The following is a 72089-nucleotide window of genomic DNA, read 5'->3' as shown; positions in this document are numbered from 1 at the left end:
CCAACATCAGCCGTAGCCGCATCTCTTTACTGTTGGGGCTGCCTTCTTGAGGCCCAATTACCAGAATTTAGTCCTCTTTCCCTCAATTCCCTTTTGTTATTGTCTATTGCTCCTTTAATCTAGTTTACTGCTTCATTACCTTTTATCGGCTGCCTTGTTGCTTTGTCGTTTTTTTGTTGTCATGTATTTAACACTCATATAATAGATCACGTGATTTTTTTAATGTTTTAATATCATATGAAACATAGGCAAGCCTTAAACATTATAGGATTTAAAAGGATTAGTTAAGTAATTAATCCTCATTTCGCTTATTATAATTTACTCATATCATTACTATGTTCTCGGTCACTTTCCTTTTCTTAAAAGATCTTTAAGCCTAGGATTTAGTAAAAATAGCGACTCATTTTCAAAAGGAAATCAGAACTGAATCGCAAGCTTTACTATCACGAGGCAAATCAGAATTTTGCAAGAAATGAAGAACTATCGCCTTAAAGGATTTTCAACAAAATGATCTTTATTTAAATCTTCTAATCAAGGTATATCTTAGGCTCACTTTTACAAACACCTTTTAGAGTTACATGAACACCCATTCCCTAAACCAAATGTTTTTATTCCTTGACCTCTTTCTACAAGCCTTTTAAAATAAAAGTCATTTGCATACATACAGTCAAGCCTCTCTATAATAGCCTCATTTGTTCCGAATATTTTTGGATATTATAGCGAAGTATTTTTATAGAGAACATATATTATAACATAACATAAAAATTGGTTCCGAAAAAGTTTGAATTTTATAGTGAAGTGTTGTTATATAATGATATTGTTATAGAGAGGTCTGACTGTATTTCAAACTCTTTCAACATATCTTTAAACTCCTTTATAAATTCACACTCCCCTTAAGTCTCACATCCTTTTTTATACTCTCCCTTAGATATATAGTAAGTCATACTCTTTAATAATAATTAACCATAGTACAAATAGTTGATCCCTTAAAATTAGTCCAAGTCCTATAGAGCTACCTCAGTTAGATTTTAAGGGGTGCCTAACACCTTCCCTTTAGAAAAATAAGAACCCTTACCCATAATCTCACCGGTTAGCAGTCCAATAAAATATGACTTAGCAATTAAATATGTACCCTTGTATACCTTTAAATATTAGGTGGCCACTATCTTTTACCAACAACAGAGAAACCACAAGTTAAATCTTATTTTGACTAGTGCAAAATAGGGTGCAACAACATGGAGACTCCGCTGGGGATCTCACACTTAGGTCCTTAACGTAGTAGATTTAGACTAATTTGGCATCTAGATTTATTTGTACATTGCTTTAATTGTAGATAAAATTGCAATTATGTGCTTACCTAATTTATTTGCTCTTTAAGCTTATTATCATGTTTAGTGTTGCTACACCCTTTCCTGTTACTGTTTCATATACACTTTCATCACACTTCTTTCTATCGAGTCTTAGTCGTACACTATCACACAAAATCGCACATGAGGGTTGTCTTTTATACCCCTCTGAACCTTCTTTTTAAACTCTCTAGTTTCAGAGAATGGATTTGTCGGGTCAACCGGCATAACCTCTCGCAGCCTTCAGTCCAATTCAAAAGTAGGAAACACTCTGCTCTAGTAAAATAGGTCATACTGCATAAGCCTTAGGTGAGTCTATCTTTGGCACCGATGCACAATTAGGAAAGCCACCCTAATGTCAACGGGCCATGCACCCAAACGATATGACTTATGTGAAAAGACAAACAAACCTGACAAGACACTTAAAGATCTGAAGCAAACACTTACCCAAACATCTTTGTTTTACCAACCTCAGAAGATAGAAATCAACTGAAACATCCCTGAGATTAGCATGGTAATGCGAGCACCATATAAATTGAAACAGTGGTGGAAGAATATTCATCGGGAGCACGGAGATGAGGTTCGGACGCACCAGGGAGCATTAACTGCATTACTGAATATCCGAGCAGACAAGGTGCTCACTCGCCTGTTGATAGAATTTTAGGATCCGGCCAAGGTGGTGTTCAAATTTGCCGAATGTGAGTTAGTACCAACATTAGAAGAAGTCACAAGTTTCACGGAGCTGACGTTCAACGGAAGGAAGCCAATATTTCCTGTTACTAAGACCAGTTACCGGTTCTTGGATGCCTTAGGCCTGGCCAACAATAGGAGTCTCAGAACTATCGAGGACGGATGTATGAGCCTCGACCAGCTGTTCGGCAGATTTGGACACCATGAAAGCTATAAATGGTATTCAAGAAAGTTTTAATGTGACTAAGCGATGTGGGAGAGTCTCAGGCATATCACTTTCTCAATGGCACTATTGGGACTATTGGTCTTCCCGCAGCGAAGGGGTCGGATCAACATCAACCTATTACCTGTGGTTCTGGCTACCTTCCATGGCAATCTTCAAGCTACTTTGGTGTCGATGGTGTTAGCTGAGATGCTGAGGGCTTTGTCTGTATGTACATGAGGGTATGATTTCTTTAAAGGTTGTAACTTGCTGCTTCAGATCTGGGCTACTGAACATTTCTTCCAGTGAGAGGCCACCATCGACTACTTCATGGGCGTTAGCAACATGATCCGCAGCCACAATGAAAGAATGAGACATTGGGTCTCCCCACATGGACAAGAAGAGTGGAGGGAAATGCTGACTAGCCTGAGCGGGGAATTGATCAACCGGAAGCTATCCTGGTTAGGTGGAAGGGCAATCTTAAGGACTCCTCAGAAATACTCCATTGAGCTGATCAGACTTGAAGGTATTCAACCATAATCACCCCTGCGGGTCCTCATACAGTTCAAGATGATCCAAGATGTGCCTCTGTGTATAAGCACAGCACTATACAAGGATGAGTATAATGGGCAGATTCCAATCCCCAGGATAAGAAGGCTCCAAGAAGAGTGGAACGACATGGTCACAATGCCTATGGGTCAAAACTCGTGGTGTACTCCTAAGTATTACGTCTGGATCAACGAGGAAGAAGAGCTGGCCCGACCAAGCAGAGAGGGTATAACATGGTTAGAGGACGCGGTGGCTGCATTTCAAATTTACCATGAGATCCTGTTACATTACCCTGTGACCACTTCAAAGCAACGTCAAGTAGTCCCAGGATCCATTGACCACATGTTGCCACCTGCTGAAGATGATGATCGGGTAATGGAGTGTATCTAAATAGAGTCTTGCACAGATCTAGAAGAAGATCCCGAGAAGGAGTCAGAGTTCAACAATGACGTGGAGTAGTTTGAGGAAGACCCGGAGGAGGATCCGGAAGAGGAGCCATAAGAAGAGGAGGATATGGGAAACAACTCAGGGGATGGTTATTAGAGTTGGTTGATTTCCCTTTATTTCCATTTTGTACCTTTATCCCTAGTTCTCTCTTTTACTTTCCAAAAGGGCGAGTTGTCCAAGCCCATGCAATTCTATGAAACAGTGATGTAATCTTTGTTCCCACTTGTATCAGTCCAAATTATCAATGAAAACAAATTGCTTCGGATCTAAATGTGTCAAGTCTAAATGTCTGTCAAATATATGCGAATTTGGCCTACCTCCGGCATTGAGAGGTCCCTGCAAATTCTAGGAAATGCATTAGCCTTAACGCACGAATTATTTTCTCTATGTGATTTCCTACTTGTATAAATGAAGAAACTGACTCTTGTTCCTTTTTTATTTTCCTTTTTCTTATTTTTCTTTTGCTTTGTTATTACCCCGAAAAGAAAGTTGGTTGGTGTCGACCAAAACTGGCGGAACCACCATACAATCTAAGGTCAAAGGGAAAGATGTCAGCCGCAGAAAACCCAACTGAACATGCACTGGTCATAGCCGACAGCCCAGGGCGATCGGGGGACAACGACAACACTGGGAATGATGAACACATGGCCATGATGACCCAGGAAATGGAGTCTTTAAGGGAGGAGGTACAGTATATCAGGGAACTAGCGCACCTGGCCGTGACAACACTTCCTCAACCACCTCGATTCCCTTCTTTCGATTCAATCCCTGACCACTTTCCTTCAATATCACGTCAAAACAACAACACCCCAACTTCTACTTCTACCACTCAAGTCATACCTCCAGTGACCCCCGCTAATCCACCAAATCCCTCTATCCACACCCCCTATGTAACACAGTACATTCAGACATCACAAAACCCGTCTATTACCACCAATGAAACTCATACCCCTCCTTGTGATGGAGTCACTTTTACTACCAACCAGCACATACCCGTGGCATACCTGTGGCACATGTCGTCGCCCATGAGTGGTAAATTCCCCTTGTATATGCCATTTTTAAACCTACCTTTACAGCACCTGTCACGGTCAGGGTGCCTTATAAGATTGACCAATACATCGAGATGGAGAGGAAGGCCAGACATAAGGAAGAATAGTCAGTATCTGAGCAGTTGCAAATGTTGAGAAGGTAAATGAAAAGCCTCAAAGTTGCCCGAGGAAATGAAAGTTTTGACTACGTGGATCTGTGTATTCATCTGGATGTAAATATTCCCTAGTAACAACGCCAAAATTTGACAAGCTCAAAACACACACTTAAATTATGCTCACTGGGCAAAGATAGTATAATATAATATCGTATCCATAGGGATTGGAGTTAAATAATTTTTTTGTAGTTTCTAGCTTGATTGCTATCCAAGAGAATCAACAATTGAGATTTATAAGATGTCTAACTAAAATTAACTAAGAATCTAAAGCTATTGACTAATGACAATCACAACAAGGAACAAGCAAAGAAGTTATCAATGGGAGAAAATAGGGGTTGATAGGATAGGTGCAAGATAATTGTTTGAGATCTAACTCTAGATAATTCACTTCTAATGTTTAAGTGAGTCTCTCGAATTCACTCAATTATTAGTTCAAGCGTTTAGTAAAAACTCCTCTCTCGATGAAGTCTTAACCTCACAAGATGAACCAGTTTTAAGCACGTGAAGAAATGCAAGAATGCATAGTGGATTGGTCTTTTGGAAAGCCTCTTTTGATTATTCTCCTAACTAGGTTTAGTCAATAATTCAACTAACCTCTTTCGATTACTAAGAAGAATTAATGAACTCAACCAACAATATAATGCAAAGATATCACAAGTTATGCTTCTCTCGATTACATGAACAAGTGAATATAGATGCAACGGTTAAATCATCCAAAAACGCATCAATACATAAAACTAGAGTTATAATACACAAACAAATATCAATACACCAAATCCATCAAACCCTAAAGAGAACTACTCCATAGATATGGAGCAATTCATCACAAATATAATTAAAGTATAGGAAAACATAGATTCGATCCAAACTTGGGTCTTGAGTGAGGAAGGATGATGAAATCCTTGTGCTTTTGCTCCTCCAACCCCTACTTGGATTCCTTAGGTCTAAAGTAAGTCCAAAGTCCAGAAAATATCATTTTTCTATGTATTTATACCAAGTAGGGTCGGGCCGAGACGAAATCACCCTTTCCTAGCCGAAGTAGGAAAACTTGCAAACTTATTACTTTTCATGCGTCGCACTATGCTACGTAGGGTGCGTAGCATTAGTTCAATTTTCTCGGTTGTAAACTCTCTGAATGTAGCTTGTCTGACAAAATTTTGTACTGATGCTACGCACTATGCCTAGCATTAGTGTATTTTTCTGTCAAACCCAAAAATTACAAGTCTCTCAACTTCTCAACTTTCTGACGCACATTTACACTGATGCGTCGCACTGTGCAATGCATGGTGCGTCGCATTAGTGCATTTCCTCAGAGTGTTGCTTCTTTCTTGATGTTTGACGTCCAGAAGTGATCCTCGACCCCCGAACACGATCCCGGCTTAATCCTTTGGGCTTTTACTTAGACTTCAAAGCTCCAAATAGCTCGAATACATTCCGTAATATCTACATAACTCTGAATCACTCTTACAAGGCATAAGACATACAATAAGTGCAAATCACACCAATTAAAGCTCAAATGCAAGTAAAGTGCAGTGAATTAGAGTCCAATAAGCGACTAAAATACGAGATTATACTTAAACCATTGCTCGTCCTCAAGAAATCAAACTACACTTCATGTAAATACGGCCTTTTTAAATAACTCTCCTAACTCATCACACCAAGATTAATTAAAACAGATGAAGCACTCTAACGTAACATCCTCGCCTTAAGATTTGACTCAAAAGAACCACACAATTTCCACAACCCGCTCACTTACTCTAACATAGAGGACAACGACATTACCTTTACTTCGTGAATCGAGTTCCCTCACACAACAATAGAGAGAACTTCCACATACAATAAAATTTAAGAACAATTAGGAACTCAAGATAGAAAGAATTCGCTCACTCTTAGAAACAACATTCATGTGCCACAAAAGACGTACCATAAGCTTGCCCGTAGTGTACTACTATACTAATTGAGCTCATTCAGTCAAGGATCAAGTAGGACTTTATTTGATTGTAAAAGAAGGCTGCGGGACGGGTAGGATACATTTGGATATAAGAGTGACTACACCTCCCTAAGCACTTTAATATTTATACATTAACAATTCAAAACCCTACACTTATGTAAAACCATAACTCCACATTCACAATCAATATACATTAACTTCCTACTTCTTTAAGCACAATTATATCAAGAGTCACCACTATCAAGGAATATTTTTGACAATCATACACTCTAATTGTTTTCTTTCTTTTTCAATTCAGTGGCTCTTACTTTTTCAAAACAATGCACCTTTTTCCTTATTTCAATAGTTCCATTCAAAATCCAAACTAACCACCCCACACTTCAAGTTTTACAAAGTTCATAAAAAAATTCAAGTGCTCACGATAGGTAAATGGTTTAAATAGATAGTCAATTCAAACAAATGGGTAAGGCTTGTAATATGATTGACAAAGAAATAAGATTACAGGCTTAAAGGGATTATTTAAGATACATAAAAATTAGGTGGGTAAAAGCATATATCTGGCTCAACAAAGAGATGCCTATATCACTTCCAAAACTGAATAAAACTATTTCGCTTTGCAAACATACTAGGCAAGTTCTAAACATCAAATGCAATGCACAGAATAATACAAAACCTCTCACACACACATGGCATATAACTCACTCAAGATTGGATTATCAAGACACTCTAGTCAAAGCAGTTAAGCAAAATTAAGATCACACAATTTAAGATACTTATACAAGAGTCAAAAACTGAGCCTAAGCGTCACAACTAAAGCACTTACTATTCTCAAGTCATAATAAAGTCAAGAGATATTGCCTTCAATTTAAACCATAGCACAAAGTTTCCTACTCCTAACAAAAATAAAAACTAACTACACCCGGTTCAAACAAAGCCCTTGAAAAAGAACCGCGGCACAAAGAAAAAGCAAGGAAAAATTATTACACTACCTACAAAACGAAAATCTTTTTTCTTTTTCTTTCGACTTTACTCCCTCAAGAAACCTGTCGATTATCCATCATCAGGAAAAATCGAAACTTTTAAAAATTTTATGATTTTTTTCAATTTTTCTATCTCCAACTAACACATATACAAACAACATACAATTATCCCCCATCCCACACTTAAAGCATAAGGTAAAGGAAACTTTCCTGAATATCTAGTCGGGATCTGAGTCAAAGTCGGGCTCCATTCCTTGCCTTCGGACTAATGCGCACATCCATGCCGACAGCTTCTTCTCGGCCTTTTTGGGGTACACCTCACACGTATCTTTCTTGCTCACTGCAGCCTTTTCCTTTGAGCCCTTCACTTTCCACTCAACACTAGCAGCTGGTTTTTCTTTTTATGCCCCCTTCGCTACATTTATCTCAAAGGTCACAGTCTCTTTACCCACTATAAGCATGAGTTTCCTCTCGTGTATATCTAGTATAACTCTACCCATCGCTAAGAATGGTCTTCCTAGGATGAGGGAGACCTCCTTGTTCTCCTCCATATCCGTGTTTTCATCATGTGATAAGTAATTGAGCTACCAATCATGCTAGAAATCATGTTTAGGCTATATGCTGGTACTGTTGGGACCCATATTGGTCGATTCTTGCTGTCGACTTATTGATTACATTGAAATTTCGTACTTAGTCATGTTATTTCATTGCATATCATATCTCAAACTCCGTTTCTATTTATTGCTATATAATATCATCATTTTTGGGCTAGTTTCACGACATTGTGAGCCTGAGAAAGAGAGAGACTAGAGAGATTGATGACTGAGTGAGGCCGAGGGCCTGATTGAGAGTGACTGTTATGGGATTGGGATGCACGTCATAGCATGTTTTATTGATTTATGCCTATATCTGGCTTATTATAGCGCTTGGGCTGAAGAAGCCCCTCCGGAGTCTGTACACACCCCCAGTGAGCGCAGTTAACTATATTGAGAGATGGATCTTCCCTAGACATAGATCTTGTTCGAATCATTTATATTTGGGGATGGATCGTCCCCTGGGCTGGATTGGCCTTATACAGTACTGAGTGACTAACTATCAGTAAGATGTATATATATATATATATATATATATATATATATATATATATATATATATATATATATGGGATATGGATCTTCCCTGGGCTGGATTAGCCATATACAATACTAAGTGATTGAGTATTCTCAGAGTGTGAGAACATGAGGATTTCAGCGCGGTGCATCACATACAACATGTGCATTGGCATGTAGATGTAGAGAGGTCATACTCCTCATATCATTCAGAATTTATCAATTTTACTTGAATTGAGTTTAACATTTGAACTTGAAAGCATGGATGCATTTTTATACTGTTATTTCTATATTGAACTATACCTGCTGAGTTCGTCACTACCTTTCAGTCCAAAGGTTAGATTTGTTACTTATTGAGTTGTTTGTACTCACGCTACACCCTGCACCTCGTGTGCAGATCCAGGTGCTTCCAGCCACGGCTGTTGCTGAGTTGTGGAGTCCGGATTTTCGGAGACTATCAAGGTAGCTGCTTGGCGTTCGTAGACCTTGACTGTCCCTCATTACCTTTCATTTTATGTTTCAGTTTTTTTCACCTAGACGGTGTAGTAGACTATGTCAATATGTAAATGCTCATGTACTCGGTGACGCCCCAGTTTTGGGAGAGATTTTGTATTGAGTTATGATTTCTTACTCTGTTTTTAAAAGGTTTTCCTTAATTTTAACTGCTTCTGTATCTTGCAAAGCTTTAGAGTGTTGGAAATATCGACGTAGTTGGTTTGCCTAGTACCATGATAGGCGCCATCACGACAGGTTAGTTTTGGGTCGTGACATAAATTAACCGCCATGGTGAAAAGAGGTAGGAGTGTTCATTAAACACTCTTCCTTATGTAGCTCATCAACCAAGTATGTCATATTATACCAGCATCTAATGAAGTCGATATCTATCTACCTGATTATCTTTAACTTTTTCGACTTCCTTTATGTGAGCATAAAATATTTGTTCTCTGTAATTACCTTTTGAACCTTTAAGCTGCTTTCAAAAGATATGTTTATAAATTGTTTAAAAATTTATCCAACATCCCTAAATTAAATGAGATATTTAAACGCATACAAAGCTGATCATACATCACACAATAAAAAAATATACTTACTCCCACTAAACTTGTGGTATACACAATAATTAACAACATTTATCACGAAACCAAATGAGACAATTACTTGATTAAATTAGTAATACTATTAATGAGACACTTTCTTAAGTCGATAGATGATTTTCTTTATTGAAATGTATTCGTGAGGTTGTAGAGTTTTTTCTCTGGGAAATACTTCTTGAAGGACGGGTTGAATGATATTGTCTTTAATCCGAATTTGCTTCTTGAATAATGTCAGGTATAGAAAATTATTCCTGAGCATCGACAATAACAATTAAAGGAATATCAATATGTTCCTCTTCAAAGGAAAAGTCCTTAACTCTCGCTCCCCTCGCAAACTCAACATCCTCAAAGAACCTCACATTATTAGAAAAAGTAGCCTTAGTAGAGGGATAAAAAATCTAAAAAATTGAAGGGATAGAAAATATTATTTGACAGAAGTTTCTTAATTCTCCTTTAGAGATATGACCTGATCTCTCGTGCCATAAAGAAACTGACTACTCGATGGTTAATTTACCCTTATTACCAGTTATGTTAACATGCAAGGTTCATTGAACGAAGCAATCACATCAAGTAAGTATAGATAATTGTAACCTGATAAAGAACCGAGATCAACCAATTTTGAATTATGAAAGAGACTAATTTTTTTCATTTCCAAATAAATAAAAATAACCAAATTTGTCTAATAAAGAAATAGAAATAATTCCATCTAAAAACCGGTGCATCATAAGTCTCATTCAAAATCAAATAAAACCGGTTCTTAACAATAATCTAAAAGTTTTAATTGCTTCGACTTCCACTGACTTGTTGTCACCATCGTAGATGTATATTTCACCATCATTAGGCTTTTGATAGTTCAGGCAACCCAGCACATACACAGTGATGTGAGTTGTTATACCGGAATCTATCCACCATCTATGTCTTGGTACCGAAGTCAAATTAACTGTAGACCAAACAAAATTAAGAGGTGTACCTTTCTTTGCACGCCATACATGATCGTTGGTACAATCCTTCTTCTTATGACCTGCATCTTCACAAAAGAAACAACCACATGTAGTTGGTTCCTGATATTGTTTCTTTTGGGTTGCTGTATTCGCAACTTCCTTATTTTTTCTCTTATTGTCCTTCCTTTTGTCCTTAGGCACATCCGCTAAGTTAGCACTTTCTATCTTTTCCCACTTCAGTCTATCCTCTTCCGGAACATAGTGTGAGATGAGCTCATTTAGAGACCAAGTCTCTTTCGGACAATTATAGCTCACCTTAAACTGGCTAAACTATGGTGGAAGAGATATCAAAACCAAATGCACTAGCAAGTCCTCAGAGATATCCAACTTAAGTGCTTTCAATTTAGAAGCAAAATAAGACATTTGCATGATGTACTCCCTGATGTTACCTTTGCCTTGATACCACATTAAAATCAGACTTGTCAAGAGTGTATAAATCTCAGCCTTTTCACTCTTGACAAATACTTTTTCAATTTCAGCCGTAAATTCTTTAGCCATCTTAACCTTGTCATACATAATGCCCCGGAATGTTTCTAGAATAGCTTTCTTCATGATCATCTTACATATGCGATTTGATCTCTCCCACTTTTTAATTTCCCTATTTTCATTAGAGGTACTCTTATTTGTAAGAAGTGGTGGAGAATCAACCCTGAACGCAAGGTTGAGATCCATAACTCCGAGAACTATGTTGAGATTCTCTTGCCATGACTTGAAGTTAGTGCCATTCAACATAGGAATTAAATTAATGTTGGAAGTAATATTTGCAGGAGTAATTTCAGTTGAATCAGAGAACAACAACCAGCGAAATAAGCTCACATACTACTTAAAACCAAAATAAAAATAAATTTGAATACAGGTAAACCCCATCTCAATGTACCGGTCACTCCATTAATATTTTATCTTTGGACAAGATATTAACTTGTAAGTGGTATCTTGGTGTAGCAATCAAACATTGACAATAAAGAACATGTCGAATAGTAAATCTCCCTTTGGGCCGATTTATTATTCACACGTAAAACCAAATATTTATCACGTATTTATTATCACAAGAATGCACATGCAATTCTATTAAACATTGAACTTCCTTTGGGTAGATTAATATTCACATAGGTTACACATACATAATCTTTTATATTTCAAAATAAATAAATCTCCACAAGAGAGGCCATTTTGGCAACATCAAGTTTCTACTTTATTTATCTCAAAATATATACAACTTTTTCAATATTCAAATTTAAATTCTCCAAAAATAGTGATATATAAGTCTTAAGTTATGGTGGGCCCCAAAATAAACTAACCACAAACAATAACTGCTGGTACTTAAAAACGATGAATCTAAAAATTAATACACCAAACTGAATTAAAAAATTACTCAACGAGCTAAACTTTTCTAGCAATTAGTATGCCGCAAAAGCGGCTCTAAAATCCCAAACCTAATATAACTGAATGGTGGCTCTAAATTACATTTCATAAACTGTAAGCTTAGCTTTTGATCTTAAAATGTTGGAAATTAAACCAAGATTAATTAGTATTCCTACGCCGTCTAGGATTTGGTATTTACTAGTTTACTTAATTCAAGTCTAGTTAGGTTTTATTTATCAATTTTATATTAGAATAGGTTTTGTTAGTCTAATCAAATTTGCTTTATAGTATTATAAATAGGGGTACTACTACATATTTTCTATTGTAGAGAGGTAACTATGATGTAGAGATATTCAAGAGTTTATAAGTATTGAAAAAACCTCTTACCACGTTCTCTCCCTAGTTTAATAAATTTCTTCTATATAGTCTTTGTTGAATTTTTTTCTTGAGCGTAAATTATTCTTGGGGTATTTCAATCCTTCAAATTGGTATCAGAGCTTGTGTGAAATTCTGTCAGAGCCTATGTGAGATCCAACAAAAAAATATGGATACTCTATTAGCTAATTGTCCCGTTTTTGTATTTGATGGCAAAAGTAATTTCGAAACTTGGCATCAATAGATGAAGTTTGTTCTTAAGGCTATTGGATTATGGTCCACCATTGATGAAGGATTTGAGGAACCCCCGGAAGGTACAACGTTGACTGGTGATATAGCTATGAAATTGGAGAAAAAGAGACATTTAGATTATAAGGCATGCTACTATCTCGCTATCAAGGTTGAATTTCATGTATCTAAAAAATATTTGCATGTAAGGTCATCAAAGGAGGCTTGGACTATCTTGATGAAGTCATATCGAAAAGTTGCTGAAATAAAGAAGGCAAAACTGCAAGAGTTTAGGAGTCAATTTGAGTTGGCTCGTATGAGACCAACATAGTCTATCAAAGAATGCTTTACAAGAATTGAAGAAATAGTCAATGGTCTACGGACCAATGGAGAAGTATTGGAAGAAGTTAAAGTTGTTGAAAAAATATTGCAGTATCTAAATGTCGCGCCCCGTTTTCTCGCGAAAGTGGGTTTCGACGTGAAATAACTCTTTTGGATGGGAGATATTAAAAGAGGAGAGTCGCTACCTAATGATTTTTAAGGTGCGTTAGGGCACATATTTGCAAATAACTCTGCTTGACTAGTCAACGCCACCAAAGATTGGGTAAGGGCTCAAGTTACCTCAAAGAGAAGGTGTTAAGCACTCCTCGAGGTCCACAACTGTGGGTCCTGGCCGAACTTAAATTATATGGATTAGTCTATGTGATCAAGTAAGAAAAGAGAGTAAAAGATTTTATTACAAAGAGATCTTGAATAGGGAAGTGCAACTATTTTTCCATTCTAATAGAATCTAATAGAAAAGAAGGGGGGGGATCCTAAGTTTTTTAGCCTAAAGGATCACCCCGTGCAACATAAATAATATTTCATAACTCCCTTGGGATAGGGTGTTACTCATATTATCCAGTGGGCACAGACTATCATCTTCTGCTACCCGATTACTATGTTAAAGTTGTTTACCTAAGAGCGCTCTAATTCAATTCTAAGTCGTACCCTACGCGTGCACTGTCCGTCCCATACCTATAGTCTAAGAGGTTTTGGACCTCTATTTGGAGGGTTCTAGACCTTATGTAGGCTGCTCAAAAATGCTAAACTAGGCGACAAACAAAACACATATTAGACTTCAAATATAACAGTTAAGGGATCAAGTTAGCCTCCACACTTAAGCAACAAATGCACGTGAAACAGGTTTTCATGTTAGGTCGTTTCAGAATTAAGAACCTTAACCCCTATAGACATGATTTCTATGTGACTATGCATTAAAACATACAAGAGGTTTCAAAGGCTAGGCACTGTTTATCTCCAAATTATATGATTATTGCATGCTGATTTGAGATTGCAGATTTCCAGTTATTTAACCTATAGATGTTGTGTCTAGGTGTGAATCACTAAGTGACAATGAAATCTATTGGAGGAAGCCCAGAATTATTCATGCTTTCTAACAATAGAATACGTGAAACAATGTTTGAGCGATTTAACATTAACAAATTATGGAGAGTAATTATATCCTATAGGCAGGATCTCTAATGTTCAGCACTTAAAGCTGATTTTATCGTCATACCTTAATCCTATAGGCATATTTTCTAGGCGACAGTGGCAAACACCCTAAAGGATCACCCCATGAAACATAAATAATATTTCGTAACTCCCTTGAGATAGGGTGTTACTCATATTATCCAGTGGGCACAGACTATCATCTTCCGCTAACCGATTACTATGTTAAAGTTGTTTACCTAAGAGCGCTCTAATTCAATTCTAAGTCGTACCCTACGTGTGCACTGCCCGTCCCATACCTATATTCCAGGAGGTTTTGGACCTCTATTTGGAGGGTTCTAGACCTTATGTAGGCTGCTCAAAAATGCTAAACTAGGCGACAAACAAAACACATATTAGACTTCAAATATAGCAGTTAAGGGATCAAGTTAGCCTCCACACTTAAGCAACAAATGCACGCGAAATAGATTTTCATGTTAGGTCATTTCAGAATTAAGAACCTTAACCCCTATAGACATGATTTCTATGTGACTATGCATTAAAACATACAAGAGGTTTCAAAGGCTAGGCGCTGTTTATCTCCAAATTATATGATTATTGCATGCTGATTTGAGATTGCAGATTTCCAGTTATTTAACATATAGATGTTGTGTCTAGGTGTGAATCACTAAGTGACAATGAAATCTATTGGAGGAAGCCCAGAATTATTCATGCTTTCTAACAATAGAATACGTGAAACAATGTTTGAGCGATTTAACATTAACAAATTATGGCAAGTAATTATATCCTATAGGCAAGATCTCTAATGTTCAGTACTTAAAGCTGATTTTATCGTCATACCTTAATCCTATAGGCATATTTTCTAGGCGACAGTGGCAAACAGAGTAGTCAGAATACTATAGGCATGATTTCTAGTGAATGTTGATGCAAATTGAAATCAATGACATTTATTCCTATAGGAAGGTTTTCCAGTAGCACGTAGCAGTAAGCATAGTTGCAGCACTTTGAATTCATGTTTGCTAGCAGACTGTGTATGTGTATGTGTGTGTGTGTTTCCTCTAATGGCATAATTTTTATAGTGCACATAGTGATGGAATAGCACATATATAACAAGTAAATCATTGAGTCCTATAGGCATATTATCTACCAATTTGGTATGCAAATATTAGAAATCTACACATTTCCCACTTTACTAACACCCCAATTGTTTATACAAGGTTATTACAGGCCCATTAATGAGTAAGATATAAATGTTATACAAATAATGACAATAGGCCCACAGCGGGCCCAAATGAAATTCAGCAATTCTCACACAGCATACCCAGACTTCTAACAAGGAGCCGTATTCGTCAACACAACCCCAGAATCCATAGAGGAGCCCAAAGTTAATTCATATAACCATATTGCCAAGCTTGACATCATTTAAACCAACTGACTTAGCTGTACAACAGATAATAGGAAGAAAGGGGTTGAATGGGGGTAGTTTAAGATTCAAGGAATGACTAAGGACCCAAATCCTAGTGTGTCAGAGTTCACAAGGGTCTCAAATGGACCCCGAGCGGTGCTCACACTAGGAGGTCAACAATAAAGCCTAGATAGCCTTGGCTTTCAGCCGGCTAAGAATAAGAAGTTCAGAATAGCATAAATAGCAAATGAGGAGAATGGACAATGGCTGAGGGATAGAACTGGGGATACACTTATAACCTAAAGTAGACATAGCCAAGTTGAGCATACAGAACAACTAATCAAGAAGGCCAGTAAGTTCAGCAGGATTTCCATATATAGCAAAGTATCGCATAGACAGCCACATTTTGAAAGTGTTGGGGAAGAAATAGGTTTGCATGGGTATACAGAGATTATCATGTACAGATGCATTATACTAAACCAGTTGAGACCTAAAAGGTCCAAATTAAGCTAAGTATGCATCCTAGTATCATAAGATAGACATATTAACTTTCATCAGGAAACAGGACTGCATTAAGACATGATAGGAAGCACACATTATGGCAAACCCACATGTGGGAAGGGTAAGGGGAGAAACAAGTTTGAGTCACAGATGCGCAATACAAACAAGTTGAAACCTAAGAGATTATGCTAAGCATACATCCTAGTGTCATGCTAATCTGTATTTAGACATGATGGGGGGTGCACATTGTGACAAGCCAAATAATCACTGAAAGAACAGGATATCAGATGAACCATAGACATGCTGGGGAACATATTAGCACAGAAGCAAGATCATAGAGAATGGTCTTAATACAAATTGAAACACATTGTACATGAAAGACAAACATTGTAGAGATCAGAGCAGTGTGAGATAGCAAGTTCGCACCAAATAGCACATGTAGGGATTCTGGGATTGACACAATAGACTAATTAACTAAAGAAGATCTAAATTAAAACAAAATGGTTCAAATAGGGCAGGGAAAACAAGTTGAGGTAACTGTTAAGATCTCAGTCAATCACTAATGGGGTATGGGGATCATGCTGAGTGACACAATAGCAAGGAAACATGTCATAATTAACACAGGAAGTTCTAGCACAAGTGTGAAGCATTCATTATAGAGATTAAGGACAAAGCAAATAAGCATATTTTAAGGAACATTCAGGAACCAATACACTAGCTAAACGAACTTAAGAGGGTCAGATTATCTAAGTTAGACTTAGGCAATCTCAGAACTAGCAGCATTATGAGGAAGTTAAATGCTAAAGAGACTTAGAACAAAGTAGAATTAACATAATCGTGCACAAAAGTAATCCAAAAAACATATTAAGCCATGGATTTCAGAGGTGAGAACACAAGTAAATCAAAGACACATAGGGATGAAATTGCAAAAGTCAAGAGGTTTACCAGTTAAACGGATAACAATAAAGAACAAAAGATCCACAAGAACCCAGAAACCTCGATGCGTCAAAGTTCCCAAGAGCTTCGAAAGAACCACGGGCAATGCTCGCACCAAGAGAAAGCTCGAACAGTAGACTCTCAGTGGCCTTGGCTTTCAGCCGGCCAACACAAAATACAGAACAAGATAATGAAGGAATTAACAGAGCAAAGCTTCAAATTTTAGTGAGATTATATCGATTCGATCCCTTTTCAAAGGGGAATGGGAAGGGGTTTATATAGTAGTAGGAATCAAGTGAACAAACAAGGAAAACAATCAATCAAACATAAAGATGAAAAGAAAGTACCACATGCTATCAGTAATGGAACGGGTAAAAGGGAAAGTATAAAATTCCTAACCCTAGTTCGACAAAAATCAAGGAATCGACCAAAGGTTTTGGTGAATCGGCTTCATATCACCTTGCCATGAATGTATATAGACAGAATATCGTCTAGATATTGAAGATTGAAGACGATTTTCACATGATTCAGGCCTGGTACTTGCCGAAAATAGGCAAGTACTTAGTGATGCCGAAAATCATGTAAGTAACACGGAGATGGAGCATATATGGAAGGCAAATAGTGGAGAGATTCCATATTAGAACTGGAGTTGGGAGATTTAGAAGAGGAGACTGCTAGGGTTTGAGAGGAGAATAGAGAACAGATGGAGGGAAACGGGGCAGCAGTCTTTAGGGAAATGGGGATTAGGGTTAGAGGGTTGGGTAATTAAAAGGGGTTAGTTTATTAGGGGTCGTTGATCATTTAAGATCAACGGCCAAGATCGGATAGGGAACGGGCGGGTCAAGTGAACGGGTCTCTGGCCGGGTTAAATTAGAGGGTTATTTGATTGGGCTGCTGAGGTGAATGGGCTAAGTGTTTGGGCCATAATTGGTCCGAAAATTAGCCTAAAATTGAGCTATAAAATAAATATGTGAAATTATTTTTAACATAATTCATAAAAAAAATTAATAAATAATAAAACAGCATTTATGCAGTAAAATAATTTAGAATACTAGCTTTATATTATAAAAAATATAAAAAATGCTTTTTAGCACAAATAATACAATAAAATATAATTATGCATAGAATATAGGTTATTCTTTGAAAAATTATGTAAATATCCTAAAAATACGAAATATAATTATATAAAATAAAGTAAAATATTATGAAGCATATATATAGATGTAGAATAATAAACTGGATGATTGAGTCATTATAAAAATAATTTAAAGGATAATTTATAAATATTGAATGATTTAAATGCAAGAAAAATCAATTTTGAAGTCTTAAAATTATGAAAAGATTATGGGAAAATATTTGCATAAATCTTGTAAATTAAATAATAATAAAAAATAATATTTTGAAAGTATATATATTATTTGAAAAATATATGAGGGCAAAATTGGGTATCAACATTAAGTTTAAAGTTTCACAACAACAAAGTTATTTTTGAGGCTACCAAAGATCTTAGCACTCTCAGACTTGATGATTTAGAAGTGGAATTGGTGACATATGAGAGAACATTGAATCAACATATAGATGAGACAATGGAGGATGCATCGCAAGAAAAGGATGATCAACCAAAAGACAAAGAAGACACATCAAATCCGGCGGAGATAAATCAAGAAGGCCAAAATTTAAAAACATAGGAGAAAGAAGAGAAAGTACATGTAATTTTTGTTGTGATAGAAATTACATTGAAAGCGAAGAGAAGTCAAATAATATTCAAATTGATCGGCCAAAAATTTCTGCGATTGTTAAAAAGGACGATTTGATTGCAAGGGATGCCCGTCCAAAAGAGGTTGGTGTTTCACCAGAAAAATTATTTGATAGTATTGAAGATGAACCTAGTAATTAAAGAAACAAGATGGTTCATCAAGAGAAAGTTTTTATTGATCAATCCAAGATTAAGGCATAAATAACTAGGGATTCAGAACCACAACAACAGATGATTATAGATATTGAAGATGCAATCAATTTTGTGTCATTATTCGAGATTGCATGTTTCAAGAAGCATGACGAAATATTTATTGGTTGCATTACTCTACACCCTGTAAAATATTTAATTGGAGTTGAATGGGTGTACAAATCCAATTACAAGACAACTGAAAAAGTAGATGGTTTCAAAGTAAAGAAAAAATATGTTGATGATATTTTGAAGGGATTTACCATGGTTAAAACCAAATCATATATGGCCAATATTGAAGAGAAATTGAAGTTGACTAAAGATGACACTCGTGATTCTGTAGATGCTATATATTTTAGGAAATTGGTGGAGAGTCTAAGATAATTGACTTCTACAAGGCTTGATATTACTTATGGAGTTGGATTAATTAGCAGATTTATGAAAACTCCACGACAATCCCACTTGCAAGCAACAAAGAAAATTTTGAGATATATTCAAGGTATGCAGACTGATGCTATATTTTATTCAAAGACTAATGATAGTAGTCTTGTGGGATTTACAGACAGTGACTGAGCTGGTGATACAATACAAAGAAAAAGTACTTCTGGCTATGCATTTTATTTGGGTTCTAATGTATTTTCTTGGTTTTCCAAAAAGCAACAAGTTGTTGCTTTATCAACAAGTGAAGCAGAGTACATGGCTGCAAATAGAAGTGCTACACAAACATTGTGGTTAAGAACAATGCTTCGATTTCTTCAACATAAGCAAGACATTCCTACAATATTTTTTGTGACAGTAAGTCTGCAATTTAGTTAACAAAGAATCTAGTTGTTCATGGGCGTAGCAAACACATTGATATCGAATTTCACTTATTCGTGACTTGGTTCAAGACAAGAAGATAGTTATTGAGTATTGCAAGATTGGAGAGCAAGTTGCTGATATTTTCACAAAGCCACTAAGATTGGAGTTATTCATCAAGTTGAAGAAGATGTTGGGCATGATCAAGTTTGAATGTCTTGGTTTAAGGGAGGCTGTTGGAAATTAAACAAAGATTAATTAGTATTTCTACGCCGTCTAGGATTTGGTATTTACTAGTTTACTTAACTCATGTCTAGTTAGGTTTTATTTACCAATTTTATATTTGAATAGATTTTGTTAGATTAGTCAAATTTGATTTGTAGTATTATAAATAGGGGTGCTACTATATATTTTCTATTGTAGATAGATAACTATGATGTAGAGATATTCAAGAGTTTATGAGTTGTGAAAAAGCCTCCTGCCACGTTCTCTCCCTAGTATAATTAATTTTTTCTGTATAATTTTTGTTGAATATTTTGCTTGTACCTAAATTATTCTTGAGGTATTTCAATCCTTCATAAAACATGAGTCTGCCAGTATAAAATTCATAAAATTATAATAATTTCATAAACTCAAAATACCTTTTCTGGCCACACATGTAAAAGAGAGATTGAACTACCCAGTTTCCTAATGCCGTAAAAATAATGGCGCTTCAAGAGTTCTATGACACAACACTAACTTGCATTTCCTTTTCTTTCCTTTTTTAAATTGCCCAGAGAAAAGGAAAGGACATCAAAACCAAAAATACATAATTACAAGAATTGTTTTGTGCCGCAGAACAATATAGTATTAAATATTTTTTCTCATTTACGAAAGAAATTTGAAATATCAAATACATGAATAAAGGAGGTTAAACCTCCATTTCGTATACCATATTCACGCCACCACCTTTTTAAAAAAAACAAAATTAACCAAGTAATAAGAAAGAAGAAGGATTCATCTCAAACAAAATCTGAAGTTGCCGCAATACTGACGGCGTTTAGCAAGATCCAAAAGTGCAAAAGAGCAACAATCCGTAAATTTTCCTCTCTTTAATACTAGAATCATTAGTAGCATTCAAAACTTTCAACCCTTAGCCTTAATTCAATATTCATCAAAGTAAACCTTAAAGTGGCGCACAACAATCCTTTTGACAGAAAACTAATGTCGCTACAACGGCGACTTCACTGGCCACTTTTATTTATTTATTTATAAAAAAATATTCTTGAAAATTAATCTGAACAATTTAACATGATATAGGCTCTGCTACCGATTGTTAGAACCAAATTACTTTAAAGATAAAGATTTTCATCTTTTACCCAAGCTCTATCATGTCAAATCATCAAGAAATAAAATTAGATGCGGAAGCGTACCTGAATCCATGAGTGCCACAGAGATTATTGGATCTTTCGGTGTACAGTCTTCCAAACCAAGACGTAAGCCGTTCTACTCTTTCAAGCGATAGAATATTAGAAAGAAAACCTTACGTATGATTTGGAGACCATAACCCTATTAATAGGTGCACAAGTTTATGTATTTCTAATTTAGCCCATCATCAAATTAAAAACTACATTCGGGTATCTACACATAAGAACTCATACTTTACAAGGTATCTAATAGACCCATTTAACTTTAAAATCTTAGCAGATCACTTTAAATTTGGGTCAACCTTTAATGATAGCAACCAACATACAATTATTCTTAATACCATACATGTGCAAATCCATAAGAAGTTCTAACAATCTCTCACTTGGACTACACACATAAATCTATAATTCCATGTCACCTTATGAGCTCAAAATATTTGCTATCATAAACCAAAGTACCTCCGAACAATCTCGTCCATCAATCATGCCAATATTGAACCAAGGTGTCACGACCCAATTTCCCTCCGTAGGATGTCGTGACGGTACCTAGTCTCTAAGACTAGGTAAGCCTAACAATCTTGCGGAATAACAGAATATAAAACTGAACTTAAACCTCAAATTCAACCATTCGAATGGTCTCCCCTAAGATTGACCTCTTTTCCAAATAAACCGAACCTCAATACCACATTCATCAAAAAGATATGGCCATCATGGAATATATATAATAATTACGATTCAAATAATTACAACTCCCAAAACAAGGTAGAAATAAGTCACAAGCTCTAAAGGGAAATGTTGAGTGTCTCTATATATCAAAGTTCAAGGAAAATAAGAAAAGAAAACAACATAATAAAAATAGAGGGGGACTCCGAGGTCAGCGGACGCTGGCAGAATTACCTTGAAGTCTCCACGCACGGCTATCGCACTGGTATCTGGCTTGGTAGGAAGAACCTGGATCTTCACAAAAGATGTGCAGGAGTGTAGTATGAGTACACCACAACGGTACCCAGTAAGTGCCAAGCCTAACCTCGGTAGAATAGTTATGAGGTCATGTCAGGGCCCTACTAGAGTAAAAAGGAAATAAGGCAGAAGTTATAATAAAATAATAAAATGACTGAGAACTGAACAATGAGAAATTATAGCAAGGTAACAACACATCAAATAGAGGTAGACAACAGGGGAGCTCCCGAGGTAACGCCTCGTAGTCCCAAACGTAAATACACAATATAAGAGCTCCCGAGGTACCACATCGTATTCCCAAAAGTAAATATGCAACAGGGGAGCTCCCGAGGTATCGCCTCGTAGTCCCAAAAGTAAATATACAACAGGGGCGCTCCCGAGGTACCGCCTCGTAGTCCCAAAAGTAAATATGCAACAGGGGCGCTCCCGAGGTACCACCTCGTTGTCCCCAAAGTAAATATACAACAGGGAAGCTCCCGAGGTACCGCCTCGTAGTCCCAAAGTAAATACACAACTCATAACCTATGGAACAACAAATTTACAGCAAGGAATCCTACAGTTAAATACAGAATACAAGATTAAGGAAGCAGGTAATTCAACTAAGCATGTTGCACAAATTGCAAGTGAGAGTTAAGACACGTAGACATGCGATATTGGCTAAACATGATGACTACATATGCTAGAGTAACTTAGTTAAGGAATTTAAAAGAAAACTACTCGGCAAGAACTGGATTTTTCAACATCTAACCCGAGTACGCACTCATCACATCGCGTACACGGCCATCACGTATTGCAAATATCATAACAGTTCCAAAACCTAAGGGAAGTTTCCCCCACACAAGGTTAGACAAGTCACTTACCTCAAACCAAGCTCAATCAGTCAATAAGAATGTCTCTCCCTCGACTTTCCGACTCCGAACGACCCAAATCTAGCCAAAAGCAATTACATACTATAAATACAACTATAAGAAACTAATTTAAATAATAAAACTATGACTTTAGAAAAGAATTAAAAAATCGCCCCAAAAAGTCGACTCGGGCCCACGTCTCCGAATCGGGTAAAAATCACCAAATACGAACACCCATTCGATATCGAGTTCACCCATACCAAAATTACTCAAATCCGATGCAAAATTCTCGATCAAAACCTCAAAAATTGGCCTAAGGATTTTTCCACCTTTTTCACAAATTTCTCAACCCAAAGCCTTAATTAAATGAAGAATAAATGATATCTTAGTGGAGATTAATCAAAAACAAGTCAAGAATCCCTACCCAAATGTTTCCTCTGAAAAACCCTCGAAATTTTGCCTCAATCCGAGCACTATATCTCAAAATATGAATGGCAAACCCTCGATTTAATATAATCTGCCCAGTGCTTTCGCTTCTGCGGAACACTTGACCGCATTTGCGGTCCCGCTTATGCGGATTTCCCATTGCTTCTGCGATCCAGGACCTCCAGCCCACTTCCGCATATGCGATCTCTCATGCGCAGATGCGCATCCGTATCTGTGCCCCCAGACTTCCTCTCCGAATATCGCACCTGCGCACACCCATCCGCATCTGCGAAAGCGCTTATGCGATCATCTTTCTGCATAAGTGGCTCCACTTCTTCGGCCTTCACGTCACATCTGCGACCACTGACCACCCTCTTCAATTCCGCTTCTGCGCTTCTCCTCACACTTCTGCGGGCTCGCACCTGCGGTCAAACTTGTGCAGGTATGGTTACACTAGAGCTGGTGCACTTCAGTCATTCTTTAAGCTTCAACTTGATCTGTTAACCATCCGAAACCACCCCGAAGCCCCCGAGACCTCAACCAAACCTACAAACAAGTCTTAAAACACAATACGAACTTAATCGAGCCTTCAAATCACATCAAACAACACTGAAAACACGAATTGCGTATCTATTCAAGCCTAATAAACTTTAAAACTTCAAACTTCTACATCCGACGCCGAAACCTATCAAATCAAGTTCGATTGACCTCAAATTTTGCACACAAGTTACAATTGATATTTCAGACCTACTCCAACTTCCAGAATCGAAATCCGACCCTGATATCAAAAAGTCCACTCTCGGTCAACTTTCCAACTTTTGCCATTTTACGCCGATATGACCTACGAACCTCCAAATCAACATCCGGACACGCTCCTAAGACCAAATTCATCATACGAACCTACTGGAACCTTCAAATCCCGATTTCGAGATCGTTTACTCAAAATTCAAACCTTAGTAAATTCTTCCAACTTAAAGCTTCTGACATTAAAATTTTCTTTCCAAATCAACTCCGAACTTCCAGAAATTCGATTCCGACCACACGTACAAGTCATAATACCTGAAGTGAAGCTACTCAAGGTATCAAACCGTTGAACGACTTACTAGAGCTCAAAACGACCTGTCGGGTCGTTACATTCTCCCCGACTTAAACATACGTTCATCCTCGAACGTGCTAAGGACTGCTCCAGAGTTGTCCAAAATCACTATTTAACACCTCGTGCACCTACCCATGCTACCACAAACTAGTTGAACACATTAGCTCGAGTCAGACTGAAGATCCTCCCTTTTTATTTAGTCAATAAGCCATAGAACCAAACTCCAACCTTCGAATTTCTCTACAAGACCTGGTTCTAACATACGAACACCGTATCAATCTGTACCAAAACATGATCGTATACCTTTGCTGAATTCACACCATGCACCACATAATTCACATGCCCATAATACACCCTCCGACCACACTAGTTGAAATCTCACGAATCTGATGCCCGCAATACGCCTCATAACACATGTGAGCCCTGTTCCAATTCTCGCAATACTGCCACGATGAAAGAGACGTGTAGAAACTCATAACCACCTACCAAATCAATAAATCATGGAGTCTCTCCTCTTGACAAGGACCATTACCTCATTCTAAACTGAATAATAATATTTTCTCTTTAATGTACCTTATATAAATCTGATTGCACTAATTCCAAGTCCAATAATCTCATCTCACCCAGTACGAACTGCTCAAGCAATGAGCCATCTCAAACACTGCCAAAATCTCATATGACGCAATAATGCGCCAGCAAGCTACAAACTCGAATGCGATACATAAGGAAAAAAACGAACTCTAGAAAGGAACTATCCAGCCCGCGTAATGAATAAGACGGTCGAATAGATGCTATAAACCCTTCTCAGAGAATGAGAAACAAAATACACAAGAATAGATATAGGGAACCGTACTCAACATCTCACTGTTACGGCGTGCAACTCGATCAACACATGATACTGTTGCGGCGTGCAACCAGATCCAAACAATGTACCCGTAGCAGCGTGCCACCCGATCAACATATAACAATAAATAAGAAAATTCCCATCGAGCCATAATGCTTATACCTACGAACGAATATCGACCACAAGCACGCCAAGTGCGAAAATACCACCTGGGGAGACGGATAGCGTCATACGCTACAAAACCCAAGCACAGATATGGTGCAATAAATGACCTACATCTCGAGAGCCATCCTACTTATTTAATACCACAAGCTACACGAGACCACAACACATGTGCGCATAATCAAGCCATCTCGATCTGGAATAACTCCCACAGTTCACAACCAAAGGAATAGAGTGTCTTCCAAGCATATACTCTCACATTAATGATATTACCAAAAATCCCCGTACTTGGTTTCAATCTTTGACAATCGAGTGACTAACATGTCACACTTATACAAATCTCCCGTGGGGTATACTCCCACGACCTTTCGCACCAGGTAGCAAAGTCTGCACCTCCATACCACCAACCGTACTAATCTGTAAAGAAATTCATGAACCCGCAAATCAATACACAAATCCTCTTACACAAGACATCATTCCCATGTGACACTAAGGAAAATGCCAGCTTACTCTGACCATCTGAATTTCCCCCTGCTCATCCGAGCGTGACATTCTTGTCAATACCGAACCACAACCTAGATCCTCAACTTTCAAATTCCCATGCCGCTCACTGCACCTATCATGCCGCTATGCGAGAATACACGAATTCATCATAACCCCTAAGCTACCAGTAGAATAAATACTGCATTGGCTAGAAACCTTTCACTTAGCTCATTTCAGAAGATCCAATGCAACACGCAACTGAATTCCCAAACCGCAGAAAATACAAACCTCAATTCGCGATCTAAACCGCCATGACTTTTTCGAAATCTATTTACGCAACAAGGCCATTCGAATCCAATACTTACCAAATCAATCAAGTTATGGTGGTTGTCAAACCCGTAAGCACAACTACAAACCACATGTATGACTTCATATGCCGAAGGAACTGATCATTGCCACAATCATGCTAATTCAAACCATTACTAATCGATCCAACTTCTTCCAATTTACTCTGGACTTGCTTAAGAAATAATAATAGCTCCATTCAAAACATACGAACCCAATCCACACTCATCCAGAGTGACCCGAATCGCGAGACCACGTCGTCTCAATGCCCATAAACCATCTCATGCCCTTCTCAAGCGCACAATAGCATCTCTAACTGGTACACCCATTTTGCAAGACCTTCCACGAATCCAAAGCTATTTCTTCCTTTACTTCAATATTGCACCACATACCCGACGATGACATAGAACATTCCAAGTTCCGTTCGCAATCCACTGTGAAAACTCAATCCTTAACCACACAACGGACCCGAAATTCTTAGGCATTGCACTTTAATTCTTGAACCCACTAGGACCGTTGTTGAGAGTCACCCACTCTGACCTGGTCCCAAATATAATCAAACTCCAATGTGTTGCTAGCACATGAACACCCTCTCAGTGAAGCAACCTGCTGAATTCTTTTCCTTGTACATCATATCCACAAGAAGCATACACTCTGAGTCTTCCCCATACCTGCACATGAATCGATAAGGCAGAATATAGTGCACATTTATCAATTTCTTTACTCGAATTACCCCAGATGTTTTCTTTCCTTAGTCATAATAACCCACCATTACACCGATAACCAGAAACCGCACAAGCAGACAACCATGTGATCCAATCGTAGATGGTGGGTCTCCCCTACTTAGATTTAATCTACCATCACATAATGTAGAGCCCACAACGATCCCTCCTTCTCAATTACCATGATCTGGCACCGTCAACCCACCAAATTTCCTGTAATTCCTTATTAAACGTTTCATGAACATTCTGAATTATCAGCCATAATCGTATACTCGGCCTTCCGCTTCGTAGTAAGTAGAACTCTTTGTAGAAACTTCATCAAAATCATATAACCGCTGACCTGTCCACATGAGATAGCCCACGTGTGGAATTCCATACCGACATCTCCCAACGATGCTGCACTGGGTACAACTACCACAAAATCAGTAAATTTTCCTGAGCCCATGCTCGCCCACCAGCTGTATAAATTTGTTTCTTCCTCATTGACATCAACTGAAAGTTCAACAATTCCTTCCAAACTCAAGTCATATTGCATCTGAAACGATAATCAGATCTTCACACCCATATTCATTTCAAGCAAACTCCTTTCTGCCGTATTCAATCTTTCTTCGTACAATAACCATAATTCCAAATAAAATCCATAGACTAAATCACCTTCCATCACAATTCCCAAACCGTTCTACACTTTCTCAAGGCATGCGGCTATCATACCATAGAATCCATATGCTAATCTGCCACTCTTACTTCGGTTAAACCACCTCCTCTAAGCAACTCCTCGACCTCTGTTGTTCATACTTGACCTGCTAGTAATTCGACCACCGCGAGACACTTCCCGCCCCCCCCCCCCCCCCCATACTTTGTTGCCCAAATGTTACCTCAAATCAGATCCATACCTGTAGCGCTGGAACTAATGAATTGCTACCAACTCTAAACCTCTTAGAAGATCATCTTTCTCGAGCCATCAACATTAGAAATACCAATTCTATTCTGAACCGCTACACACCGCTATCTCTGACAACCGCTTCCTAGGCACCACTTCCCAACATCCTGTCCCAAAGGCAAATCGAAGAAGACCATAACAACGGCGAACCTTAATATGTTCCAACAAAGGAGACAACACCGCATCACAAATGAGAATCCTACCATACTCAAAAATATCAAGTCTCGTCGCTTCAACGATCAAGGCCTGAACATCCATTGTCCGATTACCTTTCCTTTGTTGGAATTAAATGTTGAACCTCTAAATCATGCACTGAGAAATCCTCCTTTCAAGTAATTCACTGCCTCAACACATAGACAAACACATTACCATTACACCAACACTATGCGATAACAACGCATGAACATCATAGCAATCCGTGCATAGCCTCAAAACCATAGGAAGTACAGATACTGAACTGAAATGATAGAACATACTTCCGCAAGGCGACAATAATAGCACACTCGAACACATAAGGAAAACATCTTGCATCATACCTGCAGTACCACTACAACTCTTCGATGCCCAATTGATAACAAGCGCTTCGCGTCGCATGAGATTGAGTAGGAAGGAAAGAAAGGCATAAGCCCCAAAGGAATCAAATCGCACGATGAGGAAATCAAGGAAGTGAAGCTTTTCCTAACAGTTTCACAGCCTCCTGGAATTAAGTACAGACGTCTCCGTACGGATCCACGAGACTTTACTAAACCTGCTTGTGACTCATAACACCTATGAACCTATAGCTCTGATACCAACTTGTCACGACCCAATTTCTCTCTGTAGGATATCGTGACAGTACCTAGTCTCTAAGACTAGGTAATCCTAACTATCTTGCGGAATAACAGAATATAAAACTGAACTCAAACCTCAACATATGGAATATATAATAACTGTGATTCAAATAATTACAACACCCAAAACCCGATAGAAATAAGTCGCAAGTTCTAAATGGAAATGCTAAGTGTCTCTATATATCAGAGTCTAAGGGAAATAAGGAAGGAAAACAACATAATAAAGATAAAGGGGGGCTCTGAGGTCTGCGGACGCCGGCAGAAGTACCTTAAAGTCTCCACGCACGGCTATCTCACTAGTATTTGGCCTGGTAGAAAGAACCTGGATCTGCATAAAATATGTGCAGAAGTGTAGTATGAGTATACCACAACGGTACCCAATAAGTTCCAAGCCTAACCCTGGTGAGCAGTGATGAAGTCAGGTCAGGGGACTACTAGAGTAAAAAGGAAATAAGGCAGAAGATATAATAATACAATGAAATGACTGAAAACTGAATAATGAGAAATTACAGAAAGGTAACAACACATCAAATAGAGGTAGACAAAAGGGGCGCTACCGAGGTACCGCCTCGTAGTCTCAAACATAAATACACAACAGGGAAGCTCCCGAGGTAGCGCCTCGTAGTCCCAAAAGTAAATATGCAACAGGGGCGCTCCCGAGGTACCGCCTCATAGTCCCAAAAGTAAATATGCAACAGGGGCACTCCTGAGGTACCGCCTCATAGTCCCAAAAGTAAATATGCAACAGGGAGCTCCCGAGGTACCGCCTTGTAGTCCCAAAGTAAATACACAACTCATAACCTATGGAACAATGAATTTACAGCAAGGAATCCTACAGTTAAAGACTAAATACACGACCAAGGAAGCAGGTAATTCAACTAAGCATGTTGCACAAATTACAAGTGAGAGTGAAGACATGTAGACATGTGACATTGGCTAAACATGATGACTACATATGCTAGAGCAACTCAATTAAGGAATTTAAAATAAAACTACTTAGCAAGAATTAGAATTTTCAACATCTAACCCGAGTACACACTCATCACATCGCGTACACGACCTTCACGTATTGCAAATACCATAACAGTACCAAAACCTAAGGGGAGTTTCCCCCACACAAGGTTAGACAAGTCACTTACCTCATACCAAGCTCAATCAGTCAATAAGAATACCTCTCCCTCGACTTTCCGATTCTGAACGGTCCAAATCTAGCCAAAAGCAATTATATACTATAAATACAACTATAAGAAACTAATTTAAATAATGAAACTACGACTTTAGCAAAGAATTAAAAAATCGCCCCAAAAGGTTGACCCGGACCCACGTCTAGGAATCGGGTAAAAGTCACAAAATACGAACACCCATTCGATATTGAGTTCACCCATACCAAAATTACTCAAATCCGATGCAAAATTCTCAATCAAAACCTCAAAATTCGGCTTAAAGATGTTTCCACCTTTTTCAAAAATTTCTCAACCCAAATCCTTAATTAAATGATATCTTAGTGGACAGTAATCAAAAACAATTCAAGAATCCTTACTCAAATATTTCCTCTGAAAAACCTTCGAAGTTTCGCCTCAATTTGAGCTCTATATCTCAAAATATGAAGAAAATGGCAAACCCTCGATTTAATATAATCTGCCCAGTGCTTTCGCTTCTGCGGTCCCGCTTCTACGATCCAGGACCTTCAGCCCACTTCTGCATATGCGGTATCTCATGCGCATATGCGCATCTGCATTTGTGGATATACCTCCGCACCTGCGCCCCCAGACTTCCTCTCCCAATCTCGCACCTGCACACATCCATCCGCATCTGCGGAAGTGCTTCTGCGATCATCCTTCCGCAGAAGCGGCTCCGCTTCTGTGACCTTCACATCGCATCTGCGACCACTGACCACCCCTTTAAGTTCCGCTTCTGCGCTTCTCCTCACGTTTCTGCGGGCCCGCACCTGCGGTCAAACTTACGCAGGTATGGTTACACCACAGCTTGTGCACTTTAGTCATTCTTTAAGCTTCAACTTGATCTGTTAACTATCCGAAAACCACCTCGAGGACCCCGAGACCTCAATTAAACCTATCAACAAGTCCTAAAATACAATAAAAACTTAGTCGAGCCTTCAAATCATATCAAACAATGCTAAAAACATGAATTGCGCATCAATTCAAGCCTAATGAACCTTAAAACTTCAAACTTCTACATCCGACGCCGAAACCTATCAAATCAAGTCCGATTGACCTCAAATTTTGTACACAAGTCACAATTGGCATTTCGGACCTACTCCAACTTCAGAAATCGAAATCCGACCGTGATATCAAAAAGTCCACTCTCGGTCAACTTTCCAACTTTCGCTATTTGACGCCGATATGACCTACGAACCTCCAAATCAATATCCGGACACGCTCCTAAGACCAAATTCATCATAAGAACCTACTGGAACCTTCAAATCCCGATTCCGAGGTCGTTTACTAAAAAGTCAAACCTTAGTAAATTCTCCCAACTTAAAGCTTCTGACATTAAAATTTTCTTTCCAAATCAACTCCAAACTTCTTGAAATTCGATTCCGACCACACGTACAAGTCATAATACCTTAAGTGAAGCTACTCAAGGTCTCAAACCGTTGAACGACTTACTAGATCTCAAAACGACCGGTCGGGTCGCTACACAAGGTAGCTTTCGTTACATTTATCGTAAGTAAACCTTCCTTGATCACGAATACCAACATAACCAAATGATATAAATCAAGTATGGATGTGTAGCTTGAAATATACATGCAATTTGATCCAAGCATGTCTATTTTCAACTGATCCAACTGAAAAACAAGTCAGAGTCAAAATAACATGAATACTTTATTTCTGCAGAAATAACCTCAAATATCCTTAAACTAAAATCATTACCTGTAACCTTAAACTGAAACCGAATTGTGTCCGTAAAGAACATTTAAGAGGTTACAAACTCCTACTAAAACTGGATATCCTTAAATGATATGAAACCCATATGAACAATATGCTCATGAAAACCTTGTGTGGTAGTCCCTTAGTAAGTGGATCTACAACCATAGAGTTTGTACCAATATTCTCTATAGATACCTAACCACTTTGAACTCTTTCTTTAAAAACCAGAAACTTTATGTCAATGTGCTTTGACTTTACCGAACTCCTGTTGTTATTGGAATACAAGACTGCTAGCTTATTGTCATAAAATAAGTTAAGTATCCTTTCATCTTTATCTATAGATTCGCAGCCAGTGACAAAATTCTGCAGACATATTCCACAATCAGATGCTACATAATATGTTATAAATTAACTGTCATGGTGAAAAGAGCTATGAGTGTTCGTTTAACACTCTTTCTTATGTATCTCATCAACCAAGTATGTCATATTATATCAACATCTAGTGAAGGTGATATCTAACTACCTGATTATCTTTAACTTTTTCGACTTCTTTTATGTGAGCATAAAATATTTATTCTCTGAAATTTCTTTTGAACCTTTAAGCTGCTTTCAAAAGATAAGTTTATAAATTGTTTAAATATCTGCCCAACATCCCTAAATTAAATGAGATATTCAAATGCATATAAAGCTGATCATACATCACACAATAAAAAAAATATACTTACTCCCACTAAACTTGTGGTATACACAATAATTAATAACATTTATCTCGAAATCAAATGAGACAATTACTTGATGAAATTAGTAATACTATTAATGAGACACTTTCTTAAGTTGATAGATGGTTTTATTTATTGAAATTTATTCTTGAGGTTGTAGAGTTTGTTCTTTGGGAACTACTTCTTGAAGGACGTGTTGAATGATAGTGTCGTTGATACGAATTTGCTTATTGAATAATGTCAAGTATAGAAAGTTGTTCCTGAGCATTGACAATAATAATTAAAGGAATATCAATATGTTCCTCTTCAAAGACAAAGTCCTTAACTCTCTCTCCCCCTGCAAACTCAACATCCTCAAAGAACCTCACATTATTGGAAAAAGTAGCCTTAGTAATGGGATAAAAATTCTAAAAAATTGAGGGGATAGAAAATATTATTGGACAGACGTCTCTTAATTCTCCTTTAAAGATATGACATGATCTCTCGTGCCAGAAAGAAACTGACTACTATATGGTTAATGTACCCTTATTACCAGTTATGTTAACATGCAAGGTTCATTGAACGAAGCAATCATATCAATTAAGTATAGATTATTATAACCTGATAAACAACCGGGATCAACCAATTTTGAATTATGAAAGAGACTAATTTTTTTCATTTCCAAATAAACAAAAATAACCAAACTTGTCTGATACAAAAATAGAAATAATTCCATCTAAAAACAGGTGCATCATAAGTCTCGTTCAAATTCAAATAAAATCGGTTCTTAACAATAATCTAGAATCTTTAATTGCTTCGGCTTCCACCGACTTTTCATCACCATCATTAGGTTTTCAATAGTTCAGGCAACCCTGCATAGATATAGTGATGTGAGTTATTATACCAGAATTTATCTACCATCTGTGTCTTGGTACCAAAGTCAAATTAACCTTAGACCAAACAAAATTAAGAGGTGTACTTTTCTTTTCACGCCATGCGTGATAGTTGGTACAATCCTTCTTCTTATGACCTGCAGCTTTACAAAAGAAACAACTACATGTAGTTGGTTCCTGATATTGTTTCTTTTGTGTTGCTGTATTCGCAACTTCCTTATTCTTTCTCTTATTGTCCTTCCTTTTGTCCTTAGGCACATCCGCTAAGTTAGCACTTTCTATCTTTTCCCGCTTCAGTCTATCCTCTTCCGGAACATAATGTGAAATGAGCTCATTTAGAGACCAAGTCTCTTTCTGATAATTATAGCTCACCTTAAACTGGCTAAACTGTGGTGGAAGAGATATCAAAACCAAATGCACTAGCAAGTCCTCAGAGATGTCCAACTTAAGTGCTTTCAACTTAGAAGCAAAATAAGACATTTGCATGATGTACTCCCTGATATTACCTTTGCCTTGATACCACATTGAAATCAGACTTGTCAAGAGTGTACAAATCTTAGACTTTTCACTCTTGACAAATACTTTTTCAATTTCAGCCATAAATTCTTTAGCCGTCTTAACCTTGTCGGACATAGTGCCATTGAATGTTCCTGGAATAGCTTTCTTAATGATCATCATACATATGCGATTTGATCTCTCCCACCTTTTCATCTCCCTCTTTTCATTAGAGGTACTCTTATCTGTAAGAGGTGCCGGAGAATCAACCCTTAACGCAAGGTCGTGATCCATGACTGCGAGAACTATGTTGAGATTCTCTTGCCATGACTTGAAGTTAGTGCCATTCAACATAGGAATAAAATTGATGTTGGCAGTTATATTTGCAGGAGTAATTTCAGCTGAATCAGAGAACAACAAACAATGAAATAAGCTCACATACTACTTAAAACCAAAATGAAAATAAATTTGAATAAAGGTAAACCCCATCTCAATGTACCGGTCACTCCATTAATACTTCATCTTTGGACAAGATATTAACTTGTAAGTGATATATTGGTGTAGTAATCAAACATTGACAGTAAAGAACATGTCGAATAGTAAATCTTCCTTTGGGCCGATTTATTATTCACACGTAAAATCAAATAATCATAATGTGTTTATTACCATAAGAATGCACATGCAATTCTATTAAACATTGAATTTCCTTTGGGCCGATCAATATTCACATAGGTTACACATACATAACCTTTTATATTTCAAAATAAATACATCTCCACAATAGAGGTCACTTTGGCAACATCAAGTTTCACTTTATTTATCTCAAAATATATACAACCTTTTCAATATTCAAATTTAAATTCTCCAAAAACAGTGATATATAAGTCTTAAGTTATGATAGGCCCCAAAATAAATTAACCACAAACAATAACTGCCGGTACTTAAAACTGATGAATATAAAAATTAATACGCCAAACTGAATTAAAAAATTACTCAACGAGCTATACTTTTCTAGAAATTAGTAAGCCGCAAAAGCGGCTCTAAAATCCCAAACCAAAAATAACTGAATGGTAGCTCTAAATTAAATTTCATAAACTGTAAGCTTAGCTTTTGACCTTAAAACATGAGTCTGCCAGCATAAAATTCATCAAAGCATAAAATTATAATAATTTCATAAACTCAAAATACCTTTTCTGGCAACACATGTAAAAGAGAGATTGAACTACCCAATTTCCTTATGCCGTAAAAATAATGGCGCTTCAAGAGTTCTATGACACAACTCAAACTTCTATTTCCTTTTCTTTCCATTTTTAAATTGTCCAGAGAAAAGGAAAGGACATCAAAACAAAAAATACCTAAATACAAGAATCGTTCTGTGCCGCAGAACAATATAGTATTACACATTTTTTTTCTCTTACGAAAGAAATTTAAAATATCAAATACATGAATAAAGGAGGTTAAAACTCCATTTCGTATAGCATATTCACGCCACCACCTTTTTAAAAAAAATATTAATTAATTAAGTAATAAGGAAGAAGAAGGATTCGTCTCAAACAAAATCTGAAGTTGCCGCAATACTGACGGCGTTTAGCAAGATCCAAAAGTGCAAAAGAGCAACAATCCGTAAATTTTCCTTTCTCTTTAATACTAGAGTCAGTAGTAGCATTCAAAACTTTCAACCCTTAGCCTTAATTCAATATTCATCAAAGTAAACCTTAAAGTGGCGCACAACAATCCTTTTGACAGAAAACTATTGTCGCAACAACGGCGACTTCACTGGCCACTTTTATTTATTTATTTATAAAAAAATATTCTTGAAAATTAATCTCAACAACTTAACATGATATAGGCTCTGATATCAATTGTTAGAACTAAATTACTTTAAAGATGAAGATTTTCATCTTTTACCCAAGACCTATCATGACAAATTATAAAAAAATAAAACTAGATGCGGAAGCGTACCTGAATCCATGAGTGCCACAAAGATAAGATTATTGGATATTTCGGTGTACAGCCTTCCAAACTTAAACGTAAGCCGTTCTGCTCTTTCCATAAATTATTGGATCTTTCGGTGTACAGTCTTTCAAACTAAGACATAAGCCGTTCTACTCTTTTGAGCGATAGGATGTTAGAAAAAAAAACCTACGTCATTTGGGGATCATAACCCTATTAATAGGTACACAAATTTATGTATTTCTAATTTAGTCCATCATCAAATTAGAAACTACATTCGGGTATCTACACATAAGACCATATACTTTACAAGGTATCTAGTAGACCCATTTAACTTTAACATCTTAACAGAACACTTTTAAGCTGGGTCAACCTTTTAACGATAGCAATCAACATACAATTATTCTTAATACCATATATATATATGTGCAAGTCCATAAGAAATTCTAACAAAAATATGTGTATGATTCTAATTCACTTGATTCCTCATCCAAATAACTGAACCATGAATCCACCCATACATCCTCATTAGCATACTTGTGCAGAACGTGCGTGTGCGTAGGATGATTAGATTTCAAGATTAGCAAATAGTATTCACACACAAAAAAAGAAATACGATCCATGTGTATTGGAGAAATCAAATATTTACTGCTTCATATAGATATATAAGTGTCTAAATCATAAGGGCAATAGATTTTTGAAGAGAACGAAACTAAACGGTGCAACTCTTCGGGAGCGAATAACAGTTGTCGCTTACTCTATTGTGAATTCTTCTATGGTTCTAGGATGATGGGATAGGAATGGCTTTGTCAGCTAGCAGCCTTAGATTGTTTTAAAGAAGCAGTATCATGCACGTCTAGAATAAATAACTAATTGTGGATTTGTTGTCTCAGAATTCGAACTTTCATTCAGATGAAGTAGGTTGGAACATCATAGTAAAGAAGTCTCGCATTCCGATTTCAGATCTTTCTCTTTCACATCAAAAATTACTTTACTTATCTTTTGAGTCTTGCATACTCATAGCGATATGATTGATTTTAAAGGAATGAAACTAAAAGGTGCAACCCTTTGAGAGCGAGCAATAACTGACGCGAATTCTTTCGATTGGTACGATTCCATTGTGTTGGGCTTTTTTGGATAAGTATAATATTTTAGTTATTTAGAAGGACATTTAGGTAATTTAACTTTTAGCTTTTGAGGTTCACACTTTTATAATAACTAGTCTTAACGTACACGCGTATCTCTCGTGTTAATAAAAATAGTTTTTTAAAAATAACATAAATAATATTCAAAAAACATGTTTATAGTATAATATAAAAATTAATAAAAATTTGCAAGCTCCAAAATAGTAAATATTAATCATATTAGGAGTTTGATCTAGTCTACTAGTTCTCCTACAATTTGTTCTCTTACTTGCTTTATTGTCGAAAAGTCGCAGGAGTAGCGTTTGATTGAAAAGTAAAAATATCGTTCAACTTTACTTGAGAACTTGGGTACGTACGTACATTGCATGTATATTTCATGTTACTTATTACAAAATTTGTGTTGAGATAGTTTATCAATAATTAAAAAATATTTACTCATTTGACGGTACTGCTAAAGTTATAGCCTTATTCTATTGATACCTTAGTAATCACATAGGCATCCGAACTCGATTATTATTAAGAATTCTTATAAAAATTTTGCTCGATTGTTATCTTATTTTACTTATGATTTTTTTCTAAAGTTCTATATTTGACTATGTTAGTCAAATACAAATATATATATATATATATATATATATATATATATATATATATATATATATATATATATATTGATCAACTTTTTTACAGTTTAAAATAATTTTACATTTAAAAAAGATTATCATATAATTATTTCTTAATATATATTTTTTTGAAACATTATTTCTTAATATTTAGACAATCAAGTGGATACAAAATTTGAGTATACTTCAAATTCTAAGTCCTTATTGTTCAAAGAAAAAAGAACGACCCAATGCTCTTTAAAGTCTAATTTCATGCCACCTCAGTATGAATTATCATTAATGTTCCCATTTTTTAAATAAAAAATTTGACTTGCGTGCACAATTTTTTACGTGCCCTCTTAAATATTAGCCTTAAAATTGTTGGATCAATTAGTTACTTTAGTTTCATTTAAAAAAACACACGTTAATTTGCCTTTTTTCTATGAAAAGTAACATATAAGAATTATAATTACTCAATATATATAGTTCAAATAAGAACAAGATTTAAGTAAGATAAAATTTCAATTGACTTTAAAGTCCTAAAGTTTAGGAATTTCTGTCTAGTTCAAATGGGAAAAGATTTAATAACCAAAATCTTAGAAATATTAAGTGAATAATTAAATGATTATTTTGTCTAGTATGGACTCTATTTTTAAAGGGTAAAAAAGACGAACGACATTTCGATAAGGGGCTTTCGTGCTTTTAATATAGTATATATAGACTAGTTTCTCGACACGTGCGTTGCACGTGTATACCGAGTCATATTGTATATGATTTTATAAAATAATTCAATATAATCAAAATAAAGATTTCAATAAATAATCATACACAAACGAATAAAGTGCAAGTTTCTATAAATGATTAATGTTGATCGTTGTATGATGACTTGTTTGTTATAGTCAAGATGATTGGATATCATCTAAATCTATGAAGATGAACAATTAAGTTTTAATTAGGTACGTGTGTTTTTCTTACTTATTTTGATTTTAATGTAATTTGCTTTCATCCGTTTCGATTAATTTCTTTCATGATTAAGACTCTTGTTGGTCGATATTAATATCTCTCTTGAAAGTGTAACATAAAATTGGCACATGTAGGTGGAGCTAGGATTTGAAGTTTATGGGTTTAGGATTCTACTTTTTTTAAGTTATTGGGTTTTAACTTAATAATTTGCGCAAATTCAATGAATTTCTTAAGACAAATATAAGGTTTGGATCAAACCTACTAGGTTCAACTGAACCCGTAGTCGAAGGGCTAGCTCCGCCCTGCATGTAAAGAAATATGTAAATCCCCAAGTAAGTTATTTAGAAATTTTAAATTCTTAGATAAGTACCTAGGGATTACGGATCGGTTTAATTATCAGAAGGTTAATTATCTTTATAGATAAAGTTAGTGCATTCACATGTTTCATTAGTTCTTCTAAACCTCCTATTTGTGTTACACAATTTCTTTCGTACGTCACCCAACCTTTTTACTCTATCTCTATTTTAGTGTCGTTTTTCTTGCAATTGAGTATATAGTTTAAAAATTGAAAGCACAACCTAGGGTCTAATAATCTCATCAACTTTTCATTATAGCAATCGTTGATTGCTCATATTTATAAAGGTCTTCATCGTATTAAGATATATCTGACATAGTTACCATATCAGTCTAAGAACATTTCACATTATAAAGTAAATGAACCAAAATATAATTTAGCATTTTCTTCGCCCTTCTTTGACTTCCTTTTTAGGATCTTTTGTTTGTGTCAAGCTTTTACGCGAAATTCGTTTAATACCGGTTATTCTACAAATAAACAAACAAACGTAAGATCACTTGATATAATACCAAAATATTGATAAAATATTAAAACTTACCTTGTGGCTTCTCCGATATAAGTTCATCATCACCAATCATGTGCGAACACTGAACATTTTGTATAGGATTAATTACTTTTGCTTTTTCTGCAAAAAAATTCTAATTAGAAATCATATTATTGTAGTTTCTCTCCACACACTTCGAGGATTTAAAATTATTTAAACCTCAACTGAGAAAATTGGTCATTGTTTGCCACCTTCTACAATAGAAACTTGACTCAGGAGAGCAACAAAAATCTCCTCAATCTCCCACCTAAAAGAGAGTAAAATAAAAACTTGATACATAAAAAGAGAAAATATCTTCTGATTGGAAACTTTCCTTGTGCAATAGGTATTAACCTATTGACTTAGCATCCTAACCCGTTAGACCCCACGAGTGGGTCTAACAACAACAGCCAAGTATAATCCCACTAGTGGCGAGTTGGTCTAACAACAACAGCCAAGTATAATCCCACTAGTGGGATCTAGGCCAAGTATAATCTCACTAATGGGATCTGAGAGGGTAGTGTGTACGCAGACCTTACCTCTACCCTGGGGTAGAGAGGCTGTTTCCGATAGACCCTCGGAAACCTCCCCTCCAAGAACTCCCCACCTTGCTCTTGGGGTGACTCGAACTCACAGCCTCTTGGTTGGAAGTGGAGGGTGCTTACCACTAGAGCAACTCACTCTTGTCTTCCGTTAGTCAGTTACCAAAAGTAAAAAATGACAAATATCGAACCCAGATATATCAGTCAGTTACCATAACATAACATTGGTATTCCATAGTTTGTATTTTTAATGCAAATAGTATAATTATTAAAAAATTAACAAAGCTAATATATATCTTATAAAAGTAACAATAATTGTATCAATGCTAATGGCAGTAACATTTTATCTACGTTTTTATTCATGAACTTTAAAGATAAAAAGGTTGAGAAAGTGATCACTACCGTTAACATAGAGTTAATATGCATGTTTAACTTTGGAGATATAAGAACGGATTGCAGGGCATTTGTATATCAAGGATTATACATATTGTTATGCATTTATACTTGTGGCATTTGTGTTAGAAGAAGAAGTTAGTTACGATTTTGAATGAACACAACTTTTAGTAAAAGACACATCACATAGTTTTCTTCTCTACCCGATCTATTTAATAAACATTAATTATTAGATAATATTTATATAATTAAAAGTAGGGTATTTAAGTTATTTAAAAGAATATTTTGGTTTTTGGGGTTCCTACAAATAACATTTACTTTTCCACACAAAAAAACTTCCACACATCATATATTGGTTGAATAAACTTTCACACAAAAAAACATTTAATTAAATACTTATTAAAAAGATATAACATTTTTAAAATGACACTTCAAATCAAATTAGTTTTATTCTTCTTAACAAATACTATTGTTAACAAATAGAGAATTATATATGTATATATTTATATTTAAGGATTTTTATATGTAGGGCATTTATGGTCAAAAGCATACCTGTTTAGTTCTCAAAACGAAAAGGAAGAACATTGTAGAAAAATATGGATAAAGGAGGAAATAGTGTAAAATGGAATGCATTAAGAGGTAACTAAAGATAATCATGTACATAAAGTATAATAGTGGTAAGCTATTTTGTTAGGACTCTTCGAAAATGTAATTGGGTGTGTGTCGGATCATCCAAAAGTAGTGTATTTTTTGGAGGATCCGATACGGGTACGACATCATTTTGGAGAGTTCACGCAACATAGGTGGTAAGTTATAATTAAAGATGTACTAATAGTATCATTTTTTTTTATGTACGTTGTCAATACATAGTACAAAAATCTTAGTTAAAATAGGATCGGAAGGAAAGAAAAGATTCCAAATGTAATTTTTCTAATCAAATTTTTGAAAAGAAAAATGAACCAAAATTTCAATTAAAGTAATTACCGAGTTTGATGACAATTGACGGAGACCCAATATTAAATAAGATTCAGGACTTGAGCGGTGTCACATGGGAAGAGAAGCAGAGTCGAGGGAGGTGGGTAGGACCAAGGCCGAGTCTTGTGCTACATAACATGCATGCCTAAGCCAACAGTAGCAATGGTTGAATACTATAGAAAATAGGAATGGTTACTCACATTAGTAATATATAAAATCTTAAGGGTTACACCCCTTCAAATATATTTAATATTTTTATTTATTTATTTAAACAAGTAAAGAATTTAGATTAATAAGAGGGGTAATTTGGTAATTCAACTTTTTAGTTATGAGCTTCCCACTTTTAATATAATACTAGTCAAGAGTACGCGCGTTGCGCGTATACCCCATATTAATGAGTATTAAACTTTAAAAATTAACATAAATATTATATTTAATAATGTGTTTGAAAGTATAAATTTCTAATAACAATAATAATAATTGGTGGTCTTATTTATCTAACTCAATAGGAAAAACTCAATGCACACATTTAAACTAAATTTCCTAATTTGATGAACTTCGTAATTTCTTAAGAACTAAAATTAATAGAAGGAAAAGATAAGGTGAGATAGAAAAATCAAGTACCATCCTTTAAAACTAAACTTCCTTAAAATTTTTATGATGAAGAATGTGAAATAGTATCAAAGAAATTCTACAATGATTATTTTTTATAAGACAAGGAGAATTATTTACCCGAATTAATGAAACTAATAAAATTCTGACCTGATGCAAGGACGACAGTATATAATATTTAATTCTTAAATAACACAATTTAAAAATCATGTAATATGTATAATACATTTAATTAAAAGTCGGATTTATTTTTTTTCCTACGAAATATGAGCAACTTGAGCTGACATAATAATTAGTAATCTAAATATAAAACATAGTGTAAACATTATCTTGAATTAATAAGATTTTTTGTTGGTATGATCAATTATAATGCCTAATCAATTTTCTATTACGCAATACATAACCCAAACGACCAACACAAAAATTATAAATATTTAAATTTTAAATTGATAATCGTACGAGAGAAATTGTTAACAAAAAATCACAACTGATAGCTTTTTAATTTGCAATTATGTGTGAAGAATACACCACCGTCTATTATTGCATAACTTCAAGAATATCTTGAAGGTTAGAAAATTTACCTTGAACCACAAGCAAGTTTACCTCCTTGTAAGTGACACTATTTAGTGACACTGTCAAAAAGTTTATGATGAAGAATATGAAATATTCTCTTCTTTTTATATATAATGTTCAAGACCTCCTTATTTTTACATGATTTTAGTTTTAAAGTTAGATTAAAGGAGTTGTAATTCTAGGACAATTTAGCTAGATAAAATAATCCTAAACATAACATTACATTAACTGATGTGATACTATATGTGTGAACCGACCTTTTTAATGAAAACAGGCTAAAGTTTTGTATTTCGACAATTATGATTTCTCACAAAACAACAATGTATTTTACCACAAACAAATACATGTGGTAAGTCTAATTTGAAATTAGATTAGGCACGTAGGACATTACACATTAAATCAAAAAGATGTAAGGGAAAAAATTTATATAAGGTAAATTAAATGAATTTGAAAGTCCTAAATATTGGAAATTTCTACATAGTTCAAATAAGGAAAGATTTAATAACCAAAATTTTAGTTGATTTTAATGTCCTACGTATTAGGAAGATAATTTAAATTATAATTATATCCAATGTAAAATCTATTTTTTAAGGGTAAAAAAGATGAACGATATTTCGTTAAGGGGTTTCGTACTTTTAATATAGTATAGATATAGATAAATATATAAATTATGATACGATGATTATATTTAAGTTGGCTGTTACTCTGAATTATTTAATGAGTCTCTCCACATTCTTATTTATAATGCATCCAACAACAATTGACAACTCTAATGACAAGTGATACCCCATAAAAATATTTGCAAGTGAATGCCAATAGTCTGCGACCTTTCGATGTCAAGTTAATTTTTTTTTTTGGGCACTTACAATATTTTCCTCAACCTTTCTTTTGTTGTTTTGTTAGGAAAAAATATTTAGTCAAAACTATTTTTGTTGGTATTAGTTTGAAAGATTCTTAAGAAGTTCTACGTTTTGTCTCTCCTTCAAAAGAGCAACGTGAGACTCTCACCTGTGCCAGATTAGATCACCTCAATCATTGTATACAATACTCTCTTTGATAGTTATATTGACTCCAAATTGGATTAGAAATAGATAAACGAAAATTATTTTTGAATATGGTTGTCTGACACAAGTAACACAACAGTACAAAAAAACCCTGAGCGACAAATTAATAACATCGTACCAACAAGCTAAACATAAAAAAAGGAAAAGAAAACGTCATAAATTCTAAAAAAAGAAGTGACAACATATCCTGATTATAGATCAAGATGTTCCACCAATCCATACATTCAAATGAAATGAAGACATAATTCATAAAAGAAAAGTGACAAGACTACAAGTGCATAGGCCACAAAATTAAAGAACATCATAGAGCAGAGAAACAAAGTAGTGCAAAGCAGAAACAACTGCACCCGACAGCTTTCATAAACCAGCACCCCATAAAAAACCTGCAACGACAAACAGTAGCTGCAAGCCTGCAATAGGAAAAAAAGAAAAGAAAAAAGAAGAGCACATAAGGTCATAAAAAGGAAAAAAGAAAGAAAGAATGAACGGCGGAATGATAAGATTCCTTACAATCAATCGTTTAAAAACGGAGTTCATTCTCTTAAGGAAATGGTTCTAATACAAACATCTACACGCCAGACAAGCTTCCCCTCCCCTGATATGATATCCAAAATTACAAATATGATTCGGTTGTCTTCCTGGCCACACATTTTCAGTTACTCTCGCCATAATCTCACGTTCAAGTTTGTGCGATTAAAACGAAAACTATACTGGAAGTGCAATGAAATTTTATTTAGAAAAAGTTTATGAGGACAGTCATAGAAATGCCAGTAATTGCTTAAGATTGTACCTGTAGTTTGACTACGAATGAATTGAAGGATGAAGGCTTGCAGCCTCATTATTCCAATGCTAAATAAGAACTCTGCAATCACATCTATATCCATATTCAACTATTGTGTCTCTGATATCCCTGGCTGAGTTGGCAACAGATTCACTGCATGAATTTACTTCAATGTATTGCAATTTTTCCAAGTCCTCGAAACAAGAAGGGATTTCTTCGAGATGCAAACACCTAACCAAAACCAATCGCTCCAGGCAACAAAAGGCTTCATCAGACACACTCCATTCCGAGAGTTTGAGATTTTCAAGTTTCAAGATTTTGAGCTTACGGAACTCATTAGCAATCACTTCCCATTCATCCATTTCAAAGGCAACTTCTTGAAGTTGAAGTACTTCAAGAGTGAGAAGGTTGGCAATAGTTGAAATTTCAGCATGTGGCAAAGGAAATTTGCATAATGTCAGTTTCTTGAGATTTAGGGGAAAGTTCAATCTTGAAGGACCGATATCTGGAATATTGATGAAGACCACTTTTAGCGATTCAAGTCGAGGTATAGACTCCAACACAGGGAATCTTTCATTCTTTTCCAAACTCCATTAATCGGCAAAGATGCATTTTAACTTTCGAAGATTGGGTGTTCTGCTCACAATCCTCTCCATATCTTCCGCCCTAGAAACATATGGTGAGGAAAGTGTTGTCAAATTGCCGAGTTTTGAGGGGCACCGATCAAGGGATTCTTGAGTGCTATGCAAATCAAACGAAGCCCTGTCGCCAATGCTTACATGTCTCAGCTTAGTCAACTTCCAAAAAGTATCTGGTATGTGTACCGCTGTATCTCCAGTTCTTTTGACTATGACAGTCTGAAGATTCGAAAGATTTCCTATGGATGATGGGATAGAATCCTCAGTAGTTTGGACAGCAAGGTACCGTAGATGATTAAGTTCAGTGGGAAAAGATTCCACAACAACGAACTCCAAGTCCAACACCCTAAGAAACTTGAAGCTGCCAAATATGTATGATGCATTTTTCATGACAGAAAATGTATTGTCACTGACCTCCCTGAATAATACTGAACGAGCGTGCGAGCATGATGGCCTCCACCCAGCAAGATCATCCTGATTAGAACAAAACGACAATCGCCGATGCATGGGTTTTCCAGAATAGAAATGTGGAGGGACGGAATCGTAATCCCTGGTAATGGAGAATTAAGCAGGATTAAGAACAAGAGAAAAATTATGTATCTATCAATACTAAGTGAATTATAGAACGAGGTAAATGCTTTTCTAGCTACAACAGGAAAAAATTCTACAATTTATCAGTACTTAGTGAATTATAAAAAGATGTAAATACCTTTTTAGCCACAGCAGAAAATTATCTTCCTTAGCTTTTTCCTTGCAGAACTCGAGCAACAGATCGTGCACACGGCATGCTTTGATCTTCCCATTTGATCTTTTTTTAGTTTCCATGATGAGGTTTCTTCCAAGTAGATCCTCTAGGTAATCTTCTGCAATATCCTCCAAATACTTCTCCTTCTCGTTTTCTATGAATCCCTCGGCGATCCATAGATTTATTAATTTTGAGACCACAATCTCCCTGTCTTCTAAAAATGCCCCAAAATACAAGAAGCATGGCTTCAATTTATAAGGTAAATCAAAGTAACTTAATTTGATTAAAATCTTTGAGTTACCCTGGATTCTTTCACCTAAATTTAATTCCATTTGCTTCCAGCATTGTTCTGTCTTATCCATCCTTGCGAGAAGACCAGCCACTAATACAACAGAAATAGGTAGCCCTTCGCACTTTTTGGCAATTTCTTGGCCAACTTGCCTTAGCCCTTCGGGACTTTCTGTCCCAAACACCTTTTTTTGTAGTAACAGCCAACTTTCATCATTATTAAACAAACGCAAATTAAGGGGATCAGTAACGCATTTAGCGTAATTAGCAACTTTCTGGTGTCTGGTGGTCAGAATGATTCTACTACCATTTTTATCATCAGGAAAGCATAGTTTTAAATCATCCCATGCATTGTTTTCCCACACATCATCAACGATTAAAAGGTATCTTCCCTTTTTCAACAGAACTTTCCTTAGTCTAGAAGCTAAATCGTTGTCATCTAATTTACTAAGATCAGTAATCTCATCATTAGAATCACTCAAAAGGGAAAGCAGCAAGTCTCTACGAGTGTATACCTGGGAAACACGACATTCTGCTCGAAAACTGAAATGAAACTTAGTTGACCTATCATTAATAAAACTTCGAGCAAGGGTCGTTTTACCGGTTCCAGGCATACCGACAATGGAAACAACATCTAGCTGTGGTGATCCTCCTAGTAGTAGACCTACTATAGTTTCCCTCACATCGTTAAAACCCACCAATTCTTCGTTGGCAGCAGGGGAAGCAATTTCACTCATTCTCATTTCTGAGGATTTGAGCAACTCTTTGTTAATAAGCTTGATCTCCCATAATATTTCTGAAAGCCATACTGTAAGATAAGTAAGAGGAATATCTCCTACTACAAAAGAGTCAACTATGTACTCGACCTCATATGCCTTATCAGTAATTCTTTTAGCAAGATTTTGAAGCTCGTCATGTTTATTATTGCCTTTTTCTGCTATGCCGTTGAGGAAAGGTTGGAAAAGTTGAAGCTCCTCAAGAACCACATCAAGTTGGTTCTTCACAGAAGCAAGCGAATCAGAATGGCTACAAAGAAGCTCCTTCAAGCTGTCCAGAAGGAATACAAAAATGCCCAACACATCATTCTTAGGCAAATGGGACTGTACCCCCTCTCGGATGTCGAGGTAAATTTGCTTCTTGACAAGCTGAATCTTGTCAGCCAAAAGAAGGAGGTCTTGGTCTCGATCTTCTTTACTCTTGGTGCTATCATATAACGAGTAAACAATAACTCCAGTATCAATGACCAATGTCTCAACTCGTCTGAAAAAACGGACCCTCATCTTATCCTGAATGTTGATTGTCAACGCCAGCTCATCAAGAATATTTCTCAATGTGCTAAGCAGCTCAAGGAGGGTTTCTGTTTGAACCTTATTCAAGGTACAAAGCGCTCTTAACTCGTCTGATATGTGTAGAAGAGTGTTGATGAATCCAGCAGCCGGTTCAATTGAGGACATAGGAGGAGTGTTTGACGACCTCAAATCTCTCAGGACGTCAGTATAGATGTTGCGGACCTGTGGCTCAATAGGCTTGATCCGCTTTTGCAGCATACCAGAAAGCAAATCAGTGAATTCTAGAGAAACAGATTTTCCGTCGTTGAGGTTAGGCATATACAAGAAGAAGATAATTGCTACGAGGGTAACCACATGTTCAGCATGACGCAAGAAAGTTTGCCGGCAGCTTTGGAGTTCTGCACTGCATATTTTCCCCACAAAGACAACAAAGTTCTTGAGTGCTCTCAACTCCTTTTCGACCACTTCCATTTGATCATTGACTTCAGAATACATGCTGAATAACTCAGCACGCAAGGCTGGTGGTTCACCAAAGCAAACAATCAGCAAATCCTTAAGATTATGAACAATGTTTTCTGTGAATTCCACCAAGAGTTCGTGGGACAGAGGACTGGAGCTTGAAATTTCTAGATTTGAAATATCAGCTCTGCTACTCTGCTTGTAATGCTGAATCTTCGCAAGCACATTAGAGCAGTTAGCATCAAAATTATGAGGCTCTTTTCCATCCAAGATGATGTAGTAATCAGATAGGAATTGAGCTCCTGCATCATCCATGAAACTTCTGATGTCCATTTGCAGCGGGTCAGGCTTCATGCGCAGAAATATACCCAGAAACCATAGCTCTGTCTTAACAGCCCTTGTTCTATTTTTTTCACAACCCGTCCAGTCATGCTCATTCTCAATCCGCTGCAGAATGCTTACCGGATCACGAACATCAATGGGATCGGGTGACATATTTCTCCAAGATCGTGTCTGAGCTGGAAATCATAAGGAGAAAAAGGAACTTTAGCTTCAGAACTTGAATAAACCACTGAAAGAAAATTCACAAAGTTGCATACTGCCAATGTACAAAAACAAAAGCGAAAAATAAACATAAAAAGGTGGGGATCATATATGGGGAAAATTGCACCTACAAGAAATCTGTTGATTTCTGCAAGTTCTTCTTCCCTTACTAACACTCTCTTTCACAGGTACATATCCAAAGTTGCGGCGACCTTTCTTATGATCGGTTTTCAAGCCATACAAGTATTACACAGTCATTGGTTAGCTTAAAGAAGATCTTTCACTGTGTCTTGTTCTGGAAGTTCTTACATACAGCTAAAAAGTTGATCGATGACATGCTTAAAGTCATTCAAGCTATCATTTTATCGAAATAGATATGTTTTGTTGTCCTTTTTCATTCATGTTGACTTCTCAACATTGAACTAAATTTTAGTGAAAGATATGTTTGCGTGGATTTCTGTAATATACCAGTACATAAACTCTATAGGATTTGACGTTTATATAATTTATTTTTAATATTATTGCACAAATATTTCATCCTTAAACTGGTCTTGAACAAATCTTTATTTAATTAACCTTTAACTCAAATGTTAAAAAAGGGAGAATTGGATAGAAGGTCGGATACACTAAGAGATATCTGGTTCTTAGGAATGAGTCTTAGTTTCATTTAACAAGTCCAAGCTATTTTGACAACACAGTTACGCTACCAATAGCATTGCAAATTTCTTGAACAATATTTTATTAGGTATCATTGTGTATCGTCGTTCTTAAGTCCTTTTTCTGATTTACAACAACAACAACAATAACATACCCAGTATTATCTCACACAGTGGGATCTGGGGAGGGTAGTGTGTACGCAAGCCTTACCCCTACCTTGTGAGGATAGAGAGGCAATTTCCAATAAACCTTCAGCTCAGGAGCAGTCCTTTTTTTTTCTTATTACAATGAATTCATTTCTTCTCTTAAATCAGAAAGTCCTTTTCCTGATTTAAGAGAAGAAATGAATTCATTGAAAAAACATGAATTCATAATGCCAGGGCGGGCGCAAATGGGTGGAAGCGGTGTCATCCGACTACTTTGCCGGGAAAAATACTAAATGTTTAGATTAATATTCGGCAAAAATGAAGCAATATATAGTAATGACACCACTTCTTGGCAAAGAGTATTTGTTGATTCACTGGTCAAGCACATACTTGGGTTTGTAAAGGTCCTAGGTTCGAGGTTGGACATTCTATTTTTTTTAACTTCTTTGAGGACATGTATGATGGGGCTAAGACCCGGGTTAGGACAGTAGGAGGCGACTCTGAGCATTTTCCGGTTGTAATGGGGTTACACCAAGGTTCTGCGCTCAGTCCGTTCTTATTCGCTCTGGTGATGGACGCGTTAACAAACCATATTCAAGGGGATGTGCCATGGTGCATGCTATTCGCCGATGACATAGTTCTGATTGATGAGTCGCGAGTCGGTGTTAACGAGAGGCTGGAGGTTTGGAGACAGACACTTGAGTCTAAGGGTTTCAAGCTGAGCAGGACGAAGACGGAGTACCTGGAGTGTAAGTTTAGCGCTGAGCCAGAGGAAGTGGGCGTGGATGTGAGGCTTGATTCGCAGGTCATCCCGAGTAGAGGCAGTTTCAAGTACCTTGGTTCGGTTATCCAGGGGGGAGGGGAGATCGACGAGAATGTCACACACCGTATTGGGATAGGATGGATGAAGTGGAGGTTAGCATCTGGAGTCTTGTGTGACAAGAGAGTGCCACCGATAATCAAAGGTAAGTTTTATAAAGCGGTGGTTAGACCGGCCATGATGTATGGGGTTGAGTGTTGGCCCGTTAAGAACTCACATATCCAGAAGATGAAAGTAGCAGAAATGAGGATGTTGCGGTGGATGTGCGGGCACACTAGGATAGATAAGATTAGGAATGATGATATTCGGGAGAAGGTGCATGTGGCTCCCATTGATGACAAGATGCGGGAAGCGAGGCTTAGATGGTTCGGACATGTTCAGAGGAGAAGCCCAGATGCTCCGGTACGGAGGTGTGAGCAGCTGGTTGTGGAGGGCACGAGAAGAGGTAGAGGGCGGCCTAAGAAGTATTGGGGAGAGGTGATCAGGCAGGATATGGCGAGGCTCCAGATTTCTGAGAACATGACACTTGATAGGAAGATGTGGAGGTCGAGTATTAGGGTTGTAGGTTAGGAGGTAGTTGAGTCGTGCCTTACTTCGTACCATTGTGGGACTAGCCATTTAGGGGTTTTGTCTAAGATAGCTAGTGGCAATGTTGTGGCTTACTATTTCGCTTTTTAGTGTATGTCCTATTTACTAGCTATCGCTTTTGCTTTGCATCTTTCCTCTAGATTTCGCGGTGTTCCTATTTTTTTTATGATTGTTGTGGCGATACTAATATTTACTAATATTGTCTCCCTTAGCTTTGCATCTTTCTTCTGGATTTCATGGTGTTCCTATTTATCCTATGAGTGTTGTTGTGATACTAATATTGTCTCCCTTTTTGTCCTTTTGTCTTTGTTTTTTTTTTAGCCGAGGGTCTTTCGGAAACAGCCTCTCTACTCCTTCGGGGTAGGGGTAAGGTCTGCGTACACACTACCCTCCCCAGACCCCATTAATGAAATTTTACTGGGTTGTTGTTGTTGTTGTTGTTGTTGTTCTTTGAGCGAGCATTTTTGTTAAAAATTTCAGGCTAAGGAAAATTGAACCTAAACCGCCCTTTGCAATAATATTCAACTAAGCCATTGGGTCAAGGCATTCAGCTAGTAGGAAAGTGATATTAAATAATATTTATTTATTTTAATATAAATACGACACCGCTTACAAAAAGTCATGTGTACGCCCCTAAATAACACTAAGCAAGAACTATTGGTAAGGGAAACAAAGAAGATACTCTAGGTTCGAAGGACATAAAAACTGAAGAATTTGTTCAATCTATCAACTGCATATGTGGATCTAGGATTCAAACTTAATAGGAGTTGACTTTTAAGTTCTTAGCACCGATTTATTGTACTTTTGAAATTATGATTCAAATATAATATTTGTTAAAATTCAAGTAATTTTTACCTATATATCTATGTTTCACATATGCTTGGTTGCGATGAACATGTTGAACATAAGGATAAAATAAACATAATACCATTGCGAACCGATAATGTATAAAAGGAAAGAAAAACTAACATAATAACTACTAGTCCCCGTTTTAATTTTTGTGAACCTATTTAACTAGGCAAAGAGTTTAAGAAAAAAAAAAATTTAAACTTATAGTGTAAAATGAGACACATATATTTTGTATGGTTATAAATTATTATTTAAAAGTAAATTATTTCATAATATGACAACAACAACAACCAAGTATAATCCCACTAGTGGGTCTGGGGAGGGTAGTGTGTACGCAGACCTTACCCCTACCCTGGGTAGAGAGGCTGTTTCCAATAGACCCTCGACATCCTTACCTCCAAGAACTCCCCACCTTGCTCTTGGGGTGATTCGAACTCACAATCTCTTGGTTGTAAGTGGAGGGTGCTTACCATCAGACCAACTCACCCATATTTCATAATATGAAATGAATAATTTTTTTTGGTACTAAATAAAAAAAAATAGGTTCATATAAATTAAGATGGAGGGAGTTTAACATTAAGTTGAAACCAGAATATAATCCAAACAATGAATAGTTCCACGTCTTAGTTCTTACAAAGTAAAAAGGCATGACCTTCTTTGACGTGCAGAAGAAATATGAGTTGTAAATGAAAATACGAATTTCTTTATGCTAATATAATTCTCACCTGAATTTCTCAATTTAGACCAGCTTCGACGTTTATTTTAGTGATCTTTCTAAGCTTTAAAAGCTTGCCGTCATGAGTATAGAACAGGGAGACCTGAGAAAGAAGGATGATTGTATCCACATACATATAGAACTTTGAGAAGTGAGAAAGTCAGACTTGCAGAAGTTAGACAAGTGGAATAGACATTCACCGATATATAGAACTGTGAGATGTGAGAAAAAAAAAAAAAGGGAAGAAAGCTTTCACCCAAATCTATTTGATGTTGATTCATAGGTCCTTTTAATTTAGAATAATTTACAAAAACCTCCCGTTAAGTGTGGTTTCATACTATTAACCTCCTTTACGGTTTGTGATATTACGGCTCTCTCTCATATGTTAATTTATTTGTAATAATTGTTTCAAAATATTTATTATTGATGTACAATAATTAGAATTTGACTGGTTTGCCCTTTCTAATATTATTACACTTTTTTATTAGTAATTAATTTTTAGCAATATACTTTATTGAGAAATATTTTTGCAGCCTTAAAATCAATCAGATCTGCTCATCACCTAGGTTGCTTACGACCTTTGCACACCAATCCCTCCCTTTCTTGGACATTGCAGGTGCCGGAGCCGGAGATGGTTGATTAATTCCGGTCAGCGGCGATGACTCAGTTTCTGATTTGGCCTGAACTCAAATACCCACGTGCAAAAAGTAGATTTTCTGACCAAATTTCGAACTCGTTAAGAGAATCAGGGGAAGTTGAGTTGCTAGAAGTGGAAGAAGCCGAAACTAATTCCATTGCTGACTTCCTGAGCCCATTCATCATATGAGTCAAATAATGATAAAAGGTGGCATTCAGTTAAAAGAGAATCAGTGGCGTGATACGCACCAGCTTACATTTTATGGAGATTGTGAAATAATTTGTTTTTTTTTCTTTTTTCCTTCTTTTTTCTTTTGTTTTTGATGTTTAGTAAATTTTTAACATTTTGTCTAAGACACTTATAGGCCTAACCCACTCACTAAACAAGTCATTCATAAAATATTAACGAAAATAATAAGAATACTGAAATAAATGAGTTTAAAAGTCAAATAAGCATAGATAAATACCAAAACAATACAATAATTCCAGAAACTGGTAACATTGAGTCATGAGCTCTAAGATAAGAATATAAATCTGTTAATATAATACACTGTTCGAAACAATAACATTAATGATAGGATATAAGGAGACCCCAGAGACTGCAATCAGGGTGCAGCTCTACCTCCAGTCTTCGCAGCAACCGCTACAACTCTTAATGCTCTGCTGAGTCCAACTCCTAGATCTGCACAATTAAGTGAAGAGCATAGTATGACTGCAATCGACCCCATATACTCAGTAAGTATCATGACTACTGAGTTCCGTAACAACAAACCGAATCTGATACCATCAAAGTCAACTCCCGGACAAACTTATGAATTTTCCAAATCTTCAAATTGCCAACTTTCAGCAAATAGAGCCAAAATATTCTAGGAACCTCCAAATTCAAAGTCGGACATACGCCTAAATCAAAAATCATCATACTAATAAGTGGTGATTTTAGCACTTATTCTAGTTCCTTTTGCTTTAGTTTTTGTATTCTTTAATTAGATATGAGATTTTATGGTGTGCATTGATTTTCAAGTATAATGAGTCATGAAGAGAATAGAAATCAATTGAATTGGAAGTTAGCAAAAAAGAATTGAAAAAGTGAAATCGCATCTGTGCAAAACTGATTGCATCTGCGAGGAATAGTCTGCATCTGCGAAAGGAGAATTTTCTTTTTTAGAATAGTTTATGATATTATTTTTGACTAACCTGCAAAGTTTCAAATTTTTTGGAGTTGAATTGAGGAGGTTGAGGTGCCGGAGATAAGCCAAAACAGTGGCTGCCCAGTTCTGTCAATCAGAAACCTGGTGCAACTACACATGCGAAAAATTGTGCATAGATGTGGCACCACAGAAGCGCTCAATGCACCGCAGATATGACATTTGCGCAGAAACGAAAATAAAATCGCAGAAGCGGTTAAAATTCGGCAGATGCAGTTTGTCGGGTAAGTTTAAAGAATCAACATCTCTTCAACAAGTAAAATTGTGTCGTTCGGTAGTTTGAAGCCTTGAGTAGCTTCACTTCATGTATTACGACTTGTACTTGTGGTCAAAATTGGATTTTGGAAAGTTCGAAGTTGATTCGGAAGGAAAATTCTCAATCGAGAAGCTTTAAGTTGGAAGAGATAACCAAGGGTTGACTTTTGAGCAAACAACTTCGAAATCGGGATGTGGGGGTTCCAATAAGTCCGTATGATGATTTCGGACTTGGACGTATGTTCGGGTTGAGTATCGGGTGGTCCGAAAACATTTTGGCGCTTATTATGGAAGAATGGCATTTTGGAAGTTTAAGAATTTCTTAAGTTTGATTTGAAGTGAATTTTGATGTTATCGATATCCGTTTGGGGTTCCGAGCCTTGTAATAGGTTCGTATCGTGAGTTGTGACTTGTGCATAAAGTTTGTTTTCATTCCGGGATGTGTCCAAACAGAAGAGTTATTATGATCGGAAGGATCGCAATGTTGCATTCATGGTCGGGGAGTGGGTCTTGCTCCGGGTTTCGCCTATGAAGGGCGTTATGAGGTTCGGGAAGAAGGGCAAGCTAAGCCCACGTTTTATCGGCCCATTTGAGATATTGCGGCGTGTTGGGGAGGTTGCTTATGAACTTGCCTTGACTCCCAGTCTAGCAGGAGTCCATCCAGTATTCCATATTTCTATGCCCCGGAAGTATCACAGTGATCCGTCTCATGTATTGAATTTCAGCTCAGTCCAGTTGGACAAGGATCTATCTTATGTTGAGGAACATGTGGCTATTGTGGACAGGCAGGTTCGAAAGCTGAGGTCAAAGAACATTGCTTCCGTGAAGGTTCAGTGGAGAGGTTAGCCGGTCGAGGAGGCGACTTGGGAGATCGAGCATGTTATGCGCAACCGTTATCCTCATCTTTTCACCACTTCAGGTATGTATTTATGCTCATTCGAGGATGAATGATTATTTTAAGAGGGGAAGGATGTAACGATCCAGCAGGTCATTTTGAGAGTTATAGCCTCGATCCCCTATTAACTGCTTCTCCCATATCTATTTCTGCTATTGTGACTTGCCGGGAGGTTTCGTTTTGGGTTTTTTTTTTGAGTGTTTTGGGACACTTAGTCCCTAAAATAGAGATTTAATCCTTAGGATTTGGACCGTAGTCGGAACTGTGTGAAGACGACTCCGGAATGGAGTTCTGTCGGTTCCGTTAGGTGATTTTGGACTTAGGGGCATGCCCGGATAGTGTGTTGGAGGTCTGTAGCTCATTTAGGCTTGAAATAGCGAAAGTTGAAGTTTTGAAAATTTGGACCGGTAGTGAAATTTTGATACCGGGGTCGGATTTCGATTTTGAAAGTTGGAATAGGTCTGTAGTGTTGAATACGACTTATGTGCAAAATTTGGGGTAAATCGGACGTAGTTTGGTTGGTTTCGACATCGGTTGTCAAATTTGGAAGTTTCAAGTTCTTTAAGATTGAATCGGGGGATGATTTGTGATTTTAGCATTGTTTGATATGGTTTGAGGGCCCGACTAAGTTCGTATGGCGTTTTAGGATTGGTTGGTATGTTTAGTTGAGGTCATCGAGGGCCTCGGGTGTGTTTCAAATGCTTAACGGATGGAAAATTTGACTTATGTAATTTCTGATGTTGTTGGTTTCTGGTGTTTTGCACCTGCGCTGGGGAGACCGCATGTGCGTGCTCGCACATGCGGAGAGAAGGGCACAGGTGCTCTTTTGGTCATAAGAGCCTGTGAGTGCAAATGCAAGATGAGAGTCGCATCTGCGCATCCGCAGATGCGGTGTAGTGGTCGCAGGAGCGGGTTTGGGGAGGAAGCTGAGGTGGCCAAGTTTCCACAGAAGCAGACAATTGAGCACAGAAGCGCGTCCGCGGGTGCGGAGGTTAGTGCACAGGTGCAAAGCGTGGGAGTTTAATGAAACTCCGCAGGTACATAGTCTTAGCCGCAAAAGCGGTACCGCAGGTGCGGTTGAAGGCTCGCGGGTGCGAGTTTACTGGCAGAAAAGACCTAAGTGCGAGGGTTTGATTTCATTCTTCATTTTTGGACTTGAGAGCTCGGAAATTGGCAATTTTTTGAGGGATTTTCAGAGGAAGATTTGGGGTATATTCCTCTAATCTATGGTTGATTTCATCATCTAATTAAGAAATTTGGTTGAGAAATTTGGGGGGAAATGGTAGAGGTTCTTCAACTAAGATTTTGTTTGGTCTTTGATTGGGATTTTGGCATCGGATTTGGATGATTTTTGTATGAGTGAACTCATGAGTGAATGGGTGTTTACATTTTGTGACTTTTACCCGATTCCGAGACGTGGGTCCGGGGAGACTTTTTGGGGCGATTTTCTAATTTCTTGCTTTAGCTTTGATTTCAGTAGCTAGATTAGTTCCTTGTAGTTATATTTATGATATGTAAATGATTTTGGCTAGAGTTGGGCCATTCAGAGTCTAATTTTCGTGGAAAGAGCATTGTTACAGATTGATTGAGCTGGGTTTGAGGTAAGTGGCTTGCCTAATCTTGTGTGCGGGAAATCCCCTTAGGTTTTGGTGTTGTTATGATATATGAGCCCCGTGTACGCGAGGTGACGAGTGTGTACACAGGCTATTTGTGGAAAACCTGATTTGTACCGAGTAATAGCCTGTTTTCATCTTATCTGAGTATACTAGCATGTGTAGTTATCCCGTTAGCCCAGAATAGCATGCCTACGTGTCCTAATTGCCTATTTGAACTCCTTGCAACATGTTTAGAAGAATCCTGTTTCATTCTTGACTTGTACTTAGTCTAAATTATAGGTTTCGTGTTGTAACTGTTATATTCATTTGTTTGAGCTGCGTATTTACTTTGGGGCTACGGGACTGTATCCCGGGAGATCCCCCTGCATATTTACTTTTGAGACTACGAGGCGGTTTCTCAGGAGTTCTCCCTGTACATTTACTTTTGAGACTACGAGACGATTCCTCGGGAGTTCTCCCTGCATATTTACTTTTGAGACTACGAGGCGGTACCTCGGGAAATCTCCTTGCACTTTTATTTTTGGGACTACGAAACGGTATCTCGGGAGATCCCCTGCTGTTTATCCTTGTTTTCTGCGTTGCTACTTTGCTATGTTCTTTTTGTTTAAATTCCAGTCTCTTATTATATTGTTATACTCTCCTGCTTATTTATTATATACCAGTAGGGCCTTGACCTGACCTCGTCACTACCCGGACGAGGTTAGACTTGGCACTTATTGGGTACCGATGTGGTATACTCACACCCTTTCCTGCACATGTTTTTCGTGTAAAGATCCAGGTTCCTTTTACCAGCCTCATCCTTAGTTGCAGTCGTTGCTGTTTTTCGGAGAACTTCAAGGTACATCTGCCCGTGCCGCAGATCCTCGGAGTCCTCCTCGGAGTCCCCTCTATCCCCCTATGTTGATTCTTCTCTTATTTCTATAGACACTGATGTATAGAACAGTTAGAACTTCATAGAAGGTTGTGACTTACGGTGTTTCAGGTCTTGGGAGTATTATGTATATTTCGAGAGTTGATTATTGTATATGCCGAGCGACATCTCAATTGCTTATTAAAATATCTGTTACTATTAGTTTGTTAAATTTGGATGTTTTTCATTTCATTTCCGCAAGTGTTAGGTTTACCTAGTTGTAGAGACTAAGTGCCATCACGACGATTCATGGAGGGAGAATTTGGGTCGTGACAACTAGCTAGCATGAACCATGTTAGGACACTTACACAAGTATACACATAGTTGAGTACTTTTATCGTTTAAGAGGTTTTCTTGATACTGCTGAGTATAGATGCACACCCTTGTTTACTTGCCTTCTATTCGAGAATGACTCTATTTGGCACACGAGTCGTCAGTGCGGTTATGAAGTGTAATGAGGGCAAAGAATGCCAAGGGTTAGTGTTCAGGTATTGGGACCCGTGAGTTGTGAATAGTATGAGGTTCGGTACCTCGTGGAGTTTATTGACTAAACACTTGGTGTGAAAGTGGTTGTATTTCATCTAGTTGCTACCTGCCCTTCTTTTAATTATGTTCATCGGATTTAGGTTGTGTTTTCGTTCATTCTTCTATGTCATTATTATGGCGTTCTGCTGATAGTTGTTGTATCCCTTTCTTACTGAAATCTATTGTATTAATTTCCACTTCGCGTAGTCTTTATGTATATATCATACTCTGTTGTTTCTATACTTATACTTGTTCATGTTATTTAGTCCAGAATGTGTCTTGACTGTACCTCGTCACCACTCCATTGAGGTTAGTCTTGATACTTGTTGGGTATCATCGTGGTGTACTCATACTACACTTCTGCACATTTTTGTGCAGATCCAGGTATTTCGAAGTCAGATGATCATTAGCTAGCTGTGCGGATTGTTGCTGTGGAGACTCAAGGTGAACCTGCTACTGCGTTCATAGGCTTCAGAGTCACCTTCCTATTTTGTATTCACACTATTTTACCTATTTCCAAACAGTTCTATTTAGAAATTTGTAGCAAACTCTGTAGAGCTTATAACTTGTACTACCAGTTTTGAGAATTGTAAATTTTATAGAGATTTCCATTTCAAAATTTGTTAGATGTTATTTAATTGTTGTTGTTATTCAGTAAATGTTAGGCTTACCTAGTCCCTAAGACTAGGTGCCATCACGATACCCAACATAAGGAAAATTGGGTCGTGACAAGTTGGTATCAGAGCTCTAGGTTCATAAGTGCTATGAGTCATAAGAGAGTTTAGTAGAGTCTTGTGGATCTGTACGGAGATGTTTGTACTTATCTTCGAGAGGCTACATAATTATTAGGACAGTTTCACTTCCTTCATTCCTATCGTGCTAGTTCATTGATCTCGAAGTTTGAACTTTTATCATTTCATTCTCTCACAGATGGTGAGGACACGAGCTGCAGTTACTGATGACGCTGCCCCCGGAGTAGGTGTCGCTAGGGGTAGAGGTAGAGGACAAATAGGAGCACGCGCCGCAGCTAGAGCATCTACCCGAGCAGCAGTTGAGGACCCACTAATAGTTCCAGTTGGGGGGCAGGTACCGAAGGCGCCTGATGTTACCCCCGGACTTCTGGAGACCTTAGCATAGTTCCTAAGCATGTTTGGTACATTGGCTTAGGCGGGGTTGATTCCGGTTGCATCAACTACTTCACAGACCGGGGGAAGAGCTTAGACTCCCGTCGCCCACACTCCAGAGCAGCGAGTTCATGTTGGTCAGGTTTCAGGTGTCATGGCGACACAGCTTGTGGTCCTAGTTCAGCCCATGGTTAGGACATCAGCATCTGAGGAAAAACAGCTTAGATTTGAGAGGTACAAGAAGTACCACCCTCCTACCTTCAGTGGATTGGTGACAGACGATGCCCATATTTTCATGGAGGAGTGTCACCGCATTCTTCGTACTATGGGTATTGTGGAGACGAGCAAGGTTGCTTTTGATACATTCCAGCTCAGGGGAGAGGCTTATCAGTGGTGGCGGGCGTACGAGTTGGGTAGCCCGACCGAGTCAGCTTCACTTACATGGGTTCAGTTTTCAGAGATGTTCATGAGAGAGTTTGTACCTCAGTCCCTTCGAGATGCATAGGGCGCAGAGTTTGAGCAGCTACGTTAGGGCACTATGTCACTATCCGAGTATGTCATTAGATTCAGTGATTTGGCCAGACATGCACCTGCTTTGGTCGCTACAGTTAGAGAGCGTGTCCGTAGATTCATTGAGGGGCTCAAGCATGATATTCGGTTCAGCATTGCTCGGGATTTAGAGTCGGACGTTTCATTTCAGCAGGTGGTAGGGAACACTCGTCGAGTGGAGGGCATGTGGGATCAGTAGAGGGAGGACAAGCGGGGCCATGAGATAGAGGACATATGAGGTTAGGAGAGAGAGGACAGAGAGGCGAAGAGGCCTCGTAGACCTGAGAGATATACTAGACCTTATTTTGGAGGCAGGGGACGGCATGGTAGAGGTTTAGTGTGTCAGCCAGTTTAGTTTGCACTTCCGACTTCGCACGGTGTTTCAGGTACTCATGGGTCTCAGAGTACCCGTACCACACAGTTTCCACAGCCACATCAGCATAAAGGTTGCTTCGAGTGTGGAGATACCAGCCATAGGGTGAGAGATTGTCCTAGACTCCGGATAGATGTGTCACAGCGGGGTATTCAGGCGAGTAGAGGGCTCCCAAAAGGGGAAGGCCCGACTCGTTGATGTGTCTCATATAGTGGGCTGGAGGCCGCTATGCCATATGATATCATACATGTACATTTTTGATTTTTTACAGAGGGGCACCATTCGTATTTTGTTTCAGTTCTGCTTATCGGGGCGAGTTCCCCTATTTGGTTGCTTCTGGCTGTAATCGCACCTGCGGTGGAGTGGCAGCAGGTGCGTACACGCACGTGCGAGAGGCCAAGCGCAGAAGCGGGATTGAGTAGATGGCCAGGGGTCGCAGGTGCGAGACAATTTCTGCATATATGAGCCCGCATATGCGCTTGAAGTTCCGCAGATGCGGAGAGTGAGCTGGAGGGGAGTCCGCAGAAGCGGACATTTGTTCACAGGCGCGCACTCGCAGGTGCGACCATTTGATCGCAGAAGCGGACTCAGGTGTGTAAGTGAAGTCCGCACCTACGATGGATTTTCTGCAGGTGCGGCGTCGCAGGTGTGACTATGGGTCCACAGGTGCGAGATCACTGGGCAGAATAGGGGAAATTACGAGGGTTTGATCTCATTTTTACTTTGGGGCTTTGAGAGCTCGGTTTTGGGAATTTCTTTATGGTTTTTTCAAGAAAATCGATTGGGTAAATGTTCTTCACCTAGAATTTATTATATTCCATGATTTTACCTTTATTTTTATCATTTAATTTGTATTTTGAGTTGAGGAAAATGGAGGTTTTTGAAGACAATTTTCAAAATGAAAAATCATGATTTGAGGTACGAAATGGTATCAGAATTTGGTAATTTTAGTATGGTTGAACTCGTATCGGAATGGGTGTTCGAATTTTGTTAAATTTGTCGGGTTTTGAGGTGCGGTCCCGGGGGTCGACTTTTGGGTCAATTTTTTGATTTTGATAAAGTTGAGGCTTTATGATCCAGAATAGTTTCTTATGAGTTTTATTTGTGCTTTGAAGTTATTTTGGTTAGATTTGAGCCGTCCGGAGGTCATTTCACCCGAGAAGTTCATTTTAGAGTATCAGTCTGTCTTTTTTGAGGTAAGTATCTTGCCTAACTTCGTGTGGGAGAACTACCCCTTCAGATTTGAGTCTTCTATGCTAATTGTAGTCCGTGTGCGCGAGGTGACGAGTACGTGCTCAGACTTATTTGTGGAAAATTGGCCTTTTAGGGTTCTTAGGTCCTTGTATTCACTAAATATGCAGTTGTTCTCGTTATGATTACGTTTCTTAGTTACTAGTTTCACTTCTACCTGCTTTTATTAGAATTAATTGCTTCATAATCCGCTCTTGTTGTTCATTTGATTCATATGTGCCTTAACCGAAATTTGTTATCTCTTCTATTGCCATGTTGTCTTTCCCCTAACTGCTTATCTTTACTTGAAGTTATAATTATCTCCTCTGTAATTGCTCATCCTTAATTGAGGCTATGATTATCTTTATACTGCTTATCCTTAATCGAAGTTGTTGTGTCTCTTTCGCAATTGCCCAACCTTAAAAGAAGTTTAGATATCCTATATCTTAGTTGACTTATCCTTATTTGGAATTATTCGACTTGTGTTAGCTCCCTTGTTGTTGAAATGTATATTGTGGGACCGTCGTTACCTATTATTTTTTTCCCTGTTGAGTTGTTCTTATTATTACTAGCATTCTCTATTGTGGCTACTCCTTGTGAATTAATTCCTTTGTTCCTTTGAGTTCTGGAATTTCTGAGTTGACTTATTTTTCATACCCTTGTACTACTGCCATTGTTGCTGTTGTACTTGTTGTGGTGAGGCACGAGGTTTCTGCGGTGCGGTTGTTGTTATTGTGATGCACGAGGTTTCTGACGTGAGGTTGTTGTTATGGGATTGCATGAGGTTTCTGCCGTGCTATTGTTACTATTGATATATATATATATATATATATATATATATATATATATATATATATATATATATATATATATATATATATATATATATATGGGTTGCGCATGTGGCGAAACAAGGTGGGAACATTGTTATGCACGTGTGGCGAGACAAGGCGAGCACTTACTTTATTATTGCACACATGGCGAGACAAGGTGGGCTATGTGAGGGATTGATTTGTGATGACTTGTGATGGCCTGGAGGCATTTTTGTTGTTGATGTTTGTGTAGTGGAACACTTACCTGTGTGAGCTTTATCTTGTGGAAAGTTGCGAGAAAACATTCTACATGCTGTCCATTTCTTTTCCTATACTTACTACCTGGCATGAACCATGTTAGGACACTTGCACAAGTATACACGTAGTTGAGTACTCTTATCGGTTAGGAAGTTTTCTTGATACTGCTGAGTATAGATGCACATCCTTGTTTACTTGCCTTCTATGTGAGAATGGCTCTATTTGGCACGCGAGTCGTCAGTGCGGTTATGAAGTGTAATGAGGGTAAAGAATGCCAAGTGTTAGGGTTCAGGTATTGGGACCTGTGAGTTGTGAATAGTATGAGGTTCGGTACCTCGTGGAGTTTATTGACTAAAAACTTGGTGTGAAAGTGGTTGTTTTTCATCTAGTTGCTACCTGCCCTTCCTTTAATTGCATTCATCGGATTTAGGTTGTGTTTCCGTTCTTTCTTCTATGTCATTATTATGGTGTTCCGCTGATAGTTGTTGTATCCCTTTCTTACTGAAATTTACCATATTAATTTCCACTTCGCGTAGTCTTTATGTAGATATCATACTCTGTTGTTTCTATACTTATACTTGTTCAGGTTATTTAGTCCAGTAGGTGTCTTAACTGTTCCCCGTCACTACTCCACTGAGGTTAGTCTTGATATTTGCTGGGTACCGCCGTGGTGTACTCATACTACACTTCTGCACAATTTTGTACAGATCGAGGTATTTTGAAGTCAGTTGATCATTAGCTAGCTGTGCAGATTGTTGTTGTGGAGACTCAAGGTAAACTTGTTGCTGCGTTCACATACTTCGGAGTCACCTTCCTATTTTGTATTCACATTGTTTTACCTATTTCCAAACAGTCGTATTTAAAAATTTGTAGCAAACTCTGTAGAGCTTATGATTTGTACTACCGATTTTGGGAATCGTAAATTTTATAGGGATTTCCATTTCAAAAATTATTAGATGTTATTTAATTATTGTTGTTATTTAGTAAATGTTAGGTTTACCTAGTCCCTAAGACTAGGTGTCATCACGATACCCAACAGAGGAAAAATTGGGTCGTGACATAAACATTAGTTACAAAGTACAACATAGGCAAACACTAGAATATTGAATTAGTTAAGCCATTCAATTAGACTAACTCACTTATTATTAATCATAATTAATAAGCCCTAAATTATAATTTAATGTGCCCTAAAAGTCCAACTACGATATTCCATCTATATAAAGAACAAATAAATTACATTTATATTAATCATAATTCAAATTAATTTATAGAATTTATTAAGTTACATAATAAACTTTAGTTACAAAGTACAACATAGTCAAACACTAGAATATTGAATTAGTTAAGCCATTCATTTAGACTAACTCACATACTATTAATCAAATTAATAAACCCTAAGTCATAATTTAATGTGCCCTAAAAGTCCAACTACGATATTCCATCTACATAAAGAACAAATAAATTACATTTATATTAATCATAATTCAAATTAATTTATAGAATTAAGTTACATCATAAACTTTAGTTACAAAGTACAACATAGTCAAATACTAGAATATTGAATTAGTTAAGCCATTCAATTAGACTAACTGACTTACTATTAATCTTAATTAATAAACCCTAAACCATAATTTATTGTGCCTTAAAAGTCCAACTACGATATTCCATCTACATAAAAAACAAATAAAGGACATATTATGTTAATCATAATTCGAATTAATTTATAGAATTAAGTTACATAATAAATTTTAGTTACAAAATTCCAAATATCCCAAATTATAAACCCTAGTTTATACAATTGAAAGAATTTATATAACTAAAATTAACAAATGTGGATAACTAGCCTTCAAAGAGAGGAGAGGGGTATGATTTTGGGAGTGGCAGAGGAGCGGTGGTGGCACGACAGTGGTGGCATAGGAGCAGTGGTGGCATGACAGTGGTGGCGGAGGAGCAGTGGTGGCGCGGGAGAGACGAAGTGGGGGGTTTGATTTTGGGTGAGAAGGGAGTGGTGAGGTGATTTGGGAAGGATTTTCGGATGTGGAAGAAAGAGTGAGAGAAAGAGTAAAGAGAAAAATGGGGAAGAAACCCATCTAGGTCTGCCCTTAATTAGAAATTTCGACCGAAATCAGTCGGAAAATATTCGGTCGGTATCATTAAGTTAATTTTGACCGTTTTGACTACACATAACCAACAAAAAGTGGTCGGTAATTTATTTTAAAATTGTTTTTATAATTCATTTAATTGATTTTTGTCAATTTATAATATTTAATATTTAACACACACACACACACACACACACCGATTTCGGTCGATAACTTATTTTAAAACAAAATGTGATTTGTTCATATATATATATATTCTCCAATCGTGTGATTTGACCGAGTATATGTTGTTGTATATATATTCATGTGTGTGTATGGAGTATATTGTGTGTGTGTGTGTGAGTGTGTGTGTGTTTGACCATTTTGACCAATAATACATATATATTTTTCGTATCGCCCTATCGGCCTTCTGGATAGCTGTTATACTGTTGTTACAGCCTTGTTGGCCTAGTTTATATATATATATCGTGTTGGGCTCTTCTACCTGCAGGTTATTATATTTCGGATCATATCTCATGGTTGGTTCGCTCGGGCCTTCGGGCATCGGGTGCCAGCCACACCTCACAAGGTTGGGGTGTGACAAACTTGGTATCAGAGCAGGTCAGTCCTAGGGAGTCTACAAGCCGTGTCTAGTAGAGTCTTGTTTATGGTGTGTTGTGCACCACACTTATAAACATGAGGCTATTGGGCATTTAGGATTATTACTTTCTTCTTGATCTAGATCGTGCAATAGAGCCTAATCATAAGTGTTCATTCCTAATTCTCTTAAATTTTATAATTATATGATAAATAATTATTTATTATAAAAAAAATAATTGACTTAGGGCGAGAAAAAATTAAATTAAAATTTCCGACCGACATCGGTCGGTATTCTATATTTCTTTTAATTAATCATTATTTTTGTAGATAGTATGCAAGTCTGAACAGTCTTTGCTCAAAGATTGATCATTTTCCAACCGAAGGCGGTAAGAAGATTAATTGTTTTTTGGGACCAAATAAACTGACCGATATCGGTCGGTATTCTTTGTTACAATTTTTATTTGATTTTTTCGACCATTTTTCTTTGTTTCAGACGATTTCGGTCGGTGTTTCGTTCCGACCAAAGACGGCCGGAATGCCTTGGACGAAATTTGCCAGTTTTCTAGTAGTGATAGTAAATCGCATATTTGACTCTTTGACACTGAGATGGCCTGGTTACGTTTGCGATGGGTCAACGATGCACACATTACTTCTGCGGTCGCAGATCTGTCGCATATCTGCCTTTTCACAGTTTTTGTCATCTTTTTCATGTTCTTGCCTCTTCAAGTCCGGTTTCCTGCAAACACCAACACTATATAAGAAATAACTTACCATTCTTTAAAAGATGCGCTAAAGTCTATGTGATTGGTATCGAGAGTGCCACATTTCTACGGCATATCACCCCCTTTGTCAGTATTTCTCCATAAAAGGATTGAGGCCTCCACGACTGGTGCTTGTCTTGCTTATGGGGTCGGTATTCCGACAGTATTACTTCCCATCAAGGCCATCAACACCACGACTATCAACACAACTCTTATCTGGTGATTCCAATACTGTTGTTGGAAATAAAAGATTTTATACTGTCCTCCAAGTTGGATTGCTTCCTATGGGATCTTTTAATGGAGTTCCTCTGAGAAGTCCGTGTGAAGATTCCCCACTTTGATGTGTAACGACCCGACCGATCGTTTTGAGCCCTAGCGCGTCATTCGGTAGTTTGAGGCCATGAGTAGCTTCACTTCAGGTATTATGACTTGTAAGTGTGGCCGGAATTGAATTTCGGGAAGTCCGGAGTTGATTTAGAAAGAAAATTCTCATTTCGGAAGCTTTAAGTTGGAAGAATTTACTAAGGTGTGATTTTGAGTAAACAACCTCGGAATCGGGATTTGAAGGTTCCAACAGGTTTGTACGATTATTTTGGACTTGGGGCGTATGTCCGGATCGAGTTTTGGACGACACGGGAGCGTTTCAGTGCCTATTGTGAAAGTTGGCATTTTGGAAGGATTTCATAAATTTAGATTGGAGTGCATTTCAATGCTATCGATGTCCGTTTAGGATTCTAAGTTTGGGAATAGCTCCGTATGGTGATTCTGGTATTGGGAGCGCGTCCGGATGTGGATTTGGAGGCCGTAGGTCATTTCGGGGTCATTTGATGAAAGTTGGAAATTTGAAGGTTTTTGAGAACTTTAACCGAGAGTGAACTTTTTGATATCGGGGTCGGATTCCGATTCTGGAAGTTGGAATAGGTCCGTAATGTCAAATGGGACTTGAGTGAAAAATTTGAGGTCAATCGGGCGTGATTTGATATGTTTCGGCATCGAACGTAAAAGTTTGAAGTTCTAAAGTTCATTAAGCTTGAATTGGGATGCGATTCATGGTTTTATTATTGCGTGATGTGATTTGAAGGCTCGACTAAGTTCGTATAGTGTTTTAGGACTTGTTGGTAGGCTTGGTTACGGTCGCGGAGGGCCTTGAGGTGGTTTCGGATGGTTAACGGATCAAGTTGAATCTTGAAGTATGGCTGAAGTGCACCAGTTTTGGTGTAATCGCACATGTGCAAGTTTGACCACAGGTGCATGACCGCAGAAGCGAGGAAATGGTCGCAGCTGCGGTCTGGGCGAAGCTGGGTAGTGATCACAGGTGCAAAGGGTTGTCCGCACCTGTGAGGTCACAGATGCGGAGGTGTGTCGTAGCTGCGAGAAAGAGAGAGAAAGCCTGGGGGCGCAGGTGCGGAAGTATATCAGCAGATGCGGATGCACATCTGCGCATGAGGTGATCACAAATACGGAAATGGGCTGGAAGCCCCGGATTGCAGAAACAATGGGAGATCCGCAGAAGCGGGACCGCAAATGCGGTCAAGTAATTTGCAGAAGCGAAAGTCGCCTGGGCAGAATGTATAAGTTAGCCAAATCGGGTTTTGGCTCATTTCATCTCTTTTCTCTCATTGGAGCCGGCCTTGGGGGCTATTATGGAGTGTCATTTTATCATCCTTCATGAGGTAAGAAATTCCAACATACTGTGAGTTAAATACATGGCTTTAATATGGATTCAAGCATGAAAATTTATAGAAATGCTGAGATTTTGAAAGAAATCAAGAAATCGGTATTTTTGGATTTTGACAATTGGACATGGAATTGGAAATAAATTATATGTTTAAGTTCGTAATGTTATGGGTAATAGTTATCTTCAAAGAATTTCGGTATCCGGGCACGTGGGCCCGAGGGTTGCTTTATCAACTTTTCACGTGGAGTGGGAATTTTGTTTAAATTGATTTTGTTTGAGTATTAGAGTATATATTTATGGGTTTGCACATTGTTTGACTAGTTTTGGAGCGACGAGCATCGGTTTGAGGTGTTAGAGTGGCTTTGGATCCGCTTATGGAACTTTAAAGCGAGGTAAGTCTCCTGTCTAACTCTGTGAGGGGGAAATTACCCCTAGGTGATATATATTTGATGTGTACAACTTGTTGCGGGGACTACGTACGTACGAGGTGACGAGAGTCCTGTCACGATCCAAACCGATGGGCCGCGACGGACACCTGGTACCTTACTCAACCGAGTACCAACGTAACGTATCTTTCTTATTACATCATCGTATACACATGATATACGGGCCTGATAGGCCAACATCATCATTAATAAACTCAAAACATAGGCCGACAAGGCCGTACAATCTTTCACGTACACGACATATATCTATAAGCCTCTAAGAGTACATAATTGTCATAAAGGTCGGGACAGAGTCCCGCCATACCAAACTATACACATCTAAATCATACTGACCAAACAAGCAACTCCAGAGCAAATGGAGTGCACCAATATCTTCTACTGAGCTGATCGCCTACTTGGAGGACTCTCGACCTTTCTATCGAGACCTGCGGGCATAAAATGCAGCGTCCCCAGGCAAAAGGAACGTCAGTACAAATAATGTACCGAGTATGTAAGGAATGAAAATCAGTAAATAATAGACATGAGAGAAACATGGAGTAAAAGACTCGACATGTACGTGTGCATAGCTCTATGAGTCATTTTATTTTTATAATGTCATGCATATGCCTATAAATATCATACCATGCATAGGTATATCCGTTCATAGCATCATCAAGCCTCTGAGGGCATCCCATCATATCATTTCAGCTACTGTGGGCAAATCATCAACGTATACCAACTAATCAGATGGTGGTGCATATATAACACCATAACCTTTTCCCATATTCCATATACATATATATGCGTATATAACGCCATTTGGTCATGGGTCAATGTATATGTATAAATGCATGAAATGCATAAGAAATACGTTAATAATATTTTCTCGGAATGTCATAAAAATAATATGCCCTAAGAAATACGTTAATAAGATTTTCTCGGACTGTCATAAAAATAACATGCCTGTCGGATAAATTTTATCAAATACGTATTTTTCTGAGACCCATGAACAGATGATATAATAATAATTCACATGGGAAATCAAGAATATAGACACCCCTAATATTTTTATGAATAGAGTCATTTATGGAAATTGTGCATTTTCTCATTTCGTTAGTGTCATATAGATCATGCCAAAAGGAAGGAAGGGATAGCGTTAACATACCTGAGCCGGTTCTCTGGACAATCCCTCTAACACATGACAATCGCGACAAAACACGTGATGGCAAGACCGGAGTAAGAAAAATTTGTATAATATCCTTGGAAAAGATTACACCATACTTCTTTAGAACCGCAAAATTTTACGTTGCTACGATTCTAACAATTTTCGTTGGAATTGTTTTGGTTGCAAGAGTTTTGTTGAAAGCTTACTGTATGGAGTTTGAACCATAATGTCTATGAAACCAAATTCTGGTTTGAAAGTGTCTTGCATATGAATTTAGAAAGAAAACCAAACTTTGTAATGTTATAACACCAAGCTTGTAATGTTTTACACTTACTTACACGTAAGTGCCTTATAACTTTAGATGGCCACTAAGCCAATATGAATAAGAGTCATAGGTCATAGTAGTGGCTTTCTGCCACGTGGGGGTGGGGTGGAAATTATTAATCTTTATCCACTTATTAGGTAATTATGTAATATTCCGTTACCCAGTAATTAATCAATTATCCGCATAATTAAAAATTATCTCAAATTACTTAAAATACTACTCATTTTAAATATACTTTATACATCATACTATCATGGTCATATGGTACCTTGTATGGTACTAGTCCATAAATACCGAGTATTATAGCTCGGACCTTATTTTATTCCAAATTGACAAACTTCGACGAAACTCATTTTCTTCGATTCGGTTACCCTTTCACCTTCACAAATTTAATTATCACTTGTTTGAAATAGCTAAATACTTATAATCCCCAAATAATCTCATTCCCGAACTTACGTTTATTAACTTACGATAAAATTTTAACGTACGAGAATACGGGATGTATCATCTCATTTCCGAGATTTTATCAATTTACTTATGGGCGTACTTCTACGTACGAAAACATGGGGTGTAACAAGTCCATACATAGTTAGATTCATGTTATTGTCCGGGTAGACTTAGGTTCACACCATGTTATTATCCTTGCTCATTTAATTCTTTATTTCATATTATGACTTGAGACTAGACATGCGTAGAGTGATAGACTTGCTATTGTACAGTTTTCGAGGGTTTCATGATTTTCCACGGAATGATGGTGTTCCTCTTACGGATTTCTCACGCGTTGTGCGTTTTCATCTAACAATTTTCCTTAATAGTTATAACTCATATGTTTATTCGTGAGTGGGGGTCAATGACCCGTTTAAGCTTCTTATTATAATGGGATCGGGTCGTTCGCCTCGACAGAATTTATGAACCACACTCTAATGGGATCCGGCCGTTCGCCTCGGCAGGATTTATGTACCACACTCTCATGGGAGCGGGTTGTTCGCCTCAGCAGTTTAATAGATGCATCTATGGTTCATGCCGTTCGACCCTCGGCAGTGCACAGTTTAATATTTATGTTGGATCGGGCCGTATGCCTCAGCATTTCTATAAAATATCCTCATGGAATCGTGTGTAATATTTGGAAAGAAGCCAGGGTATCTGTAAATCTTTCCCTGGTTCGAATTATAACAACCTATTTGGTGAGGTCCATTATACATATATATATATGCTCCAGTTGAGGAGGAATTTGCTAATAAAGAGCTTGAGTTTATTGTAAGGAGGATAATTGTACCATATATTTACACTTGTTTATTTCATTTATTTACTCTGCCTCATATTTGTTCACCTCCTTACTGTACTTGATATTATTGGACCACTAGTGAGTGTCGATGTCGATCCCTCGTCACTACTTCTCCGGGGTTAGGCTAGATACTTACTGGGTACACGTGGATTTAGGTATTCAAACTATACTTGCTGCACATTTTTGTGCAGGTACTTTTATGTCCGGTGGTCCTTTGAGCACGGAGGCACGGATAATGCAGGGACTTGCCGCGAGTAGCATTTCAAGTTAGGATCCGTAGCCAGTAGAGTCTCCTTCAGAACTATTTGTATTTTTCCTGTCTAAGTTGCATTCCGGACAAATGTTGTACTTTATTTTTACTTCTTAATTGAAGCACTTGTGACACCGGGTTTTGGGGTGATTACGAGTTGTTCTGTATTGAAATTGTTAAAAATATTATCATTCACTCTGTAAATTCCATCTTTTACTATTTAATGGAAGGAAAACATGATTTCAAAATATTAAAACGAGAACCAAATTAAGTATTTATTTTTGGCTTGCCTGACAACGGTGTCCGGCGCCATCACGACCTTTAATGGATTTTGGGTCGTGACAACTTGGTATCAGATCATTAGGTTCTCCCGGGTCTCACGAGTCATGAGCAAGTCTAGTAGAGTCTTGCAAATCGGTACAGAGACATCTTTACTTATCTTCGAGAGGCTATAGGGCTGTTAGGAGCACTTCCCTTCTTGATTCCTCATCTTGCGATTTGATTTCTTTGAGGCTTATGCCTTTATTTTCTTCCTATTCATTCTTGTACGGTGTTGAGCACTCATGTCAATTGGGCACCGAGGACTTGCAGTGGTACTACAGACATGGAGCACGATGTTTCTCCCTGTGTATTTGATTGGGCTATTGTCGTCGCCTTGTGGAAGGTCGTTCTGTCGTTTCAACTCAGTATCAGTATTGCCTATGGTTTGAGATTTGGCACTGATTGTTATGATGATTCGTGCGTTTCTATCGTATAGTGATGATGTAACTGTAGGATGCTTGTCTAGGCGTCGAGGCAGTGAATGACCTGAAAGGAGGTTTTTCTCAATGCATGATTCAAAGGTTCAGTGTTTTATTTCCGACAGAGGAAAGACAATCGGACTAAGAATGATCAGGTTTGGTTTGATGGGGTAACGAGATATGGTATTTTCGAGCGTGGTGGAATCTTCATGCGTGATGTGGTGTCGTTGTCCTTGATGAATGTGTTAAGTTTGCCGGTGTTATGGTTTTCTTCAATTCGCCTTCGGGGCGGGGTATTACGAAATGGTGCCGGGGAAGCGGCTGTCAGAGATCGCGGTGTGTAGTGGTTCATAATCGAATCAGTGTTCCTAGTGTTGATGGATCGGGGAATATGATCTTCGAAGAGGTTTAAAGTTGGTAGCGATCTATTGTTTCAAGTGCTAAAGAGACGGATTTTCATTTAAGGCAACAACTGGGCAGCGGAGGATGAGGAAGGACATGTGGAAGGCATCTTGCGGTG

The 72089-nt window shown here is 37.4% G+C and overlaps 1 protein-coding gene across 2 annotated transcripts; it reads right to left on the bottom strand.

Annotated features, from left to right (window-relative positions):
- Positions 1 to 43513: 43513 nt before the first annotated feature.
- Positions 43514 to 52207, bottom strand: LOC107818143 (putative late blight resistance protein homolog R1C-3). 2 transcript variants are annotated; one of them, XM_016644088.2, is made up of 4 exons: positions 51882 to 52201; positions 45482 to 48071; positions 44144 to 45322; positions 43514 to 43763 (listed from the first exon to the last, which is right to left on the bottom strand). In XM_016644088.2, the coding sequence occupies exons 2-3, from the start codon at positions 48046 to 48048 to the stop codon at positions 44728 to 44730; spliced, it is 3162 nt and encodes a 1053-aa protein (XP_016499574.1). In that variant the 5' UTR covers positions 48049 to 48071; positions 51882 to 52201; the 3' UTR covers positions 43514 to 43763; positions 44144 to 44727. The 2 variants fall into 2 exon arrangements, with proteins under 2 accessions (XP_016499574.1, XP_075082889.1); XM_075226788.1 differs by lacking the exon at positions 43514 to 43763 and having other exon boundaries at positions 44847 to 45011; positions 45187 to 45322; positions 51882 to 52207.
- Positions 52208 to 72089: the final 19882 nt, after the last annotated feature.

The sequence above is a fragment of the Nicotiana tabacum genome, chromosome 12, assembly GCF_000715075.1.
Source record: "Nicotiana tabacum cultivar K326 chromosome 12, ASM71507v2, whole genome shotgun sequence".
Taxonomy (NCBI): domain Eukaryota; kingdom Viridiplantae; phylum Streptophyta; class Magnoliopsida; order Solanales; family Solanaceae; genus Nicotiana; species Nicotiana tabacum.
This window is presented reverse-complemented; position numbering and strand designations above follow the sequence as displayed.

What these genes read in the sequence shown, in the direction of transcription:
- LOC107818143 (XM_016644088.2), bottom strand. Translation starts at nt 48,048, where the DNA reads ATGTCACCCGATCCCATTGATGTTCGTGATCCGGTAAGCATTCTGCAG. An exon ending in TTTCTGCTGTGGCTAAAAAG is followed by an intron (nt 45,323 to 45,481) that starts GTATTTACATCT and finishes CTCCATTACCAG; the next exon opens with GGATTACGATTCCGTCCCTC.